The sequence below is a fragment of the Arachis hypogaea genome, chromosome 5 (genome assembly GCF_003086295.3).
Source record: "Arachis hypogaea cultivar Tifrunner chromosome 5, arahy.Tifrunner.gnm2.J5K5, whole genome shotgun sequence".
Classification (NCBI taxonomy): Eukaryota; Viridiplantae; Streptophyta; class Magnoliopsida; order Fabales; family Fabaceae; genus Arachis; species Arachis hypogaea.
This window is the reverse complement of record NC_092040.1, coordinates 88,110,204-88,182,292: the sequence shown is the minus strand read 5'-3', so window position 1 is coordinate 88,182,292 and position 72,089 is coordinate 88,110,204. Positions and strand designations below refer to the sequence as shown.

At 31.9% G+C, this 72,089-nt stretch overlaps 7 protein-coding genes across 11 annotated transcripts in view; 4 read left to right on the top strand and 3 right to left on the bottom strand.

The window, feature by feature from the left end:
* The first annotated feature begins 19,169 nt into the window (after nt 1-19,169).
* Nucleotides 19,170-20,494, top strand: LOC112801763 (probable carboxylesterase 18). The gene has a single exon (XM_025844672.3). It carries the CDS (start codon nt 19,249-19,251, stop codon nt 20,266-20,268), a length of 1,020 nt encoding a protein of 339 aa, XP_025700457.1. The 5' UTR covers nt 19,170-19,248; the 3' UTR covers nt 20,269-20,494.
* Nucleotides 20,495-23,559: 3,065 nt separating this feature from the next.
* On the top strand, nt 23,560-25,211 carry LOC112799740 (probable carboxylesterase 18). The gene has a single exon (XM_025841771.3). The coding sequence runs from the start codon at nt 24,192-24,194 to the stop codon at nt 25,209-25,211; it is 1,020 nt and encodes a 339-aa protein (XP_025697556.1). The 5' UTR covers nt 23,560-24,191.
* Nucleotides 25,212-35,671: 10,460 nt separating this feature from the next.
* Nucleotides 35,672-37,259, top strand: LOC112801762 (probable carboxylesterase 18). The gene has a single exon (XM_025844671.3). The coding sequence runs from the start codon at nt 35,762-35,764 to the stop codon at nt 36,848-36,850; it is 1,089 nt and encodes a 362-aa protein (XP_025700456.1). The 5' UTR covers nt 35,672-35,761; the 3' UTR covers nt 36,851-37,259.
* Nucleotides 37,260-38,282: 1,023 nt separating this feature from the next.
* LOC112801761 (DNA (cytosine-5)-methyltransferase 1) lies at nt 38,283-46,195 on the bottom strand. Its single transcript, XM_025844670.3, has 12 exons — nt 45,871-46,195; nt 42,991-44,473; nt 41,080-42,580; nt 40,708-40,872; nt 40,402-40,597; nt 40,194-40,305; nt 39,950-40,097; nt 39,666-39,863; nt 39,296-39,574; nt 39,050-39,211; nt 38,748-38,966; nt 38,283-38,599 (listed from the first exon to the last, which is right to left on the bottom strand). The coding sequence occupies exons 1-12, from the start codon at nt 45,938-45,940 to the stop codon at nt 38,462-38,464; spliced, it is 4,671 nt and encodes a 1,556-aa protein (XP_025700455.1). The 5' UTR covers nt 45,941-46,195; the 3' UTR covers nt 38,283-38,461.
* A 1,148-nt stretch (nt 46,196-47,343) lies between these two features.
* On the bottom strand, nt 47,344-53,181 carry LOC112801760 (chloride channel protein CLC-c). 2 transcript variants are annotated; one of them, XM_025844669.3, is made up of 8 exons: nt 52,918-53,181; nt 52,211-52,461; nt 50,563-50,763; nt 50,021-50,198; nt 49,592-49,854; nt 49,146-49,415; nt 47,883-49,011; nt 47,344-47,688 (listed from the first exon to the last, which is right to left on the bottom strand). In XM_025844669.3, the coding sequence occupies exons 2-8, from the start codon at nt 52,429-52,431 to the stop codon at nt 47,602-47,604; spliced, it is 2,349 nt and encodes a 782-aa protein (XP_025700454.1). In that variant the 5' UTR covers nt 52,432-52,461; nt 52,918-53,181; the 3' UTR covers nt 47,344-47,601. The 2 variants fall into 2 exon arrangements, with proteins under 2 accessions (XP_025700454.1, XP_029154242.1); XM_029298409.2 differs by having other exon boundaries at nt 52,211-52,484; nt 52,918-53,136.
* A 1,987-nt stretch (nt 53,182-55,168) lies between these two features.
* Nucleotides 55,169-61,153, bottom strand: LOC112801759 (chloride channel protein CLC-c). Of its 4 annotated transcripts, none has more exons than XM_025844667.3 (8): nt 60,774-61,153; nt 59,870-60,167; nt 59,315-59,515; nt 58,479-58,656; nt 57,898-58,160; nt 57,378-57,647; nt 56,040-57,168; nt 55,169-55,509 (listed from the first exon to the last, which is right to left on the bottom strand). In XM_025844667.3, the coding sequence occupies exons 2-8, from the start codon at nt 60,097-60,099 to the stop codon at nt 55,414-55,416; spliced, it is 2,367 nt and encodes a 788-aa protein (XP_025700452.1). In that variant the 5' UTR covers nt 60,100-60,167; nt 60,774-61,153; the 3' UTR covers nt 55,169-55,413. The 4 variants fall into 4 exon arrangements, with proteins under 4 accessions (XP_025700452.1, XP_029154241.1, XP_025700453.1 ...); XM_029298408.2 differs by having other exon boundaries at nt 59,315-59,487; nt 60,774-61,049; XM_025844668.3 differs by lacking the exon at nt 60,774-61,153 and adding an exon at nt 60,514-60,771.
* Nucleotides 61,154-69,460: 8,307 nt separating this feature from the next.
* Nucleotides 69,461-72,089, top strand: part of LOC112803661 (protein FAR1-RELATED SEQUENCE 5-like) — a 3,004-nt gene continuing 375 nt past the window's right edge. Inside the window, exons 1-2 of the mRNA XM_025847144.1 lie at nt 69,461-71,800; nt 71,905-71,985. Of these exons, the coding sequence (XP_025702929.1) occupies nt 69,461-71,800; nt 71,905-71,985 (2,421 nt within the window). The remainder of the gene's footprint in view (nt 71,801-71,904; nt 71,986-72,089) is intronic.

The following is a 72,089-nucleotide window of genomic DNA, read 5'->3' as shown; positions in this document are numbered from 1 at the left end:
TTATGTTGTCCTTTTGATCTGTTCGACACGTTTAACATCAACTATATATATACACACACACACTCTTGCTTCTAGCTTCTTGTTGACAAATTTATTTTATGTTTTGAATCATGTTAGCTAACTAGTTAGTTATTTGAAAAAGTATATCATATACTTAAAATGGTGTCCGAAATTTTGTCAGCATAATATATGACAATATTTATATGTATGTAGACACATTTATTTTGTTATTTATGAAGAAATCAGTGGTAGTTATATATCCTTATTCAACTATATATCTACCACTAATCTTCCTAAATTCTGATTATTGCAGATTATTAGTAAATACTATTATTAGGTTCTTCTAATTTATTTAGTTTAGGTTTGATCTATACTCTTTAATTACATGGCTTGTAATATTTAGGGTTATATATATATATATATATGTATGTATATTCGTCACTTTTTATTATTACATCCTTGATTTCCAATCTTAACTACTACTACTTTAGCAACATAATATTGTTTCTGTGTGTGATGATGATTAATTAGTTTGCCCCACGATTAAAATACATACTTTAAATTAATTAATTAATAATACTTACATAACTTATTACTCGGCCCAATACTTAATCAACAGATGGACATATGAAACGAAACAGCTTAATTATATTTTGATACCATTCTTCCTTTAATTTTCATATTTAATTAAGATACGTGATCATTGGGTTGATCCATCATACAATTATCTATGTTTGTATGTTACTTCTTAATCTAACTTTTCAGTAAAGAAAATCTTGATTACCTGCACATAAATATTAATACTAGTTAGGAGTATCAGTCATCACACATACGTGAAGTAATTGATATTCATTATATTATAGGAAGAGTTTCTAATTATTTTAACGGTTGATTTAAATTATAAATAATATATATAATATATATTAATTAAAATTAATGATTAAAATAATTGGAATATCGATGTTTCAGGTATATTTAAATTTTTTTATATTATATACTTCTATTAATTATTGTGTTTTATATATATACAAATCTGATCTGAGTTATATATGTACCACAAAAGGTTTCTTCTATATTTATTATTAAATAAAGAAACTAATAAGAAATTTATTCATCTGCTGCTTGTGATGAACAACTACTACACAATAATACAATATATGTCCCATCTTTCTTAATAGAGTACTAATTTAATCTTAACTTTAAAAAAAGAGAAAACGAAATTGATACTAATTAAGGAAATATGAAAAAAATGGCATCATTTGAGAAGTGTATGTTGGTTTTATTGATATACATTTCCTTATACACAAGTAGCTACTAGCTAGTAGGTTTATTTAATTTTATGTTCTTTTTTCTATATGTAGGAAAAAAATTAGTTACACATGTTAATATATAGAATAATTCGTTGCCTAACGTGTAAAATAAAATGCCTTGGAAGTGCAAAATTTAGTAGATTAATTCATTAATTACGAAAGTGATATTTTACGAGCATTATTGTGCTAGCCTTTATTTCATTAATTAATTTATTAAAAGGAGGGAGGAAAAAGTACCACCATCTACAAGAGATATAGATAGACAAAGAGGAAAATAATCTGGAAAAGTTTCATGGTTTTTCCTTTATGCCATAGAAAATAACAAACTTAAATTAGTAGTTTAGTGGTACCACTTAACATGTGTAAGATTCCTTAGATTTTTTTGCATTTAAATTGATGTAATTAATAATGCAAGCTAAGGAAAAGGGAAGCATAAAAGCAAAGCAAATAGAAGATGGTTAATAAAAATTTGGTATTTGAAGCGAATAACAGATAACTCAAAGCTCCAAGATTGTGATGTATCTTAGCTAGCGTTTATTTTGAGGAAAGATTGAGATTTAGTATGAAGTTTATTAATTTAGAAATTGATATTAAAATATTTATTTTTGTCTCCAAAATTTTAATATTTTAGTATTTTTAAAAAGTGAAAATACAGGAGATTAAAATTTTTATAAATAGAGACTAAAATTTTAATAATATTTTATATTTAAAATATTTTTATTTTAGTTAATTAATTCTAATTTTATTTTTTATGTAAAAAATTAAAATTTTATTCTTATTTTAATTTATATCTCTTATTTTATACTAAACAAAATATTAAAATTTATTTCAATTTCTGTCTCTCAATCTTAATATTTCCGTATCTGTGTCTCCTCCAAATTATAGATCATGTTTATAAGATAACAGCTCTAAATAAGATAGTGTAGATAAATTACTAATTAATGTTGATTGGGCTCTCAATTATGTTGCCTTAGGTTAGTATTTATAGATGCAAAATATATAATAAGAAATAAATACATTTCGTTGCGATGGATTGAAATAAAATTAAAAAAAAATAACACAATAAAATGTAAATACAATTTCATTTCCAAAAATGCTTAAATCAACAAGAAATTATCTACATAAATTATCTAGAAATTATCAACAAGAAATTATCCCTCTCTGTGGTTAATTAAGGTAGTCTAAAAATTAGACTCCACTTTAACTCTATTTATAAATTTAAATTTTTTTAAAACTTAATTCTACTGTACTCTTAGAAAATTTTCAGTCTAACTTTATGCATATCTTAAAAATCTTCACCTGATTTTACCTGTTGAAAATCAATTATTTTTAATCAATTATCATATTTAATTATTATGTATTTTATAAAAATATTATTAGTAAAATAAAAAATATAAAATTAAATCTATGTAAAATAAAAAATATAAAATTAAATCTATGTTTAAGTTAAAGGTAACAAAATCATAATTGAATTTAGGAATATTTATGGTCCGGTCCGGTTCAAAAATCTAATTTGATCATGAATTTTTTAGGGGCTAATTTGGTGTAATTTTATCGGGTCTATGACCGAATATGTAAGAATCTCAAAAATAGATTCGGTCATTATTTCAGGTCGGGTCCGAACCATAGCTCGAGTTATCCGAACTCGACCCGGTCATTATACACAATTAATATTTTGTATTATTAGTGATGGATGATGGCTATTCTTATGTGGAATTTAAGTATTGTAAATCTTAATATTTTGTATTATTAGTCATTATAAGACTATAAATTAATGTTTTATGTTTAAAATGCATAAGACTTTAGACTAATGTATAATATTGTGTTATTTGTATTGATTTAAATATTTGGTGTTATTAGATAATATTAGTATTGATTGTGGTTATGTTTTAATTTTAGGAAAGGGTTGGTTCTTGTTATATTTTTCTAAGTAAGTTTTTACCATGTCAAATAATGGTTGAAGTCTTGAAAATTTAGATATTTTTATATGCTAACTTATAAGAAAATAATGTTAACGGCTCGGTTTTTACCCAGTACAATCATGGTCCGAAAATGTGTAGGTTTCATCGAGTTTAGAGTAATACACACCCACACACTCTTCACATACTTACTAATTTTCTTCTTCTCGGTTGCTATTGGTATAACTCACTAATTTTCTTCTTCTATCCTAGGTACACAATACACATCTACACATTTCTCACATATTTACCAATTTTTTCTTTCTCAGTTATAGTTTCAAGACCTTTAAAATGGGGAGAAGACAGAATATCGTGTGAGCTATGGCTCATTGGCAATTAACAAACCCTATAACATGAGCATTTTACTTTTTTGTTTTTTCTTGGTGGTGAGAGCATCAAAGCCCATTACCCAGGCCAAGAAAAGTAGAGCAGCAATTCAGCAATTGCAATATAATTATATAGAGATAATACTATGCTAAAAAGTATTTTTTTAATTAAGAGATGAAAATTGTTTATTTTACAATAAAAATATTTAAAGAATAAGGATATTATGTACAATACTCATTTTTTTAACAGAATTATATAATTGGTCTTTGGATTAATTTAATTTGTATTTGTTTAATTTCGAATACTAAAATCAATTGCTTAATATAAATTTAATAACCAATTTGATCTTATAATGATAACATGCTAGATAATGTGAACAAATTGCATGATAATATATGATATCAAATTGGCACATAAATAACATGATTATTATGACATATTTCATTATCATCCACATTAACATTTTACGTATCACTATTGACACATATATTTTCACCACCCACAATATTATATCGTAACATATAATATTATTATCTATTTATCTATGTCATTATATCAACTAAATATCTATTTTGGTATTTGAGATTCACGTGATTATTTATTTTAGTCTTTAAAATTTAAAATTATCTATACTAGTCCTTCATATTTAAATTTAGACATTAATGTAATTTCTCAATTCTTTCTGGTGATAATTAGACAAACAGAATGCTCAGATAATACCTTTCATGTCACGTTGAATGATGGGTAAACAACGTCGTTTTTCTTTGGAATCCAAACAAGTCAGAAATGTCGTTGTTTTGTATATAAAGAGAGAATAAACAATGGAGACCCAAAATAAAGTATTTGTCTTTTTATCTACTTCTATTATTCTTCGTTTCTAACTTGTTTGGACGCCAAAAGTAAACGATGTCGTTTACTCATCAACGTGGAAGGGAGAGTGCAATTTCAGCACGAAAAGAATTTAGGGACCATATTGGTGTCCGAACTTAAATATGGAGGACCAACATAAATATTTTTGAATTTCAGGAACTAAAATAAGTAAGGGAAATGCTAGGGAACAATGATTATTTTGAACAATATGAACAATCACCAATCAAAGAAAGATACACTTCACTTTAATTTAATGCTACTAATTTAAATTTACTCTTTTAACCCTATTAATTCACATTGTTTACATATTGTTCAAAAATATTGTTGGTTACCTATATTTTTCCAGTAAATAATTGCGTAAATCTTAGAGAGCAAAATGGATATTTAGTTCATTATATCATATCAAACTATCATTACCAAAAAACATCTAATAAATTAAAGTAGGTTACGCTAGTCAATCTCAAAAATATTTTTAGTGTAATTAGAATCTCAAATACAATTTCGATTTGCAAGACCAATTACATGATCCACTTTAAGACTTTAGACACATTTATTAGCTCCATTCTTAAATGAATTAGGCGCTCATAAAACAAAATTACAAGCTAGATATATAGCGCATTGATACATGTAATGTGATGCCAAAAAGAATTGAGAAAATAGTAGGCAAATACCTAACTGGCCCTCCAGCATGTTGAAAAAGTGTTTAAGAATGTGTTTATTTGTTGAGACATAGATATTAATTATTAGATATAATAGTACATGTTTATCGTTTTATTTACTGGGATAAATTTAGATAGACATGTTTATCTTTTTGTTCTTTTTTTTCTCTGCTTTCTCCTCCTTCAATTTCTCTACTACTAATGAACCAATACTCAAAAACATAAATTGAAACAGAGAGAGAAGGAGATGGAACTGGATAACTGGATTTATAGTGGAGATCATGCGTACGATGGATCTTAGTTAGAATCGAAGACCATTAGCAAAAATGAACAATTTCACAGTTATCGACGACAGAAGAGGGACAAGACCAGAGTTCTATGGTTCAATTTTCTTTTATTTTTTAAAAGAATAAGTGTTTAGTTAATTATTGATATAAATGTTTTGTTGAGTTCTTGGCAGTAATTTAAGTTGATGTTAAAATTTTAGTGGTGATAATGATAAAAAATAATAGTAGTTGTGAAAGTAATAAAGTATATTAAAAAAATAAAATTAATATTTGATTTTATGTGTATTTTATATATTATTATTAAATTTATAACAATATATAAAGCGGATAGGGGAGTTTGGTATCCAAATTTATTTTCTTATTTTATCCCTATTTTTGTAAACTAAAACTACCTACTCAAGTACGTTTGGTGTTATGTAACTCCTACACTCTCGATCGTGAATGAATTAAAATCAAACTGCTCACTTTTAATAATGAAAGGAGTTAAAATACTTATCTTTTAATAATATAAAAATTAAACACAATAAACAACGATATATATTGTATCTAAATTTATTTTCCTATTTTACCCCGACTTTGTAAACTAAAACTACTTAATTAAGTACATTTGGTAAATTCTCTATTAGCCGATGAAGGAGTTACGTAACTCCTCCGCTCTTAGTCGTAAATAGATTAAAATCAAACTGCTTATCTTTTAATAATATAAAAATTAAACATAATAAAAAATATAAAAATTATTATCAAAATATTTTAATAATAGTACTCTGAAGATAATTAAAATATTTAAAATAATTATAATTATAAATATTTAACAATAAATATAAGCATTTTCAAATAAATATTTTATTATTTTAAAAAACATCTACCCAAAGAGTTAACCTTATAATAGAAAACATTTTATTAATCATTTTGAGTCATATTTTTATATTAATATTTGTATAGTTACAAGTAATCTATACCAATATATTTTTATAATAACATAATTAGTTGGTATTGTATAATAAAATTAATATATACGGTTTATATATTTTTTATGTTTATTGTTTAACTTAAAAAAATTATATATAACAGAATACTCTTTAATGAAATCTATACCAATATATAATGGGATATGAAAGTTTGGTATTCAAATCTTTCTTCCTATTTTACCCCTGTTTCTTTTTTGACTCATGACAAAACTTAAAAATTGAACTATTTCTATTAAATGAAACTGAAACCACGTACTCAAAAGACATAATATTTTGAAATTAAATTTATTAAATGTATTTTTATCTATAATTATTCATGATAATTTATAAAAATTATTAAAAAATAAATAATTAATATAAATAACATTATACTACAATCATAATAATAATATAAATAAATAAATTACGTCAACAAAATATTAATTATTTATGATTTTTTATGTATAATTTTTTTATAAGTGATCAATATATCATTATAGTACAATAACTGATAGTATATAAAATATATTTATTTTATTTCAATGGGACAATAGTATTTAAAGTATCGAAATAATAAATTGTACAACACATGGTTTACATATTTTTTTGTCCAATATTTACTTTTTAAACAAAACAGATAAAAGTGTACTCATTAATTAAATTTATACCAATATATACAATATACCAACGTATAACGGGAATAAAAAAATTTGGTACCCAATTTTTTCTTACTATTTTATCCCTGTTTATTTTTTTATTTAGACACTGATTCAATATACAAAAAACTGTTACTACGTCCTCCATTTTTCTTATTTTTTATAAAGGAAATAATTTACTCCACTGTAGAATGTGAAACTGATTCCCATCAATCCACGATATATTTTAAAACTGTAAAAAACTGCTACTACTACGTACTCACTTTAAAAACTAACTCACTATCAACTCTTAAGAGACTTTTTTCCTTTAAATCGTGCTCTCACAACTCTTAAGAGATTCTTTTCCTTTAAATCGTGCTCTCACAAACGTTTTTTCTCTACATATTATTCCTATCTTTATGACAAATAAAAATGGAAACTTCACGAAATTCACAGCCACGTCAACGTCGACCCAGTTGGACAGATTATGCTAGGCGAAGAAGACAGAATATGACCGAAGAACAGAGACAACAATACCTGGCTAGAAGACGTGCAAGTTATCGGGAGATGATTCAACAAGGAAAACAAGTTGCCATATCAACTGAGACAACTTCAATGCCAAACACTGGTGGAGGTGCCCGACTAACTACAAACATAGGGGTAGCCAGATTGACTACAATTAGACAAATGGCCAGATCTACCGCTTATCATCAATCTGTTACAGGTAACACGACAACAACATTTAAATTTTATTGTTATAAATTGAATTAGTTCTTAATAATTATATTTTACATTTTAAAAATGCAGGAATGGAAGTGCATGGCAATAGAACTGCCACAGGTACAGAAATAAAAATAACATAATTGGTTGCTATTTTATCATTAATATTTTATAACAAAATTAATTAAATTAATATTACTATACATGGTTTACCATCCAAACAGTATCTTTCTTAATCAAACAACATATTAATCATATATGAATTTAAAAGTTAACATTCCAAATTTTTTAGACATGATTCATCTATAAAATTTTTTTTAAAAAAATTAATGGTCAATAACTAATAATAATATTTCTTTAATATATTTCATTTTCGCCGTCCAATATAATATATAACGTAATATATAATTTTTATATATTTGTAAAAAAAAATAAAAAAAAATGATGTCATATAAGACTAACGACAAAAAGTACTCTTATATTAAAGTTTTTTATTATGATTTTATAATAAAAAATAAAAATTATATATTAAATTAATAAATCAATGTAACATTAAAATTCTTAACAACACTTTAATATTAATTTTTTTTTATTTTTTGCATTCTCAATTGGTAATGATGTATAATTCTAAGAAATCAAAAATAAAATTAGGATATATCTCACCTACTTATACAAATATAACGGCTAAAAAAATAACAAAAGCTATCTATCTATACCAATATATAATGAAAAAACACATGTTCTCATCTATTTTTTTACCCTTTTTTATTAAAAAATGAACTTACCTACGAACAAAATTTAAAAATTGAACCACTTCTAATAAAGAAAACACATACTACGTACTTAGGATAAATGACATTCTAAAATTAAATTTATTAATTATATTTTTATTTTTACCTTTTCATGATATTTTTTTAAAAATTATTAAATTTTCAATAATCAAAATAGATAACGTTATACTATAATCATAATAATAATAATAAAAATACAAATAATAATAATAATAATAATAATAATAATAATAATAATAATAATAATAATAATAATAATAATAATGATATAAACGAAATTATGTCATCAACAAAGACCAACATATAATCGAGATGCACAGGTTTAGTATCCAATTTTTTTTAGTATCCAAGTCCTTTGTCTCTGTTTCTTTTTTATTAAAAAATGGGTTTAACAGAATTTAAAAATTGAACCACTTATAATAAAGAAAACTGACACTACGTACTTCAGATACATAATTTTTTAAAATTAAATTTATTAATTATATTTTTTCTTTAATTTTTCATGCTATTTTTTAAAAATTATTCAATATAAATAATTAATATAAATAACGTTATACTATAATCATAATAATGATATATAAATAAAATTACGTGAACAAAATATTAATTATTTATTATTTTTTGTCAGTATGTTTCATACATAATAGCCTATAATACAATAGTATATAAGTGATCAATATATTATTATAGGACGATAACTGAAAATATATAAAATATAATTATCTATACCAATATATAATAGGGATACGAAAGTTTGGTATCCAATTCTTTCTTCCTATTTTACCCCTATTTTCTTTTTATTAAAAACTGGCTTTATCCCACAAAACATAAAAACTGATTTCAATAAAAAAAAACTACTACTACGTACTCAATTCTTTTTATCCCCACGACATATTTAAAACTGATTCACTTTTAACCCACAACAGAGTTTAAAGATTGATTCACTTTCAATAAAAAAAACTTCTGCGCCTTCAATCGTACTTTATCCAAGAGAGTTAAATATTTTCACTTTTTATCGTGCTCTTACAATCGTTTTTTTTTCTTTGCGTCTTGCTACCTTATGTTCTAACAAATATAATTGGAAAATTCAATGAATCAGCAATCACATTATATTAACTAATATAATTTCTATTCCAAATCCATTGCCAAATACAGGATTAACTATAATTATACAAATGCTCAGAGCCACCCATCATCATAAAATTAAATAGTAAAATTAGAAAAGATCTATCTTAAACACAAAACAACAACTATTAAAAAATAGTACAAAAATATGTCTTATTTTATCTCATATATTTATTAATGTATTGTACAAATTATATGGATCGTTTTTATTATAGAATTTTTATCCAACTAAAAATTTAATAGATAGCAAAATTTGGTCATGGCAAAATGTGTTCTAATTTCTTAAAAAATATCAAAATACTATATTAAATATTACAAGTCAATAAGTAACTAAATTAAAAATTCTCAAATTAAAAACATAGATAACATTGTATATATTTTTATGAGTTACCGGACAAATTTTTATTAAATAACTAATTTAAGTACAAACTAAAAAAATGCTACTACAAATATTATTTAATGGCAATAACTGTAATACACATAACATCATTTAGTGATGAAAAATAAATCTTAATTAAATTACAGTAACTAAATAATAAGCCCTTGATTATAAAAAAACTTATCAAATTAAAATTTAATAATGTATAGAATATAACATAAACACCAAAAAAAAAACAAAATAAAGTACGATGAATAAACTATTTTTTAAAAATATTTTCACAATTTTAGCAGATAAAATCCTCATCATATCGTTATTTTGTCATAATAAATTTAAAAAATTAAATTAAAAATATTATAAATTAATAGACGCATTCAAAACTTTTAAAGAAATACAATAGAAACATTATCATTCTGAAAATACTTTTTGTATATTTTAAAATAGTTGAGAATAAAAATTTACTCTATCGAATATTTCACCTCATATATTACCTAAAATTTTAAACTATGACCATTTTATATTACCTCTCTGTTGTGTAGTTTTATAATTTAACATTTTAAAGTGTCTTATAGTAATTTTAGTTTCAACAAAATATGATATAAATAAGATCACGTCAATATTAAAATAAAAAAATCTAATAAATTTAAAAAGTAAATAATATATTAATAAAAAAAATAAAATTAATTTCTTAAAAATAATAGAAAAGTGGCTGATCGTGCCTGTTGAGCCGCTAGTATATTATAAAATTTATATATTTTTTATTTTTTATATTTATATATTTTTGTTATATATATAAAAGATACTAACCAAACAAAGCTTATTATTATTATTTGTCGCATGCAGGAAGAAAGAGGAACAACACTTCTTATAGCATAGCTGTATAAAGTAAGGGGGATGCTTCGGTAAAGTTGTCAAAAACAACTTTTTGTAAAGATGTTTTCCATCTTGTGGTTGTCATTGATTTAAAAGCGTATCACTAAAAGTGTTGCTTTAAAGCAAAAGTGTTGCCCTTAATCGTTAACTTGGTTCTGATACCAATTTTTCAATTTCAATTTTTCAATTAATTTTTCTTTCGAAATTTCTATCATTTCTTCATAATCTGCTTCAAAAAGATTTTTAATTTGGACAAAATTATCTTGAGGTCCTATATTTAATGGATTTTGGTAAAATTTTTCTGCTGTTTCAAAATATGAAGTATAAATTGTTTCCAAAATTTCTCTTACAACTTCAATTTTTCCGTTTATTATTAAACCTTGATATGTACTTATGATTCTAATATCATATTTATAATTTCTTAATTCTGTTCTATTTTCTAACATTAATCAAAAATTTTTATTTTGCTCGTATAAATTTTTGAAATATCTTTCTTTGGTTGGGTTTATATTATTAAAATTTTCTATTTCTTCTAGTAACTTTTCTATTTCTCTTGTTATACTTTCTATACAATTTTTACAGAAACGTTCTACTTCTTCTCTATTTCTTGTGTAAATGTTACTATTTTGTAATCTTACTTCATAATATCTTTTTTGATTTTTCTGAAGTTCTAAATCATTTTTTAAATCTTGTAATGTTTGATTTGCTATACCAGGCATTTTATATATTTGTTTCAGGATTTTGTTCAGGTGATAAAGGTTCTTGTAAATTTTGTTCGGATTCAACTTGAACTGTTTGTAAAGGTTGCATTACTTGAATATTTTGAACATGTATTCTTGATTCTAATGCTTGTAATGCAATCATGCTTTGAATATGAAGATAATGTAGTCTTCGATTACGAAAAATACGTTTATTCTTAATACTTTCTTTTAGATTTTTAACTGTTTTCTTAGTCTTTATATGTTGTAAAAGTTTTCTTGTTTTAATTATTTTCTTAGTTATCTTTTTAATTTCTACTTCCAAATCTGAAGATTCAATTGCTAGTTTTTTTATTTTTATGGCTATAGCCAAAAACCTTGTTTTTATATTTCTTCTAGTAGTTTTTAAGGAAATAAGTCTTTTTTGGAAAACTTTCATATCAAAATTTCAGCATCTTCCGCCATAGATTCATGATTATTTTCTAAAGATTCTATTATTTTTTCTAACTCTTTGACTTCCTTTTTTAAATTATTATAGATCACTAATAATGTCTCAAAAGCCCTTTGATTTATTGTAGAAAACCTTAGGTATTTCAAACGATTTTCTCTTTCAAAGAGTTCTTGTTTCTTATCTTGATAAGACACGTATATTTCTTCTTTATTTATGGTCATAATTTATTATTCAGAGTTTCATTCAACTTTTCAATTCTTTTTGTTAACTCCTTTATTTCAGAATCTTTTTCTTCATCTTTTAAATGAGATAAACTTAGAGGGCTGTTGACTTTAGATTCTCTAATTCTAAAACTAGATGATGAAAATGATTTTCTTGATGGTTGTTTTAATAACAAAACTGGGCTTTCAATAGCTTTATTTCTTGGAATTTCTGTTTTTACAAACTTTTGAAATAGTTCATCAACATAAATTCTTTCTTTATCTTTGAAGTCTATGCTATGATGACTATTGGTCAGTGCATAATTAATTGCATATGTGATAGAAAATGGTTCATCATTTTGTTCCATTAAATCTATCTTATGGAATTTATAAGCCAAACTTAAAGATCTTCCGAGATTTTCGGTTGATAAAGGAATAGCATATCCAATATGAGCATTGAATTTAACATTTACATTTGCCAGGTTACCATGGATTATTCCAATTATTTGGTCTCTAGGATTAGTGATTCTTTTATCACAGATTGCCAGGCTTATTGGAGAATTAATTCCTTTCATATATGTGGATTTAACTAAAACTTGAATGGTACTAATATGAATCCATCCGATTTTAGATCTTTTTTGTTGATCTCTAATTTTTCCAATTTGTTTATTTACGTCTTGTTCATTTATCAGGGCTATTTCAAGTTCTCCATTTGCGGATTGTATTTTTATTGGAGTTTCAATCTGAATTTTTCCATAATATATTATATTTTTTCTATTAAAGATTTCTTTTAAAGGGTTTTGTTTGTTAAAATTATCGTTAGGTTTAAGATCTAATTCTGTTTTTAAAATAGCTTGTTTTTCATTATCAAGTAAAGCAGTTAGCTTATAGTAATCAGATTCTTCAGTTATTTCTATATCTTCTAAATAATTCATAATTTAAAGAGATTGAGATGAAGATGTACCTTTCTGGAGAATAAACTTCTTTATTTATTGCTATTTTACAATATGTGTTTTGTTCTCCAGAGGGGAGATTTACAATTTAACTCCAGAGGGGAGTTTAAACTAATTTTTCTAATGACTTTGGTGGTCAGACTTCAGAATCGCCTTGGCTTCTTCCTCTTTGCCCTCCTGGCTTGTGAGTACTTCTAGCCTCCTGCTTTCTGATTTCTGATGCCCCTAACAAATAACTTAGCACTCTATTTATAATGGTTGGGTCTGATGGACAAATTCCATCTTTACCCTTCTTATGACGTCATTGCTTACGTCATTGAGCAATAATTCGCACCAACTACATTATTGGTGCCTTGTGACGTAAGCGCTTACATCAATTAGGCAATAATGGTGAAGGATGACTCAGATGCACTATCTCCTTCTTTTTCCATGTGGGTGGTCCCTACTTCGTTGTTGCTTTCTTCGTCCATTTCTGGTGCGCACAGCTGGCACCTATGGTCTTCTTTGTCTTTTAGTAGAGTGCAAAGCCTCCTTTTTATCCCTTCTGGGAGCTTCTCCAATAATCCAGAGAAATTGTAGAATGCTGCTTCGAAATCTACTAACATTCTCATTTCCCTTGGTTCAATTTCATTCTTTTTGCTAGAGACAAGCAAAGTGTTTCTGCTCTTGTAATTAATCCTTGTTCTGGATTCCTTTGTTATTTTTTGAGACCTTTCGAAGACTCTTGCTAATGAGCTAGCAAGTCTTCCTTCATCATTGTAGACCATTAGATCTTGAATTTGATCTATTGGCTGGAAGTCTCCTGGGAAGACTGACATGAACACTACTTGGAAAGCTGGGACTAGGCATTCTCCTTCTTCATTAAGGATTGGTTGACTGCTTGTGAATTTTAGGGATATGTCCCTTGGATTTTTGTTATCAACCATACTTTTGAATCTTTTTACTGCATCAATGAATCCTGTAGGGAATTCGTTAATGATTTTTAAATTATCGAAGATTAGGATTGAATCAATTAATCCGTATTGGAAAAACTGATATGTGTCAGAGGGAGAGGCCTCTGGGAAAATTACCAGTTTTGTTAACTGTTCTTTATTTACGGGATAGTATCCCAAGACTGCTCTTTTATCTACAGTCCAATTTGTGATTTGGTTAAGAGTTTCTCCGAGATTGGATCTACAGACTCTTTTCTTTTCATTTATTTCAGCCCTTGTAGGAATATTTTTCATTAGCCCTGTCCTTTGGGCTTGGGCTGTTCTTTGGATTTGGACTGGAGCTTTTTCTGCTCTTTTTAAAATGTGCTCTGGATGGAGCACTTCATATTCTCTGAGGGATTCTTTTGCTTCTTCTATTGTCAAGAATCCTCCTTTGTGAATAGTTCTGGGTTGGTGAGTATATGGAGCTGCTTTAGCCCAATCGTCATAGATTCCTTTCATTGGGCCATTATAAATGACATAATATTTTTTATCTTGAGTTGATTTTTTAATTATTTCTGCCAGAGTTTTATTTTCAGAAATTTTTTCAATTTTTGGTTGGTCCACCACGCTTAGCTGGCTGAACTCTGACGGTGTTGTCAGCATTGGTATTGAAGTAGGTAATGTTGCTTGTTGAGTTACCTTCATGGCTTCCATGGCTTTCTTGATGGATTGAATTTGAGCTTTTAGCTGCTTACAGTGATTGCACTTTTCAAGCTCTTGTTCAAGCTTCTGGATTTCTTGATTCATTGTGTTGACAATGAACTCCATTCTCTTGTTAATGTGTCTGCAATAATATTTTTATTACCTTTAATATACTCGATTTTTATCGGATATTGTAATAAAAACATTTGCCATCTTACCAGACGACCCTGATTATAATCAGATTGTAAATTATATCTAATAAAACCTGTTAAATAACTTGAGTCTGTACGTAATGTAAACTCCTTTGGAAGTAAATCAATCCTCCATTTCTTAATAGTTTTTATTGCTGCTAGAGTTTCTTTTTCATGGGTAGTATACCTCTGTTCTGTTGGTGTGAATGTTCCAGAAATATATCTGCATAGTAGTTCCTTTGAGGAATGTTTAGAATCTAGTGATTCTTTTTCTTTGTTCAAGCTTTTTTCAGCTTTTTTAGCTTTTAGACAGCCTGACCAGGTCTTGTCCGAAGCATCTGTTTCTACTATTAAATAGTCATCTTCTTCTGGAATATAAAGTTCTGGAAGATTTTTACAAAGTTCTTTAATTTTTTGAATCTGCAGGCTATCCTTTTCTTCCCATTTCCAAATCTTTTTTATACTTATTTTTGAAAATAAGTTTTTAGTATAATCTGTTATATTCTTTAAAAATCCTTGATCAGAAATATAATTTATGCATCCTAAAAATCTTTGTAATTGCTTTCTATCTTCCATTTTATCAGGAAATAAATCTACTTTTTCTAGTACATTTGGTTGAAGTTTTAACTTTCCTTCAGTAGATAGAATTAATCCAAGAAATTCTATTTCTTGTTTTGCTATCTTAGCTTTCTTTTTACTAAGGACTAAACCTTTTTCCTTACATCTTTCTAAGACAACTAGTAATTTTTGAAGATGATCTTCTTTATCTTGTTTTGTAAAAATTAGTATATCATCAATGTAAACTAGAACAAAATCATTTAAATCTTTTAGATTTTCTTCCATAAATCTCTGATAAATACCTGGAGCTTGTTTTAGTCCAAATGGTAGGACATTCCATTCGTAGAGTAATACTCCTGTTGATTCTTTTGTTGGACAAGTAAAGGCAGTTAATTTCTTTGTTTCTTCGTCTAAACGAAGTTGCCAATATCCTGATTTTGCATCAAGCGACGAAAACCAAGTTGCTCCTTTGATTTTTTCTAGAATGGAATCCTTTCTTGGGAGCTTATGAGCATCACCTATGGTTGCTTCATTCATTTTTTTGTAATTAATAACCATTCTTCGTTTTCCTCTTTTAATTTCGTTATTGTTTTCAACATAGAAGGCTGGGGCCGCATGAGGGCTTTTGCTTAGTCTTATAATTCCTTTATCCAAAAGATCCTTACATTCAGCTGAAAATTCTTCCCTATCTCTAGCTGAATAGGGAATTCTATTTGGAACATTTATTTCCCTTGTAGGAACTTTTAGTTTAATACTTATTAATTCTTTGTTTGTATTTTTAATATCTAAAGGATTTTCAGCACAAACTTCATTTAAAAGTTCTTCTATTTTAATTTCAAGGTCATTTTTTGGAGTTTTTATCTGGAAATATAGATTCAAATAACATTCTTCTAGAATTGAAAATATTTTGAATTTTAAAATTTCATTTATAGTAGTAGTTGGGATTTTTATTAATTTTGCCCTTTGATTTAGAGAAGAATCATATGGGGCTTTTAGAACTATATATGTTAATTCTTGGATAAAAGGGTGATATAGTTTTAGGAAATTATTCCCTATAATAAAATCTATTCCAGATTCTAATTTATATATAGATGGAACAATGAATCTGTAATTTTGAATGAAGATTTCAACCATTTCTGCTTTTAAATTTACTTTGTGTATAGATTTATCGGCTATTCTAATTCTTAGTGGATTTTCTAACTTTTTCCAGTTAAGTTTTATATTTGAACTTGCGAAACATTTTGTTGCCCCTGTATCTATGAAGGCATTAATAAATTTTTCTGTAATTTTTACAGTAATAAACGTAGCGCTATTACTCACTTCCTGAGTTTGTTTCTGAGTCTGTTTCTGAGACATATTCAAAAATATATTTTAGTTCATCATCAGATTCTTCTAGAGGTTCCATAAAACAGGTTTTTGCAATTTCCAATTGTTTAGTTAAATCTTTTTTATCCTTCTTTTTTGGACATCCATTTGCATAATGTCCTTCTTCTTGACAATACCAACATTTACAGTTTTCTTTTTTATTTGGGCAAAAGTTCTTTTGTTTTTTATTGATACTTCTTTCCCTAAAATATCTCTTTTTTCTCCAATTTGGATAATATTTTCTTTTTCTAAAGTGATATTTTCTTTTTCTTTGGATATTTTTATAAGGATGGTATTTCCGAATATTTTTATTAGAACCATATTTTTGAGGAATTTCCTCATTATCCTGACAACAAATTCTAATTATATTATTAAATCTTTTCTGAGTAGCTTCTTGCATACAACGATCTTTTATTTCCTCTCTTATAGCAAAAGTTGCTCCACCGAAATTATTTTCAATTGTTTTATTATTTATTTCTCTTATAAATCTTCCCATAATAATTTCATTAGCAGGATATGGAAGTTTTGTAATATACATGCTAAGATAATGATTTTTATCTTCTTCTTTTAATTTATAATAATATATTCTATATTCACAAATATAGGATTCTATATAGCAAAGATCGAATATCTGAATATTGGCCAAATGATTTTTTGCCTCTAAATACTCTTTTTCAGAAATTTCTTTTCTATGATCTATGACATTTTTTCCAAAGAATTCTTTGTATAGAACTCTCATTATGTGTGCTATTTTATCATAAGCTGTTGTTTTTTCAGCTAATTCTTCTATTATTTTATTATCTACTGATAACATATAGTTTCTTATAGTTCCTTTTGTGTGGAATCCTATGAAATTTCAGATATCCATTTCAGATAATTCATTTAATTTAGGGTTTGTATAAGCTTCTAATAGAAAAGAGTTCATCCAATCTTCGAAAATTTCTTTTTCGTTCTGTTTGCAGTCTAGATCAAGCATTTTTTCTCCTTCTAGCTCTTGAATTTTAGGAACGTATTTAGATGGTATTTTAGTATATTTCGAATTTTTGCTTATAAAACCTTTTTTGAAGGCATAATTTTCAAAACTTGTTTCCCATTTAAATTGGGTTTGATTATTATTTCCAGATGTTCCAGCTTCGTCTTTTACTTGTACTGGATGTACTGGTTCTTCGTCACTTGAATAGTCTAAAACATATTCTTCTTTATCAGAAAATTCTGGTTCTTCTTTAATCTGAAAACCTTGTTCCATGAGATTGTCTTCTTGAGCCATTTTTAATTGTTTAAAAAGCATTGTGACTTCTTCTAATTTTTCATTAATATTCATAATTTTAGAGGTGGTCTAATCTTTAGATTTGTTGTATCGATTTTATTTTGGACTTCTTCCTTCTTAGGAATTTCTTTTTGGAAATATTTATCAAAAATCTGTTCAATTTTATTTATTATATTAGGTTCTTCTTTTTCTTTGTTTTTCTGAAATTTTAGAGAAACTAGAATTTCTTCAAGCATATCTATTATAGAATTTAATTGTGGGTTAAAAGTATGATGAAGATGGGGATAATTGTCTCCTTGATAACATTTTTTAGAAATTCCATGTGAAATATAAGTTTTTTCGGGTTTTTGAAGTCCTTCAATAAAACTTATAGTAAAATAAAGATTTTGAGAAAAATCATTTTGTATTGATTTTAAGAATTCGGTGTCATTGCAATTGATATTAGTTAAAATCATTAATTTTTGATCGATTAATTTTGATAACTTAGTTATTTCTTCTCTTAAATCTTCTAATTTACTTTTTTCCATAAGGTGACGCTTTTTTAGTAAAAGGCTACGGTTTTATTAGGTGTTGTGATAAGAAGTGTGGTTTTTATGTGTGGCTTGAATTTTGCCACGTAGGCATCTTTAGGAAAAGTTGTTTTTAGTAACTTTATGTAAGTGGTGCCTATAAAGTAATACACACCATTGAATTGGCGCTAAAACAATTATGATCTCTTGTAGATTCACCTACCGCCTTTCCCTCCTCATTTATATCTTCAACCTCCAAACTGAAGTTTTATTAATAAAAAAATAAAAATTTATGTACAATTAAATTTTATGTAAAATTAATAATTAAAAATAATTAAATAATTTAATTAATTTAATTAAATTTTTATTTAATAATTTTTAATTATAAATTTTATATAAAATTAACTGGACCTAAATTTTTACCTACTAATAAAAAATCAATTTGAAAGTGCATCCTCAATACTAGTAGTGTACTACTAAAATAAAAGGAACTTGAATTACTTGCTCCCAATCTTTTTATGAATTCCTTCCACTCACTTAAAAACACACACAAAACAAAATGGAAGAAAGAAGTGATTCCTATGCCGAAGCCCCAAAATTAAGTCTATCTTGGTCTACGCAACTTTATATTTCTTTCTTGACTGTTACAACTGACTTTGCATGCCGCCCTAACGGCTCCGTCAACCGCCGTTTCTACAACTTCTTCGACCGCAAGACCAAACCCAAGGCCAACCCCGTTAACGGGGTCACCTCCAAAGACGTCATCGTTGACGCAGCAAAAGACGTTTGGTTCCGCCTATTCGCCCCCTCCTCTACCACCGCCCATGATGTCACCCTCCCCGTTGTCATGTACTTCCATGGTGGCGGATTTGCATTCCTCTCCCCAGCTTCCGTCGTTTATGACGCACTCTGCCGAAGATTTTGCCATCAACTCAATGCTATCGTTATCTCTGTCAACTACCGCCTTACGCCGGAGCACCGTTACCCTTGCCAGTACGATGACGGATTCGCAGCGATGAAATTCCTCGAAGAGAATCCCTCGGTCCTGCCGGAAAATGCTGACTTGGCAAAATGCTTCCTCGCCGGCGATAGTGCTGGCGCCAATTTGGCGCACCACGTGGCAATTCGGATTACGCAATCGGAGCTCCGAAGAGTCCGGGTCCTCGGTTTGCTCTCGATCCAGCCGTTCTTCGGAGGCGAGGAGCGAACCAAGGCGGAGATCCAACACGATCGGGTGCCGCTGGTGTCGGTGGCAAGGACTGATTGGATGTGGAAGGCGTTCTTACCAAACGGGTCGGACCGGAACCACGGGTCATGTAACGTATCGGGTCCAAATGCTTTGGATATTTCAGGGCTTAATTACCCAAATACCCTTGTGTTTGTGGGCGGGTTTGATCCGTTACAGGATTGGCAAAGAAGATACTATGAGTGGTTAAGGAAATCAGGTAAAGCGGCTCAGCTAATTGAGTATCCAACTATGTTCCATGCCTTTTATGTATTCCCTAATTTGCCTGAATCTTCTCAATTGATCTCACAAGTCAAAGATTTCATCGCCAATAGGGTGTCTAATTCCGAATAATCATTAGTATCATTATTAAGTTGACTTTCTTCACAGTATGCTTAAAAGTTTATTAATTTTCTCTACTAGAGACAATGCTTGATACCTGTCATATGGTATTAAAAATAAGACTAAGATTAAAATTAAAGTCTGTAAGTTTGTAGATGAATTATTATCACTTTATCAGTGAATCATGTGATGATGCAAAATTTAATAAATGTAAAATTAATACTAGATAATACTTAAATATTAGTTTTTATTTTTTTATATATTTTAATTGACGATAATCAGGTTTGAACTCTTTGAGTCTTTACACACTTAAACAAGGTACAACCAGGAGCATGGGCAATTAACATAATATGTGGTAATCAATGCACAAATCAGCCAAAGGTCAAAACCCAACCGCACCTGCCCTATCAACACATGTGTGGGTGGCGTTGTCCGATAGTCTCAACTACATCATTCGTTTATTACTTCTTTCTTGCATGTACGAAAAGCAATGAATAAATTACCATTCTAATCTTTTTCAAATGTCAAACGAGACAATCTAATTCAATATTCTAATAGATTAATTCGATAAAATTATCTAACAAATTATTCATGTTACATAGTTTTATCGAACATGAACAATTTTTAAATATTGACTTAGTTATATTTTTATAGTTAAAAATGACAATTTATTAAAAAATAATAATCTCTTTTTTCAACAAAGTTGGATCTCTTGGACCTTATTAACTCCTTTTCATCTATATTATATATATACTAGTATATTAATTTACTTATCATTAGTCCATCATTTTATTTTTTAAGCATGTATAATAATAACACAAATGGAATTAATTAAAATAGTTGAAATGACTGAAAGTTGTTGAGTATCAAACCTTAAAAAAAAAAAATAATTAATATTTACTTTCTAAAATTTGTATAAAAAATATTATTTGTACTTTAAAATTAATTATTATATATTTGTGTATAAATATATATATTGTTTAATGGATTTGAATCCTCTAAAGTTTGAATTTCACTTTAGAGAGTAAAGTGTGATCTCTCACCATTAATTTCATAGGTAGGACCAAGAATAAATATGAAAGAGAAACTATTCAAGGGTAAAAGATCACACTTTATTCTCTAAAGTAAAATTTAAACTTTAGAGGATCCAAATCCTTGTTTAATTTATTTTTAGTGTATATTTTATATTTCAATGTATATTTTATATTGTTAACTGATTTTAACAGTTGATTTTAGTATATACTTAACATGGTTAAACTTTTATACAACACAAATTTATAAATATAAATTTTGATAAAAAAAAGTTATATTTAGAATGATAACGAGAAAAAAAGTTTATTAAAAGTACAATATCTAACCAAAATTATGGAAAAAGTAAGTGACATTGGAAAGATGGAGAGTGAATATGTCACTCTTATTCAATGAAAAATTTTATTACAAAAATATAAAGATAAAAGGATAATATTACAAAATTATGCCCTACAAAAGACATAGCGTCTTTTTCATATATCACCGTATCTGTTTGTATTGTGTACGGAGACATTGTCCTGTTCTATTAATTAACAAGTTGATAGGGGCTTGTGGAAGTTGGTTGCGGTTTTTAGAGAGGGTCCAAAAATTTTTTATTTGATGTTTATCGATGATTTGCTTCTTTTCTATAAAGCCGAAAAACAGCAAGTTCAAACTGTAATGGTAGCTTTGGAAATTTTCAGCAGAGCCTCTGGGATGAAGGTTAATGTGGAGAAATCTAAAACGCTATGCTCCAGGAATGTTTCAGCGACAAGAAAAGAGATTTTCACCGGAGTGTCCTCCATCAGATTCGTCCAGAACTTGGGCAAGTATTTAGGGGTGAACCTTAATCACTCTCGGGTGACACGCGCAACTTTCAACGATATTTTGGATAAGTTTCGGGAAAAGCTAGCCAGCTGGAAAGGAAAATTGCTTAATAAGGCGGGCAGACTCTGTTTGCTCAACTCGGTAGTGACTGCGATTCCTACTTACCGCATGTAGGTATCTCTCTTCCCTAAAGGGATAACTAATAAGATAGAATCCATGATGCGAAACTTTTTATGGAAGGGTCAAATTGATGGTAGAGGCCTGAATCTAGTTGACTGGAAAGTGTTGCTCACCCCTAAAAAGTTTGGAGGTCTGGAAATCAGATATCCTTTTTGTGCTAATATTGCTTTTCTTGAAAAACTAGTTTGGCAACTTTTTCACCATCCTGACAAGCTATGGGTTCAACTGTTGACGGAGAAATACCATTCTTCTAAGGATGATTGTTTCAATCGGTCTCGAAGAAGGGGATCTTATGTTTGGAAGAGTATATGTCGAGTTTGGGATATTCTGAAGGAAGGTTTTATTTGGTGCACTGGGAATTTAGAACATAACTTTTGGTTTTCTAAATGGAAAAAAAAGGGGCGACTGTGTCAGGAGATGGATTATGTCTACATTTCTGATTCGGATCTCAGGATCTTGGATCTTTGGTCATCTGGACAATGGAACCTTGAGAATATCTATTCCCCTCTGCATATGTAAGATCCCACATCGGTTGGGGAGGGGAACAAAGAATGCCTTATAAGGGTGAGGATACCTCTCCATAGCATGACGTGTTTTGATGAGTGAGTGTGGGGAGTTTCGGCTATCATCCCTATCGTCAAAGGCAAAACCATGAGGCCTTGTGTGCCAAAGCGGACAATATCGTGCTAGCGGGTGGTTTGGGCTGTTACAGATGGTATCAGAGCCGGAGCCCGGATCGATGTGCCAGCGAGGGCGCTGGGCTCCCTTAGGGGGGTGGATTGTAAGGTCCCACATCGATTGGGGAGGGGAACGAAGCATGCCTTATAAGGGTGCGGATACCTCTCCCTAGCATGACGCGCTTTGACGAGGGAGTGTGGGGGGCTTCGACTATCATCCCTATCGTCAAAGGCAAAACCGTGAGGCCTTGTGTGCCAAAACGGACAATATCATGCTAGTGGGTGGTCTGGGCTGTTACAGCATCAGTCTCTGCAGAGCAACACTAACTCTTAGTCTATCCCCTCCACCATTAAGATTAATTGTGATGCTAGCTATCATGGCAATGGTGCTCGAGTTGGTTTTGCTTGTGTTAGTAGAGATTGCTGTTTGGGAACAATTGAGAGTAGTAGCATTTTGCAAGGAGAGTTGTTTACTATTTGGAAAGGCTTTCTTTTAGCAGGGATTCGGGACAAAGAGACATTATATGTGAGACATACTGTGTGGAGGCTTTTACTATTGTAGGGTTTATTGATCCTTTGGTGTTCAAAATCCGAGATATTATGTCCTGGAAATAGTGTGCTGATATCCGGTTGATCTTGAGAGATGCAAATACATAGCAGACATCATGGCAAAGACTGCAATGAGGACCCTTTCTCCCCAAGTGGAGCTTCCGTTGCCTTGAAAAGAGTTTGAAAGTAGTATTTAACGGGACAGCCTTTTTTAAGCAATTTCTTATTTATTTTTTCTTTCTTAATCGTTGTTTTTTTCTTTTTAAGTCACCAAAAAAATATAAACCAAACTTTTTATTTTAAACTTTTTCAAAATTAAACACCAAAATGTTAGATTTTTTAATTATTTTTATCCTTTTTTTTAACCTCTTATATTATATATTCAAACTAATGATCAAAATTACTCTATGAATAAATGTGTCTACTTCATGGAAAATGAAAGAAATTAAAGCCTCACCTTTACAATTCTTCTAACACATAATCTTAGAGTAAACCCAACACAAGTCTTGTATATCACAATTTACCGATCACCTCCTCCTCCACATTTGTTTATATAAACTAATCATAGCAAAACTATATAAAGAAATCTTCACTAGATCTAAATTTAACGTCTGTTCTATTTTATTATCGTTTTATGATTATCTCAATCACTTTTCATTCACTTTCAACAAACATAGATACATAACTCAAAATATGACAACAGAAGGTGATTCTCAATTACCAAAACTATCCCTTGCTTGGCATACACGGTTCTCCCTTTCTTTGTTCGCTGCTCTAAACGACATTGCATGCCGCCAAGACGGAACCGTTAACCGCCGTTTCACCAAAATTATCGACCGTAAGACCAAACCCAATGCCACTCCCATTAAAGGTGTCATCTCCAAAGACGTCACCGTTGACGTTACAAAAACCGTTTGGTTTCGCCTTTACAGTCCCTCGGCTACTACTGTTGACGGCGATGCCACCCTCCCTGTCCTCATCTTCTTCCACGGAGGTGGATTCGCGTTCTTCGCCCCATCCTCTTTCAGTTACGACGCAGTTTGCCGTAGATTCGTTAGGCAACTCAATGTCATTGTTGTTTCCATCAATTACCGCCTAACACCGGAGAACCGCTACCCCAGCCAATACGATGACGGATTCGCTGTCGTGAAATTCCTAGACGAGAACCCCTCAATCTTGCCGGAAAATGCTGACGTGTCAAAATGTTTCGTTGCTGGTGACAGCGCGGGTGCCAATTTGGCACATCACGTGGCACTTCGGGTTGCACAGTCGGAGCTCCGAAAAATCCGGATAATCGGGTTAGTATCAATACAACCATTCTTCGGTGGAGAGGAGCGGACCGAGGCAGAAATTCGGCTTGGGGATGGTGCGCCGTTGGTGTCCATGCCAAGGACCGATTGGCTTTGGAAGGTTTTCTTGCCGGATGGGTCGAATCGAGACCACGAGGCGGTCAATGTGTCGGGTCCCAATGCCATGGATATTTCGGGTTTGAATTACCCGAGTACCCTTGTGTTTGTGGGCGGGTTTGACCCGTTACAAGATTGGCAAAGAAGGTACTTTGATTGGTTAAAGAAATCAGGAAAAGAGGTTGAGTTAATTGAGTATCCAAGCATGTTCCATGCATTTTATTTGTTCCCTAATTTGCCCGAAGCCTTTCAGTTGATCTCACAAGTTAAGGATTTCATCACCAAAGAAGTCTCCAACTCCAAATAATTTGTTGAATTGTTATGATTGACTTTAACAATGTAACAATTAACCATAGTTCTATTTGAATGGTATTTTAAATATGTAAATATAGAGATAGAAATACAATAAAAGCATGGTATTTAAAATAGAAACCTCTGAGTTTCGGTCTTCCACACAGAATAATACATAAAATTATATAAAATTTTTTATTAAAAAAATCAAATAAAAAATATATATAATAATTATTATAATAAATATTTTATAAAATTAGTATTTATCTTAACAAATTTAGATTGATTAAGTAATCTTTTTACTTGTTTGTTTTAAGATAATTTGATTTATTTTTATGACATAATTTTTAAGTTTTTAAATTTATAGACTTACAATAATTTTTTCTCTCCAAAATTATGAGTGAGACTCGAACCCAAAATCTCTAAATAAAAGTGGAGAAATTATGCCATTTGAATTATAGCTCATTGGCATAGATTTATAATCATTACAAAAACTATTAGATTGATTAATATTTCTTGATAACATTATTGGAACACCATTACATTAGTTAGTTTGAACTTTAAAGACAAATCAATAACAATTTTTATTATTCAATATATCATTTATTCTATTAGAAAATAAATTAGTATTCTCTAAATTGATAAATATATTATCTTTTAATTTTTTATACTATTTTATTTGGCAATATTTGCTATTGAAGAATAGTAAATGATCACACTATCCTACAATATAAAGTACAAATAATTTTTTATCTTAAAATTAATTTTGGTTAGTGAGATAAAATTTAAAATAATTTTTTTTACTCAAATTTAAATTTGAATTCAAAATTGATTAACAATTTATCCTTTTTTAATTTTAATAACAAAAATAAATCAATTAGGTGCAAAATATTCAGTCTTTAATGATTTTCATTGTTTAAATTTTAATTACCAAAAATTAGGTTAGAAATTAATTATAACTTAGTAATCGATAATATATATATTAGTACATAAATAACAATATTTAATGTATTAATTACTTATTTTTTTGACAAGGTTAATGTATAATTTATTGAGCGTTGATTTATTGTCTTTTTTTATAAACTTTGTAGTATGTGAAAATAGTGATTTTAATTTTTATTATTATTTAAAAAATTATTCATAATTTTTTATTGTATAATTAATTTAATTAATAATCTTTATTATTGTTTTTCTACTAAAAAAATCAGTTTATATTATTTATATATTTTTCTTAATACTAATAAATAAATAGGTATTTGCACTATTATACTTATTATCTTAGATGATAACTTAAGTTACTTATTTTATATGTTAGACAATATAAATATCATCTTGTACCTTAAATTTAGGTTAATTTACTCAATTAAATTGTTTCTTCAAAAACGTTACCGGATTACAACTTTTTCAAAGTATCAGACGCAAATGCAATTTTCCCAATTATATATAAATCGCGATACCATGCCACGAATTAGGACACACGTAAATCGCTACACCCTGTCGCGGTTTACGTTGGATGACACAAGTGCATAAACCGCTACACCCTGTAGCAGTTTATGAGTTAATTGGTTCCTGAAAAAACACAGTATCCTCTAACGATTTTTTTCGAAGTTGGCGTGACTATAAAATCCGCTTGAGATGGTAGCGGATTATTCATTTGAAGATTTTGAAAGTGAGATAGAGAGAGAAAGTAGAGAGAAGTTTGGTTTAGTTTGAGTTTCTTGGAGCAATCTCTTCAATTGGAACCATGGCGGATGAAGGGTACTTGTACCGACTCAACGACGTTGCTCACGTTACCGGCGACATCAATGGAGAGGTAAGTTTGTTTTATTTTGTTTGGATATTGAAGTATATTTATGTAGTATTCAAGGTATATTAATTATTAAAAGACAGAACCTTAGTTTAGTTTAGAGTTTGAAGATTAAAATTAAAAATTAAAAAATAAATATAGAGAATTTGAAGTTAGGTATTTAAAAATGAAGATCGGAATTTGAAATGTAGGATTTATGACTTGTTTTTAGTTTTTGAAATTATTATTTAAATTTTGAAATTTTAAACTTAAAATTTTGAAGGTTTAGAGTTTACTATTTGAAATTTTAGATTTAAACTTTAAGTAAATAACGTAAAGTTTGTTGATTCGTAGTTGAAATTTAAGATGTAAATCTTAAACTTTAAATTTTTGAACCTAGGACTTATGGATGCTAAAGTTGGACATTCGTTAGTTGTTGTAATGTTCATATGTTCGTTGTATAGTTTCATATAAATGGTGATACCTGTTTCTCTTTTTGAACAAAATTTATATTAATAGTAATTATAAGAGAACTATATTTATGATTTTAGTTAACTGATTCGATACATTAACCAATTGTAGTTTTTATTTTGAAATATAAATTATGGTTTAGATCTGTAAGTGTTAGAAATTAATCAATTTGACATTATTTTTCTCACAACATGCAGCCAAGTCGGTATGTTTACAGCGTTCGAAGATAACAGAATATGCCGTTGCATGATAGGATCATACCTTATTTAAAGAGGGCTAGTTTGTACTACTTGGCTAGGATGTACACGCATTGGTTCTGGCTGGATGAGTCTTTGGTCAGCGTATTTATCGAGAGGTGGTGGCTTGAGACACACAATTTTTATATGCCGTTCGGAGAGTGTACCATCACACTCCAGGATGTGGCATATCAGCTAGGGCTGCCCCGTAGATGAAAAAGTTGTTTCTTGGTGCTTGACAAACTTTCACCTGCATATCGAGATGTCATTGTACCTGTCTGAGATGACCAGTATACCCTCTTGCGGAGTCACATGTTGCTGCAAGTTGGTCACAAAAAAAGACCACGACTTTGAATTTTTTCCTTTGACAAGGACAAAACCAATTGGCAAGATGTTCGAGTTTCCATCTTGCGCGATAGCTAGAAGCAAAGTGTTGCCATACTTGCCATACAGATGAGTACCGTGTATGCTTACCAGAGGCTTACAATGTCAAAATGCCTCAACACAAGGAGAAAACATCCAAAAAAGACAATGAAAGTACACGATAGAATCGTCAACCTGATCACGACTTGAATCAGAGAAGTCTTCAACAACCTAATGGTTCCTTCCATGGTAGACTGCACACCAAGGATCCAACGGGACAAATCGGCACAAGACTCTTTTCAATCTCCGTAGATTTGTGTTACTGCCTTCTGTTTTGTCATCCAGGCCTTCCTGTAACTAAGCCTGAACGGCTGAACCCGTACGTTACTTCAGTAGCTTCCTACAACACCTTTATCGAAACCGCCGCATCGGCTTTAACCAAAGAAAAGATCTTTGCACAAATTATATGATAATCAAGTTGTCGGTGATCGCTTGATATCGATGTAGCCAAGCAAGTATGTAGCTCGTTGTACCGTCTAACTTCTCGGTATTCTTTCGCTGTCAAAGTATGATGCGAATCATCCACATGCAACCTTTACCAAACTCCTTGCACCTCCCATGATACTTAAGATGATTCAACTCTATCACCCTGTACTCAATTTCACAGTGAATGCTGTAATCCTTTACACTCAAAACAACTTCCTCCTTACTTTGGAAAGATTGACCAATTTGAAATTAAACTGTAGCATATCTCTTGTGCAATCCCTAGCCCCTAAAGGTAGAAACTATGTCCGGTGGTTGGCCGATGGCTTCCAAGTTCGGAGTTGAGAAATGTGGAGGTTGTTGCTCTGTGTCAGAACTTGACGGTCCCTGATGTGTAGATGAGTTTGTCGAAATATCCTCATCACTGTCCCCACCAATATCAGTAGGCTCTTCATCCGAATTATCCTCTCGCATCGCATTTTTAACCCGATCCAGTTCACCCTCACGTGCAATGTGCGGAATCGGACAGCCTGAAGTAGCTACCCCAACTACACCAAATGGACGATTAGCCAGCAGACAATCAGGTACAATGACAGGCATGGATGTAGAAGCACCCCCACCGTAGTCAATTGAGGATTCGGAGCCGATGCTCCATAACTATCGATGCCATGTTCCAACTTGGACTCATGTATTCTTATTTCCGGAAAACTCCACCGACAATGAAACAAAACCTGCATATCTTTGTCGGATCCTTCATGAATGTTTCATACTTCACGCCAGATGACACAACCACAATAGAAATCTTGTAGAACAGCTTCTTCACCCACTTTGTCTCGCACACGTCCAACTTTTGCAGTTTACTGGTTTTTAGATCTAACAACATATTCAACGACCAGATAAAAACACTTAGTAGTTCTCTATCGGTAAACTTTACACCGTGCAATTTGCTTTTTTTAATTTTCCAGAGCAATACACTAGAACTAAAAAGCTCTCCTCACTCTCCATTTTAAAATTTTTGAATGAAAATGACACTCTACACATCATTCTCTCTTGCTGTTATAAATAGGCATTTTCCAAGCAGCCACATTGTTAAGGAACTGCTACAGGGTATTGTGGTTTCTTCATGCTTTCCATTTCTTCAGAAACCGCTATAGGGTGTAGCAGATTCTATAGTCACGTAAATCAACGTAAACCGCTACACCCTGTAGCAGTTTACGTGCAACCCTAAATCGTGGTACCCTGTCGTGGTTTACCTATAATTGGAGAAGTTGCATTTGCGTCTAGTAATTTCAAAAGTTGTAATCTGGTGAAAATAATTTTTGGAGAATCAATTTAAATGAGTAAATTTCTCTTAATTAAATTTATTAAATATTAAAAGAAAAAAATATGTATAGCTTCTTATGAAAATAAGATATTTAACATGGATGGTTTTTGTTAGGTACAAGATAAAAGATTGACAAAAAAAATTCATTATAATGGGTATTTTCATTTTAATAAATATTCTTCTATTTAATATTGTAAAAAATATACTGGCCATCCTTAATTACTACAGATTTAACTTTCATTGACAGTGATAAGATACCTAAATTGAGACATTTTTATACTATAGCATTCTTCAAATAAACAATCAATAAAACATTCATTCATGCCTTCTCATTTTAAATACATTTATACATAAAAAAATTACACATACAAAAGAAGAAAAGAAGAGTTGAAATAGCAAAAAAAAATAAAAATGATAATTCTTATAATTTTGTTTGACCATTTATATATAGAAGACAAGAAGACCATGATTATTTAACAAAATTGATTTATATTTATTGCATTCAATTTAAATAGGTAAAAATTATCTTATTTTAGTTTAGTCCTTAATTTATATTATTTGAATTTGACTCAATATATATGATTTGATTTTATTTAATTATTAGTTGAAAATATCTCAGTTGTCTATTTTATATTTTTATTTATAGATTTATTAATTTAATGACTAATAAATTAATCAAATCAATTAATTAATATACATAATTAGTATAATTAATTTGATTTAATAAATTAAAAAATACTAACAAAATAAATTGATATAAATTATAATAAATTATGTAATATAATATCTAATCAAATCAATTAGTTGATATAATTAATTCATTATAATAAATTAGATTTAATAAATTAAAAGAAAAAATAAATAAAAAACATTCTTAGAAGCATGTCACATAAGCATAGTTGTCAGAATCGAGTCAGTGATCGAACCGGTTAGATTACTAGATCACTAGGTCACTGGTTCAACCGGTGAGTCATTGGTTAAATCGGTTGACTCGATAATATGTAAATAAAAAATAAAAATAGTAAAAAATTTAAAATACATATTTTTACTAATATTTTAAGAATATCAAACTATTTTAAAATAATATGGACCAAAAATAATAAGTATTTTGTTATTTTTACTCTAACATAAATATTTTTATTTTATTTTTATATTAAAATAACTATTATTTTTAAATTTCAATAATTTATTAATTAGTTTATATCTATTATATTATTATATACTACAAGTATTTATTAAAAAATAATACTAATAGATATTATATAATTATGAAAAAAATGAGTTTATAATTATTGTTAATAAAAATAATTAATTTAAGAATAAGTGAATTTATAACTAAATTTAAAATAAATTAGATAGAAGTAAATTATTTGATAAAAAAATGTATATATATATATATATATTATAATTTGCATGAATTTTAATGAAATGGTGGATGTGAATATAGTCACTTCTCCATAGGGGAGGGGTTCGAACCCCATATATAACATTTTGTTAAAATTTAACTCCTAATCGGTTCGATTGAACCAAACTTTACCGAATTCAATCGGGTTTAATCGGTTTGCAGCGGTTTTATAACTCATGTGGTCCAAACATCAGACTATTTTTTGGTTGAACTAGTTGGTCCGATCCGGTTTTAATAACACTGTACAGAGGTGATGATTGGAGAAAACATTCTACAAGGAGAAAACATCCTACAAAAAGTTAAAATTTTAAGTATATTGGGTGTATCAAATAGGATAATAGAGAGATATAAATCATAGGATTCAAGCAAGTTGGTCAAAATGGCAGAGTGTGTCTGGTTTTATATGTGACAAAAAAATGCCTTTAAAACTTAAAAGTAAATTATATCGCATTGCTATTATACTGGTTATGTTTTATGATACAGAGCATTTGGCGGACAAAAGGGAGCACGAACATAAGTTAAGTGTAGCAGAGATGAAGATGTTAAGATGGATGAGTGGTCATCGCTATTAGATAGAATAAAGAACGAATATATAAGTAAGAGAGAGAGAGAGAGAGAGAGAGAGAGAATTAGAGTAAGGGCTTGTTTGGGTGTGCTTCTAAGAAAATATCTTTTTTTGAGTTACCTTTTTTTAAAAGATCTTATAGAAAAATAAAAGTAATTTTATGTTTGAGTATCTCAGGCAAAAAGATCTTTTTATTTATCAATTATGTTTGTGTATAACAATATAAAAGTACTTTTTTGTTTATTTATTACATGAAAAACATCTTTTTTTTAAGGGAAAAAGATCTTTTAAAAAAAATATATAAATTACAGCTTCTCATAAAAGATGTTTTTCTGATTTTTTAGTGCTTTTACTTTTACTACTAGAAATTTGCCAAACACATTAAAAAATAAAAAAAGATATTTTTTTCATTGAAAAAAATATTTTTTTATCAAAATAATGACGCCCAAACAAGCACTAACACCTATTGTGAAAAAGAAGGTAGAATCGCGTGACATGTGAAAAGAAAACCAACAGAGTACTTAGTCAAGAGGGTGGATGAGATGAAAAATAGATAAGAATTGAATGGTAGAGAAAGACCTAGAAAAACCATCTATAGGGTGGTCAAATGAGATCTATATGCAAACAATTTTTTTTTAGACATAATACATAATAGAATTCAATAAAATTATTTAGTTCATGTAGTTGACTCCATTTAATGAAACAAGATTTTGTTGTTGTTTTTGTTGTTAATATGTTAAAATATAAAGTGTTCAGTATATTTGGCAAATATTATGGTTGTGGATAAAATAAGGTGAAGCTAGTTTCCTGTATTTGTTAAACCATAGAAACAGAAGTACACAATAAAAAAATCCACACAAATTCCTTACACAAACATTAACGAGGACTAAGAAATGACATGCAAAGACCAACGATAATAATACAAAGTGCACATCATTTATATATAATATAGAAAAATTTTAAATGTATCTAAAATATCAATATTTTAATAATTTTAATTATTAAAAAAATATAATATATATATATATATATATCAAAATTAATAATTAAAATTACTGAAACGCCAATATTTTAAACATATGTAAAAATTTTCCTATAAAATATATAAAGCTCAAGATTGAGAAGGACACTAGGGACTTCAAAAAAGAAAATTAAAGATACATCATAGGAAAAAGAGTGGACGTGCTTGACTTTTCTTGCACATATATACAACGATAACTCATTTAGAGATAATTTGATTTACTTATACAATAATATACATTACCAAAGATTAATTTGATCGACTTTGACGGTTTTATTTAGATGTATCAATTTATGTATGCTTATATATATATATATATATATATATATATATATATATATATATATATATATATATATATATATATATATATATATATATCTGAGGTAGCTTGAGTTGATTTTTAGGGTTTTTATCATTTTTTTTTGTTTTCTCACACAATTTCGTAAAAATAATTTTCAAATGATTAATATAAAAAGTCATACTTAATTTTAACAATATATTTTAAAATAGCAAAAAAGGTGAAACTAGTGTCTTATTTGTTTAATATCGGAAAAATCACAAAAAGGCAACTACACACTAAAAAAAATTCCACAGTTTAGTATACATATATAAAACAAGGACTAATAATGACACCCACAAAATAATTAAATCTACAAAGTGGACTTCATTTTATATAGATAAAACAAATACACAGTAAAAGAATTCTACAATTTAGTATACAAATTACAAAGTCTCCATCATTTTTTATGTATAAAACAAAATACGCACTAAAAAATTCCACAATTTAGCATTCAAACATTATTAACAAGGACTGAGAAATGTCACAGAAAACTCACAAAATTAAAAAGTGCACATCAGTTATATCGATAAAATAAATACACACTAAAAAAATTTCACGATTTAGTCTACAAATAACTACAAAAATGGCCATCATTTTTTATAGATAAAACAAATACACATTAAAAAATTCCACAATGTAGTGTACAGACATTAATAAGGACTAAAAATATTCCACAATTTTGTATACAAACATTTATAAGGATTAAGAAATGAGACACCTTAAAATTAAAAAAAAAACTACAAAGTGCACATAAATCATAATCTTCTATAGATAAAACAAATACAAAGTAAAAAATTCCACAATTTTTTACTATATACAAAGATTAATAAGGGTTAAAAAAATGACCCTAATTATATTAGTTATATATTAAGATCAATTATTAAAATTATTCATTAGAATATAATACACATACATTAAAAATAAATTAAATTATATATATTTATATATAATATATGATAATTAATTTTAATGACTAATTTTAATATACAAATAATATTTTTGAAATGACCCGCACAAAAAAAATAAAAAACTACGAAATGCCTTTAAATGGATAAAAGTCATAGATCGAGAAGGACAATTAGGTTGCATTTGTTTTTTGGAATTGAGATTAATACTTAGGATTGAAATTGAGTATTATATTTGGTATTCAGAAATTGAAACTAAAATTTAAATTTCGAGACACAAAATTTCAATCCCTTTAAATTTGATTTCAGTATTTTTAGATATTTTAATAATATTTTTTAAAACAATACTCTCATAATATTTATATTTATCTTAAATCAAATATAATATTAAAATATAACTCATTTCAATATATTTTATACCAAATAAAATACAAATTTTATTTTAATTCAATATCTATTTCTCAATAATTTTCGTATCTTAGTCTCAACTTCTCGCCCAAATGCAGTATATAATCCTATAGCAACCTCAAATAAGAAAATTGAAGATACGTTGTAGGGATCGAAAAAAATTTGTTCCAGTATTTTTTAAAAATTGAAGGATAAATTATCTTAGCTTGGGTTTGTCATTTATTATTGCATAATAAATCTAATAACGATTCACATATCTAACACGTGAGATTAATCTATTTATATATTTTATTTGAATATAATATATGAAATATAGTGTTTAAATTAAATTTTAAATAGTTAATTTATCTATATCATTTCTATTCAAAATAGACAACTATTTTGAATGGAATGAGGGGGAAAAATGTGAAAATTAGTACAAATTAAAGCTCCTAACTAAAAAAGCCAACCCTACTTTGTCTGCTAGTTTTACTTGATTTGAACTAGTGAGTTATTCTAAGATTTAATTATTCTATTAATTTTTATAATTTTATTAAATTTATAATTAAATTTTTATATTATTTTTTATTTTATAATTAAATTTTTTTAATAAAAAATATTAAAATTAATAAAATATTTATTTATAAATTAAAGATAATTATAATTAAAAATTTAATTATATTAAAATTTTGATCACATATTTTTTAAAAGAAATATTTGATTAATTTTAATATTTTTTATATAAAAAAATTTAATTACAAAATTAAAAACTTATTTAAAATATTAAGAATTAAAATTCATTCGAGAGTTAAGTCTTTTCTCTTTGTTTTAGAACAATTAAAAATAAATTATTTAAATTTTTTTAAAAATTTTAATTTTAATTTTAATTTTTTTCATTTATAAATCAGACTGAAATGACTCTAATTTCCAAATCAATTCTCATATAGTCACACCTCTCAAATTTAATATGTGAAATGTCAAAAATAATATCTTTATTATATTTATAATTATTAGTAAAATAACTTTGTTAAAGATAAAATTGTAAAAGAAGAAGTTTTAATTCATATAAAAATTATTCCAAACTAAATCATTGAATTTCGTTCTATTAATACATTAAAGTCATTCTAAATCATAGAATTAAATTTTAAATAAAAAAAGCCAAAAGGAAACCAATTTTCTTCCACGCAATCTCTATGATTTTACACACAAAGTCTCAACCACTTCCAGTAATGTAGACGAAAAAGGAAGCTTGGTTAGGTGGTTAAATCCAAGTATAAATGTTGATTTTCTTTTCACCGTCTTTTACTCTCTTTATGACTCTGTGTAAAAGAAATCAGAAAATAATACACAGAATGGCAGCTGAAGGCAACTCCGAAACCCCAAAACTGTCACTTGCATGGCACATGCGATTTTCCATCTCTTTGTTCGCAGCTCTAAACGACGTCGCATGCCGCTCTGACGGTACCATCAACCGCCGTCTCCTCAAATTCCTCGACCACAAGACCAAACCCAGTCCCCTCCCAAGTAACGGCGTTACTTCCGAAGACGTCACAGTCGACGCCGCAAAAGACGTCTGGTTCCGACTCTTCACTCCCTCAACCCCCGTCGCCGGCGCTACACTCCCCGTCCTCATCTTCTTCCACGGAGGCGGATTCGCGTTTCTTTCCCCGGCCTCCTACGGCTACAACGCAGTCTGCCGGAGATTGTGCCGGAGACTCAACGCCATCGTTGTCTCTGTGAACTACCGCCCAACGCCGGAGCACCGCTACCCCTGCCAGTACGATGACGGATTCGCCGCCGTGAAATTCCTCGAAGAGAATCCCTCTGTCCTGCCGGAAAATGCTGATTTGGCAAAATGCTTCCTCGCCGGCGACAGCGCCGGCGCCAATCTCGCACACCACGTGGCAATTCGGATCGCACAGTCGGAGCTTCAGAAAGTCCGGGTCCTCGGGTTGGTATCGATCCAACCGTTCTTCGGCGGCGAGGAGCGGACCGAGGCAGAGATCCGGCTCGGGAACAACGCCCCGCTTGTTTCAGTGGCGAGGACCGATTGGTTGTGGAAGGTGTTCTTACCCAACGGGTCGGATCGGAACCACGGGTCTGTGAACGTGTCGGGTCCAAATGCATTGGACATTTCGGGTCTGAATTACCCAAATACCCTTGTGTTTGTGAGCGGGTTTGACCCGTTACAGGATTGGCAAAGAAGATACCATGAGTGGTTAAGGAAATCAGGTAAAGTGGCTCAGCTAATTGAGTATCCAACTATGTTCCATGCCTTTTATTTGTTCCCTAATGTGCCTGAATCTTCTCAATTGATCTCACAAGTCAAGGATTTCATCACCAAGGAAATCTCCAATTCTGAATAATGATCATTGTTATAATACAGATATGAGTTTAGTTTTTAAGGTTAATGGTCAAAATAATCACTTCAAGATCACACGTGTCAATTTGGTTATTTAAAGATATAATATTGATTTAAATTGGTCCATTTCTGTGCGTTAGATTATAATGTGATACAAAATGATTTATATATCAATCTAACTCCCGGATATATCTTTCATGACCAATTTGAGGCGAATGATCTTTTTAGTGACTATTTTGACAACTAACCCTTGGCTTTTATCTTTGTTGATAAATCATGAAATCTTATTAGTTACTATTCTGTAGATTAGTATGGTATTTTCTAGCTGTAGTAAATGTCAATGTTATTTGATCTTATTTGTGAGAAACTCAGTTGATAGAAATTAGTAAATTCTATGTTGTTTTATGGAGCAATGCAGTAGTTACTTTTTTATGCCTTCTGTGAAGTGTGGCTCGATGTTTTTCTTTGTTATAAAATTGAGATTCTGCATTTGCAAAAGCCGTTGATAACTAAGTTGTGTTGTGTGCCAAGCATTATTAATCTGTAGAGCCGAAAGTTTTGGTGGGTTAATGTCAATTGTCTTGATCAATAAGTTGGCGACAATAATTGAGTTGGAACTGTTTGATGAAGGACAGCTGCGATTGTCTAGCATTATCAAGGGCCTAGTGATACATATTTATAGTAGCATGTGCTCATTTTATGACCAGATATTGCTTGATAAGGAAATAGAGTAATTTGTCATATTTAAGATATTAGAATATCTTTGACTCTCTGCTATTTTTGCTTTGCGGTTCTAGCTACATTTGCAGTTAGTTTCTTGGAAACATGCTATAGTGAGATATGGTTTTACATTTGCCACAGTCAATAAGTAAATAACTAAATATTTAGAGAAGTTTTCAATAAGTGGGTAATGATACAAGATACAACATTACAATGAGTTGAGTAAATTCTCAATGAGTTTGGCTGTATATAAGAAAATAATATTAAATTTTCCCTGTAGAGTTAAAAGTTTTACTTTTGAATGCAAAAGTCTTAAAATCTCTTCACTATTATCGTTGGGAATTAGATTGATAAACTTCTTTAAGATGTGACTGAATGAAAGGGGAAGCAAAGTTTGTAGTATATGGAGAACCATGGTCCATCTTTCTAGGGCCTATTATGCCTATTTACTACTATGTTGTTGATGGTTAATGTCCATTTTAGGCACGTCTTATTCCTGCATTTGAAACACAGTATAGCGGCCAATGACATGTGTGTCAAGTTGACAAATTTTATCTATTAATGACAACTATACATTCTTATAGTTATTATATGCATCTTCCAGTGCATGTGAATTTTCAGTGGTGTTAAAACTAATTGCATTGCGAAAAATGTTTTCAAGAAACAACAATCTTGAAAAGTACAATATTTTCGCCTTCTTTGGTAAAATAAGTAAATAACAGTCAAAAATCCAAAACATTACTCATCAAGAGAAATCAAATTTGACAGTAACCAGTTTTGCTTTGTCTACAAGGAATTCTTTGGTTACATGAAGGCATGAAGCTATGAGAATTACCCTAAACATTTACAATTTCTTGAAGACTAGTCCAATCCAAGAATATGAAAAGATGAATGCCTAAATAGAGCTCTTACTTTCCACGGCTTCTTTAAGCTTTCTGCCTAATGCAAATGCCAAAGGAGGAGGAACAGCATTACCAATCTGTCTGTGCTTGTGTATGATGTTACCAGAAAATTGATAGCAATCAGGAAAACCCTGCATTCATAGATAAAGAGAAAATTAAGCAGATGATATTTTCACTAATAAATCAACAAAAAAATTAATTTCCATTCTCTTAGGATTCCATTACTTCTCATATCATCGGTTATCGTGATAGTTAACCTAACTAAATTTGAAGACTTACTTGTGATCGAGCACATTCGCGAACAGTAAGAATCCTATCCTGGTCTGGATGGAAGCACATTCCAACCTTCCCCATTGGTTGAGGGTCTGTGATAGAAGTTGGGAAGTTTCCTTCCCAATCCAACCTACCAAACAGTCCCTTCCATTGATTATGGCGCTTAGCTGTGTTTGGCAAACACCATGGTATCAAATCAACAACTTGTCCAGTAGACAATTTTACCTGCATTTCATCGTGGATCAAAAATTAGATAAACAGAATAAATTATTAAGTTGTTTTAGGACATTCAATAATTAAACTTCAACCTTTTCATCTGGAAGGTCACGCCAATCAGCACCTGGTCTCTTAGGAATTTTCCGACATCTAATCAAGTTCAACTCATTCATCTCCTTTGATATATGATCAGTCAAGACAGCCATATCCCCGCGAATCTTCTTTTGAAACCATGAGACAGGCTCTTGTTTATACTGTCCAACACAAATACAGGCAACTCATACGTATAGGAAAACTCTAAAAGGATATCTAGCAGGCAATGCTACAGTTTTACATACCTCCATGTTTGCTTTAGAGGCTCCATTCGCCACAGCCGGGAGTTCACCAATAGTATCCCGAACAGTTATTGCACGCAATGGTGCACCATTTGCGGTACTGCGGACAGCAGCATACTGAACACCTTCTGATAATGTGATTTTCAACTCGGGTGCAGCAAAGACATGCATTGGCTCTGGCCACTCAGGAAGCACATCATCTGGGGAGGCTGCCCATATAAATGCACGTTTTCTTGACTGTGAAACTCCAAAAGCTCCAGCTTCAAGGATACCAAACCTCACCTTTTGGAAAAGCAAAGCAGCATTAGTAAGTTCTTTGAGACTCTAAAGTGCAATCAATTGGATAAATAAATATGCACCCATGTAAATTTACCTGATAACCCATCTCAAGAAGTGAAGCCAAGGTTAAACGGAATGTCTGCCCCTTATTGAAGGACACAAAATTCCTCACATTCTCTAACAAGAAATACCTTGGCCGGAAATAATCGGCAAAGGATAAGAATGCTAATATCATCTCGCACTGGACTTTGCTCCAAGTACTTTGGTTGAATCTGTTCATACCCGAGAAACCCTGCAAAAATATACAATTCAATTACTACAAGAGTATTATTATCAGTATAAGTGAATTACTGAAACTAAGTTAGCAGCTTTACAGACCTGGCATGGAGGACCCCCATTAATGAAATCAACTTGGCCAGGCATTGGTAAGCTACTTAGTTCTTTGTCATCAAGTTTTGCAGCTAACTCTGTAGCCTCAGTTGTTGAGATACAATCATCTGTGTCCCCACACTTCTCCATAATAGCCCTATATTGCAACACAATTGTAAGTTACTTTAAAATGGTTTCCACTCTGTTGAACCTTGGGGACTGGAATATTTATTGTAAATCAGATGATAATTACCTAAGAACAACATTGCAATTGTTAACAAACACCAATGCTTCAGGATGATTGGCTCTAAATGCATCCCCAGCAGGTTCTTCATACTCGATGGCCCATTTAGTTAATGTAATCCCTGAAACAATCAAGTGGTAACACACAAGTGCAAGTCATATGTATTTGATAGTAAACATGGTTATATTTCTTGTTATAATAATGTAGTAAGAATTACCTGACTGTTGTAACCCCTGCGATAAACCACCACAGCCAGCAAATATGTCCAATGTTGATAAACGTTTTTCATCCAATGTTCCTTCTTTTGCAGGCTCTGAAATGACTTCTCCCTCCTTACACTTTCCTTTTCTCTTCCTAGCTCCAGGATCACCAGAGCTTCCACTTGAATATTTTATTTTGATATGAGCTGGCAACTGCAAAGCATATAAAAAAGACGGTCAATTATTGGAAATCATTCAATTCAACCAATTGATGGTTTACAAGAACATAATATACATCCATGAGAATGCCAACAGTAAAATACCTGCTTAAGCGATCCAGTTGCAGGATCATACAAGTGCTCACAGAAAAATACATTTTGTAAAACTCCAATAGCACTGCTTTCAGTGATATCATTCTTCCTTCTGAGTTCACATTTTCCCTCTATGGATTCTACTGATATTGTGCAGGTTTCATCACTGTAATATACCTAAGTTTATAAATCACAAAATCTAAGTCAATAGAAGAAATTACACACAGAAAGGACATAAATGGAGCTAATACCCAAAAGAATATAACTATATCATTTTAAAAGATTATGTTCACCATTCACCAAACAATGTTTTTCTAATATTGTGAAGAATATTGCAATATGTTTGTGTTTGTGGTGCCTTTTTAGCTTCAAAGTAGCTTTTACCTCTTGAAGATCTGAGCAGTATGCCTTCGCACTTGATATATCTTCTGGTCGGTAAAACCTTCTGACTTTAACCTCTGTGGATTTAATTTCAGCTTGTTTCACGTCCTTTTTAGTAATGATCTCTAGCAGTTGGCACACAACATAAGGTTTAAGCCCTACATTCCTCCCACTTTTGTGAGTTGCCTGCTCTGTCCTTTCATCTAAGTCAAAAGGACTTGCATAAACATAATCACTAACAGAATACTGAGTCCCTCTGAGTACAAAACCAGATTTAGATGAAGCTACTTTGAAAGTATCTCTCTCCTTTTCATCTTCATTTAATTTGCAAGAGTGACAAATGCCAGACCCCAGGCCTAAAGAATCAAATGGAATGCTGAAGAAGGCACCTCTTTCAGGCCAATACAAACTTTTGCAATAATATTCAATAGGCAACCCTTTTTTCTTCCTGTCTTCTGCTCTAGCCCTATCATTTTTATCCGCAATAATGTTTTGTTTTCGATGCTGATATCCCCAAGGCCTTTTCCGAATATCTACAGTAGCAGGCTGCATTATATCCGCCAGTTTTAAGTCCCTACACTCATTAGTGAGAAACACCTCACTCTCATTAGCAGTGTTGCCAAGAACAGTTTCACAACCACGCTGCATTAGCCTTCCATGAAACATTTTTCCTCCATTTCTTGTTTCAAACATATATTCAACAAAATAAATATCCGGGAGTACATCTGATTCATCAACTTCCACTAACACAGATCCTCCTACAGCAATCACTTCCCCATGAATAATAGCCTGTTTATAAAGAAGATATCCAGAACTCATCTTACCCTGAGGATCACCATCCCATCGTATTTCTCTTTCTGAAGAAAATGTTTTGGGCTGTTTTGAAACTGAATGTGACTTTGGGCTTTCCTCCAAACATGTCTCCTGCTCAGGATCTTCATCTTCATTTTCATCCTGCTCCTCAACTTCATCCTCATCCTTTGGCTCAGTTGCTGCTCCCTCTTTTGAATCCTCTGGCAAGTGGTTTGAGTAATATTCTCCCCATATTCTATTGATCAGCTTTGTTGTAGTAGCTTGCATAGCTTTTCTCTTGGACACAATAGAAGCTACTGCAGCTCTAGGATTTAGATTTGGTTCACTTTTAGGTACAATTTTATTCTTCTTTACTAACCATTTAGTATGGTGTCGTGCTTCCATTTTGCTCATTAGTCCAGTCACAAAAGGAGACTTTCTGATCTTATCATCAGGAAATTCTGCAAACAGTTGCAGAATGATCTGTCCATGGACAACAACATATCTCTCAACAGCAGCTGGATCAGAAGAAATATAGGAGCGATGGTCATGAGCAAACTCGGCGGCTTTCTTTATAACATCTCCAAAGGAAAGTCGGGACACTCGGCTCTGCTCTTTCAGCATAGTGATAATATTGATAGCAAGCCTTGCAGTTTTCAATACTGTGTTATACCAAGGAGCATACTGTTTTGATGGCTTGCCAAGTCTATACCTGAAAGGAATTAGGATCAATTCATTGAGCCTATAAATATTGACAGATACAAAATTAAAATATTTCAATAGGAACTATGACAGATATAATAACAAAATAATTCTATTAAATATGTGCATAAAATATATGAATGCTTCACTACATGACCAATAGATTTGTGGCAGATAATGTGATTTATTTTCATTAGTTATGCTTGCAAATAATTCAGACTTCAATACACAAGTCAAAAATGGATTTTCTAATCTTATATCACAAACTAATCTCTCAAGTATAAAACAACAATCAGTATTCGAAGTATACATCAAGATATAAAAACAAATGGCACCTTATTGAGAAATGCAGAATAAAAAATAATAAAATCAAAATTTTGAAAAGTAATAAAAGTATTTAGTTTAGACAAAGGCAAGTACCAGGCAAGATCAGTCCGGATTAATATGAAAATCATGGATGAGCCAAATTCAATCATCCATTCCTTTATGGCACTCAGATAAATTGGCATTCCATCAACCTGTGCTCCTGAAGCAGTTGAAGATTGGCCATCATCAGTATCCAAATGGAACCCACTACCATCATCTTCAGTCATCAAACCTGATCCGAAGATAGTAACATCAATATCTGAACAAGGTTTCATTGGAAGAAGTTCCAATGAAATCAATCTTGCCTCAGAGTTGTATAAAGACCAATTGTGCAGCATGCTTCGTGGAAGGTCTTCAGGGTCATACACATCATAGTCATTATCGAAAACTAAAAACTCGTCAGTTTCTTGAAGGGAGGTCTTATAATATGCTGGAAGCGGATAGTCATTGGCAATCTCATCTTCATTAATTTTGATGTAGTACTTGTTAGAGGAAGAAGCAAATCTGGAGTTTTTCTTAGCTTTCATGGATTTCCAATCTATTTCTTCCTGCAATAGCCTTGCCAACTTTGCATCTTCATCTTCCTCAGCTTCACAAGTCATTGAATCCATGTGTTTCTTGTTCTCTGCATCTCCAATTCTTAAACTCCCATTTGAAGGTATTACTTGTCCATGTGCATAGTTTGCTTGTTTCTTACTCTCATCTCTAAGAGCAACAAGAGCAGGAATATCTGCAAACAACCTGTCATTCGCCTTGGATGTAATGTCCAAGCCCACGAGCTGCTTATAAATAAATTCACCCTGACTGATAATAAAGTCCTTTATAGATGCAGTTCCAGAAAAGCACTTGCTACCACTCATCAACCGAGCCATGCCAGCAAGTAACTCATCAAGACTTATATCAGGGTCCCCACCAGAAGACTTTGCAAGTCTTTTGTACACTTCAATGCAAGCGCGAGCCTTCTCATAAAAATGATCATAAGTTGTTTTGTAACTAGCAGCTGGCTTCAAGCAGTCATAATCAGCAATTTCAGTAGACAGCCATATCACTGGAGAGCCATCTTCATAACCAGAGATGTCCCATGTTTCAATTCTACCAAAGCCTTCACATCGGACACCTTTCTCCTTTTTCTTGTCAGTACTTTCTTCAAGGGGCAATATAAGGCCCGAGATATACAAATCATTAACCTCGAGCATCTCCAAAGGCTGTGCATTACCATTTTCATCATGAAGAATAAAGTCAGTAATTCTTCTGTTTGGACGGCCATCATCTTGTCCAGCTGTCAAGCCAACAGCCACAATTTCTTCATCTACAGTCTGATCTTTCTTCATTTCAATGAGAGAAGATTTCTCGGATATGGAAAAGGATTTCTCCTTCAAACTTTTACATGCTGCAGCTCGCTTGGGCATTTTGCGGGTACCAGAAGGCTGTTCACTTCTTGCCGATGCTGTCCGCTTCTTCTGTTTATTTGCACCCATAACTTCCTCTTTGGTTTTGGAAGCTACAGATTTCTTCTTACTCTTACCTTTTTTAACACCTACAAAACAAATGGATCAAAGAGTAGCGTTATCATTTTTATTTTAAAAGACTACAAGGTGAGTAATGCAAAGCTCACAGAAAAAGACAGGCATAACATATTTAGAGGCATTATGAACCATTGCACCTGTAAGGCTGTAATATAGAATAATAAAACAGGTAAGAAACCGGGACTCACACAAGAACAAGCAACCAATAAAGATTACAAAGCACATAGAAGGAAGCAACTACAGGGAAAAAGTAAAAATAAAAAATAAAATGCAATAACAGGCATAGTCTTAAATGAGCAAAAAATCTAATTGAGAATCATGCAGCCAATATCGGTTACTTAGATTGCACCATAACAATAGAGCTCCAAAATAATTTACAAAGAGACATAAACACTAAAATAAAATAATTTACAAAGATCTAAGGGTATTTACCATGATGGATTTAGGGAAATAAATTCATCAAGGGAAAGAAACATAAACACTGAAATCATGTAATTAAGCCTAGTAGTATTGTATGTATGAGCACTGATTAGTCATTACATCTATAATCTATCATTGCTGGAAAACTTGATTCTGAAAAATTAAAGTCATTAAAGCAGAATAATTAACAAGTTATTCAACCAATGAGTTTGGTGCCCAATGCCTACAAGTTCTACCAGTAAAAGTGTGTATGCATGTTGGAATCTTGGACGAGAAGAAAGGAAGGGGAACAACTTGATGAGCAAAGTAAAGTCCATTTTGCTCTTCACATACTTCCATTCTCTCATTTTCATTCACAGACATACCACAAAAAAGCACAACAATCAAATCATGCAACACAGGTACAACAATCATAAAACCATGAGACCGAAAGTATTGCACACAAGTATATATAACACACCATTCCACTATAGCATCATGCATAAGATTGCTAATGACCATTATATCAAATCAAAGGATCATACCAAAGTTATAGATTCCGTTGAGGTTAAACTAAAATCAAAATATTGTGGAGAAAGCTTTTGAAAGAATATAATAAAAGACAAAGTTTAATTTCACAACTAATCCAAAAGAAACATATTAGAAGAAATCAAATGCCGGAAAGCTATCCAATATAACACTAAGCCAGAACCCCAGTAATAACAGATCAATTCAATCAGGAAAAAAAATCCTCAAGAACAGATCTTTAACACGAAAAATCACGAGAAAACACAAAATGCTATTTCAAAATAAAACACAAATAAATCATTCATCCAACACCACACTGATAAAAAAAAAAGATAAAAAAAAAAAGCAGAACCATGGAATAAAAAAAGCATATCATTCTTGTATCGCTCATGCAAAACCACACTAAAATATCTTACTATAAGTAACCTAAAATTGCATGCGAATAGAAACCGGAGAAGTGAACGGGTTTGTGCTTATATACCTGAATCTGAGGTCTGAGAAGGTTCAGATTCACTTGGAACAGATGAATCTAGGAGCGCAGCGGAACCCATTTCTTTCAAATCCCTTCTTTTTCTGCAGAGAAAAGAAAAATGAATGTGGATTTCTGTTTGCAAGTGTAGTTGGTGTGCCTCTTGATGATATCAAAGGGACAAAGATTTTTTTTTTTTTTTTTCAGCGTTGGCGGGTACACGAAATTTTGGGAGGGAGGGTTTATTTGGCGCCCATTGGAAGAAGCAGCTTTTTATTTGTCTTTTCAGTTTTCAGTATGTCTTACATGGCAATATTATTGCAACATTTTGGGTTTCATTTTCCCACCTTTGAGCAATTTGAATATGAAGCCATACATTACAATATAATAATATATATTATTATATAGATATTTTTGCTATATAGATATTTAATTCATTAATTTTGTGTTATAAAATTATTAATTTTATTTGAAGTCTATGATAGTTACTTTAAAAAATATAACATGTTTTTATTAATGGACTTATTTTGTGCTTCCAATATTTAAAAAAATAAAAAACTTTTTTGAGTAGCTTATTAAAGTTTTATGTTATTATTCTTTAGACAATGCAATTAGTTGTTGAAAAATAACGTTTTCAACTTAATATAGAACAATTTTTTCTTTCAATTTTCATTTTTCTTTTAATGTGTATGCATTTGTCATATTTAGTATTAGATGTATAACTTGTATTATACGAAAAGATAAATGTTAATTGTTTTTAATAAATGTTTACCATGTCAAAATTTGACAAAGTGAGTTTAACCAAAGCGTCAATTGTTGGTTGTCTGTATAATTAACAATTTGATTAACTATATATGGAAAAAATGCTTAGTTGCATTGTTAAAGGAATAAATCACATTTTTATGGTAATTTTTCCAAAAGGAAACATTGGATTCTTTTCATTGAAAGGTTTTCAATACCAGCTTTTAAACTTTTTCATTTTTCATATAGTGTTGTTGTCTTGATTTAGGAACGAATCATCTGAAAATTCTCTCTATTAGTGTTATTAAATGTAATCTCAATAGATATTGTATGGTAAGAGACACTTGAAATAGAAAAGTTTTTGGTTCTAGATATTGTATGTGTTTTCCCCCTCTTTCTGTTTCATGTGTTTTCCTCCTCCTCCTTCATGAATCAACACAACACAAAGAACCAGGAAAAGAAAAATCTTATCATATCACAATTTTGTCCCTTGCTTCCCAAGATACAATTTGATAGTCAATGGATGCCTTGCCTGCTCATCGCCAATAGGTAGGCCGTAGGCATTGCCATGCATTGACCCAATCGGACCAAAGGGCAGTGCCGGATCCCTACAAAGCTAGTTGTCGACACCAGCAACCGCTGCTGTGTTTTCCATTGCATCCCTTCAGAATTTGACCCTACTAAGTAGATACTATGAGCTATTTAACCTTAATTAACATGTTTCTTGGCTATTACACTTGGTGATTAAGGACTAATGACCCTTTAGTTATCTTCTTAAGTATTCAATTCTGATATATAATTAACAATACATCAGGAAGACTGATCATTGGTACATATTTTATCAAAATATCTACAAGCAGCGTGAACAAGAGAAATTTATTTAATATTAACATATTTGCTAAAATTGATCCAAATTTACCAACTTAAGTTAATGATCTAATAATGTCTACAGCAGCTTAATGTAAAAGCGAGAACCTCATTTCACTGGGGTCATTCCGTCCCTTAATGAGGATTCATGTTAGAATGAAGTCCCAAAACATGCTCCCGCATAAAATCATGGCGAGTTAGAATCCCAACAACTGGTGGTCTCTGCAATATTTATAGAGATTGTTAACATATTTTACACTTGCAGCATGGGTAAGCTATATAAGTTGTATAAAACTGCATTACAGATGTAAATTGCAACCTTTTACATGCCTGAAGAATGCAAGAGGAAACTTTTGATTATAAATAGTTTTGAGACCTAAATAAGTTAATTGTAGTGCAAGGTAAAGGTATCATACCAGTTGGCTCTTCGGAACAAGACACATGTGCCTGAGTCCGAGTGTGCGGAAAAGAACAGCAGCTTTGGCAAGTGACATTGTCTCGAGCACTGTGTATGGTGATGCATTACTGATAGGATGCAAGTCCACATACATATCCTGCTCTTCCTCCTTGATATCTAGATCCTCTAGTTTTACACCCTTCCCTAGTCCTGGCTTTCCGAAATCCAATGCAGAAATTCTTTGGAAGGTGTCATGGCTCACAAGCACCCTTTCCTTCGAAAAAATCTTTGCCTTCAGCAACACTAGCAAATGGGACCTCAGCACAAGTCCACAGAGCTCTGGTATATCCGTGAATGGTGGTTCATTGATGACAGGAAAACCATTGTGCCCTGTATTTTCCAGAGCATGCAGTATATTTCCCACCTTTTCTATACCTGAAAAGGTGATTAGTAGGCCAGAGACGACGTCACGTGCAACCAAATTCTGCATGTAAGGTTCTGCATGAGCCTCCAAATAAGGAATCCCTTTGATCTTCAGTATTTGGTCATAGACACCCTTGTTGAAGGAATCACCCACAGTTTTTGAGATTAGTAATACTACCATCACAAGTGGGAGTAACAAGAGATCATTTGTGAGTTCAAGCAATATGACACAAATTGAGACTGTCATTCTCATGGTGCCACCAAGGAGGGATGCAGATCCAAGGAGAGCAAAGAGTCCTGTGTCAAGAGTGGCGATCGGTTTGAATAGTGTCCCTATAAACCGGCCATACGCAGCGCCGGCAAGGATAACTGGAATGAAAAGCCCGGATGGAATAGCAATGCCGTAAGTGATTATCCCAAGAGAGTAGATAGTGGCAAAGTAGATGCCCAAGCTGGAAATATGAAACTCCTTGGTTAACCTCGAGCTGTAGAGATTACGAATAGCATCATCATTGGTGTTTAGAAAGAGTGAAGCAAGATCATTGTAGTAGCCTGGTTTGCACTGAAACCTTTTGTATTCTCCAGACTCATTGACCGAGGGACAGATTTCTGTTTTATCAGTTGGGCAGGGTGCACAGGTTGAAATCCATGGTAGGAAATAATAACAACATGATGTCAAAAGAGAAATTGCAACAACAAGCATGATTTTGAACGCTGCACCTTTTCTGCCAAACCAAGATTAAACTAAGGGATTATTGGCCGTGCATGTTAATACATTAGGACTACAACAAATAATGGTGAATAGAAAAGTCATACAAGTAAATGCCTAAATTTATTTAACTTGAATGTGAGAACATACTCATTGATGATGCTATATGTACGAACAACCTTATCAACAAGGTAGTTATACAAACTTCCAAGAAGGCCTCCAATGATTCCCAATAGTATGGTTGCTACTAAGTCACTGGCGCTATATGTTCCCGTGAATGAATTGACATCATAAAGTATCAGACCACCTTCCCCAAATAACCCGCATTTCCCTGTGGAGCAAAACTGAATTGCAACTCTGAAAAAAATAGCAACCACTGCTGTTGTGAAAAATGTTCTCCAGAGAAGAGCACTCCGCCACCTAAAGGAATACACCATTCACGAAGTTATGGCCACAATTTATAAATGCACATCCAACAATAAAGTAAGCTTGTTAGTATTTTTAGCACTTGGTGAAATTACATTTTCAAATTTACAAATTTACAATTACATGAAATTCAGAGAGAAAAAGTGACTAGTCTAAGTAGATAAAGATACCATGAAGCTGCCTCTTCAAGGGCAAAGAGGACACCACCTACTGGAGCACGAAAGGCAGCAGCAACACCAGCAGCCGCACCACAAGTTATCAGGTCTCGCCGATCACGGTCATTTTTGAAATATCTAAGCCAAGACCAAGTCAAGCCATACTTGCGTGATCCACCCTGCCCCAACAAAGAAGCTAAGCATGCACCTGTATGTACCATAGGTCCTTCTTTGCCTACCACAAATCCAGAAGAAACTCCCAGGATAGAACCAATAATCTGTATATGTAGAACAAAAGGTTTCATAAGAAGCTTACTATTTCCCAAGATTCAAAAGTAAAATATCTAAAAGATTGCTTATTGTTTTTATCATTCTGCATGCAGTAAGTCCTAAAAAATCCAAGAGAATAGGCAGAAATGTATTTACAACTTTAGTGTTATTCACCTTTACAAAAAGAGTGCTCGGAGCCAGTATAGAGTGTGAATCCACACCATTCAGATATGCTTTTACCTCTGGGATACCAGAGCCTGCTGCTGCTGGGGAAATAAAAGCACAAAGTGCACCGGCGGCTGCTGCTAAAACCACATTGATACCGGCATATACAACAAAAGCTTCAAGATATCTGCACCGACACTACGACTCTGTGAGAATGAATGAACAATAGACTAGACATATATAGTGCAGCTCCCTCTTAAATGTACCAATTCCATCTTTCCATATAAAGAAAGACTACATCAAAGGAAAATTCAGTGGAAAAAGAATAAATGCAATGTATTTATAATTTATTTTCAAAGGCCTCTTATATAATAGATCCATTTAAGTTTAAATTAATGGTAATTGGCTTCTAAACCAATAATATAGCATATTTCTCCAGTTAGGATGTAGACAGTTGATTAATAGAAGCGCAATCAAATGATGAAATAAGCACATCAAACACATTAATATCGTTAGAATATCCATGCTGTTGGAACTAGGAACAGGCTCACCTGTGTTCAGATATGAGACTGGTAGTCCTAAGCAGCTTGAAACCTGCTATATTCTCAACTGAAATACTATTGAAAAGGCCAATAATTCCAGTACCTAATCCAATAAGAAGAGCAAATCCCCACTTAAGTATCAGATACTGGAATATCTGTACCTTCTTTCTAGACCTCCAGTCTTGCTTAAAAACCTCATTCTCAAAAATCCTGAAATTACAGAAAATAAGTAATCTCACGTCAGCCCTCTTCCATCAGTAATGGATATGTCAAAACATTAAGACAATGCTCGAGTTGTTGCTTCTTGTAATTTCAGCTAAGTCATAAATAATTACATGGCTATATATGCTGGGAAACTTGTGATAAAATTAACAAAACAAAAGGGATGACAAGTCGGAAAATGTGAAAGGTAAAACTTCAGTTTATCCTCCCCAAAGGGTCACAAATGATGCAGCATACTACAGCCAACAAGGCTCTCGTTACTTCCTTTCCTTACCTTTATTCTCCTTTTCCTTTCAAGTTTCAAGTACCGGTTCCGCTACGTTACCAACAGCATACCTGCCAACTTCTGCCAACTTTTATTTATAATTGTGTTTCATGGAAGTGTGTTCATGGATATGTCTAATAAAAATGTCTTTTTTATAACTGTGTTTAATAGAAGTGTCTTTATAGATATATTTTCTGGATGTGTCTCTTTATACATGTATTTAAAATATATTAATTATTAGACACATCTACGAACACACTTCCATGAAACACAAATATAAATAAGAGTTGACAAGTTGGCAGATAATATGTTGGTACCCTATACTTTTTCTTCAAGTACAAGGAAAATTAAAACCGTGTCCTCATATTACAAACCGAAAGATATTTACAATAATAATAATAATAATAATAATAATAATAATAATAATAATAATAATAATTAATAGAACGGTTGTCAACGTTGTTGCCATGTCTCAAGTTGCATAACGGTCACGCTTGTTGGTGATGAACCATTGCATCATTTGGAAAATAAAGAAATGTCTTTTGATGAAAAGTCATAAACATTGAAGGGACATGTTTATGTACGTGGAACTGGGACTGAAGTGTAATTGTTTCACGCAAAACATGTAGATATAATCCCTTGTCTACTATTTCAAGTGCAACATTAACTAAGTGTGTATTTTAAGTTTTTAACTATTATAAGTTCTGAAATTTTTTTGTTCCAGAGAGTAGAGAATTTCTTAATATGGCTAAATAAGAAATTCATAGATTTTATTATATCCTAGAAGAGTATTGTCATCAACTCTACAGCAACTAAATATGGAGACAAATATCTCTCAAAAGAAAGCAATCTAACTATACCTTGAAACGACAACAAATATAAGTTTTTGTCATCTTCTACTCATAATTTAACAAAAAAGTCTCATACAACTTGGTAAAATGATGGAAGCACATCATGTAAAGACAACAATACACAAAAATGGTTTACTAAAATAGAATGATATAAAAGAACCATGTTTGAATTGAATACTGGAAATTTTTATATGAAACACAAACTTTGTCTTTGAAAATATGAGAACCATTCAATCAAAACCAAATTTTGTCTTTTCCCTCCTTGAAATGTACCTAGAAGAAAGATAAAATTATCCCGAAAGAGGCGTAAGCTGCTTACTCGTAATCAAGGCTTTCAATAGGGCAGAGGTTGGCACCAATGATAGCAGCCTGGGAAGTGGTGTTCCTCCTCTTCAATAGAAGTGGTTCTGAGTATGTCACATTCCTTTCGGAAAACACTGATTCATGCCTTTCCACTACCTCCTTTGAATATAGAAAACCTTCACTCTCTATGTCATGCATATCATCATCATCATGAACTACACCATTTTCTTTATACATCTTCTAAGCGACTCCACCTGTTGGTGCCACCTGCATCAGTTGGTGTCCAAAACCTGTTGGTAGATCCAATCTATACCTTACTTGCTAGCTAGTATAACATTGAAGAAAGAAAAACTAATAAAATGCTCACAAAAAAGGAACCGTAGCAAAAAAGGTATCACATCAAGAATATGTTACACCAATCAATCCAAAGGTCATAGTTAATTTTCAGCTTAAAAAAAAAAAAAACCAATAAATAAATAAATGCTGGCAATAAAAAACGCATGCTAAAAGCCGTGTAAGGTCTTTGTTGCTATGGCTTCTACATAACGCTAACCTAGACCACTAGAATTCCAATCAATAATAAATTGACCTAAACAACTTCCCCAAAATAAAAATTTTAATCCGAAAAATTAATAAATATATAAAAATCATATATCCAAAGGATCATGCTACAAAAAAAAAATTAAATTTTAAATTTACAAGGCACGTACGAATTTGATATACCTGTTCCAAAAGAAGAGAAGCAAGCGAAAAAGAGAGGTATCCAGAATTGGGTAGGGAAAACAAAAGAGAAGAAACGGCGGTTGCAGAAATATATATGGATTGAGAAATTGGAAGAAGGTGTGAAGGATTATAGTAAAGGAAAAAGGGAGAATAATCCATTTAATTGTTTCCTTTTTGGTGTTGTTATGTAATGATGGATAAGAACAAAGACGGAAGAACAAAAAATATGAGCCGAATCGGAATGAAACCGTTATTGTTGATGAGACTGTTTTCCATTGTGGGGCTTCAGAATTGGCGGGGATTCGGGAACGCTCCACTTTCGGATTCTTCTGGTCCCACCCAATTCACATTTTAGAGAGACAAAAATTAAAATAAAAAACAGATATTTTTATTTTTTAAAAAAAATATAAAAAAACATATTAATTCTTATAATAATCTTTTTAATTTTTTACCGTCTTAAACATTCTGTGACTATGTTGCACTCGCAGGCAGTTATAGAGGGTTGATTGCGAAATAAGGTTAGAAACTATTTTCAGCACAATAAAATAATAGCGACATCGTGGTAATATGATAATGAATTTAATGCGAAATAAAAAAATAATATCTAAAATGATAAAAAAATTTAAATTTTAACTAAATATATAAATATAAATTTTTTTATTTTATTTTAAAAAATCAATATTTTCTGTAATTTTATCTTTTCTAAGCTAATATTTTTCTTTCTTTTATTTCTGATGGCATCTTCTAACACGATGACAAATAAATAATTAATCCATAGCTTATGAAAATTTTAATCATGTTTTTATAAATAATTTTTTTATAATTTTATATTTAATTATTCTAATAATAGATTATTTTGCTAAAAATATATGTAAAATTATATATATATAAATGTATATTATAACTGTTTTTCGGTATTCATAGAATTTTTTTGTAATATTTTTAGGAGTAGTTTGTGCATGTTTGGGCACCATTATTTTGTTAAAAAAAAATCTTTTTTCAATGAAAAAAGATCTTTTTTAATTTTTTAACGTGTTTGGCAAATTTCTAGTAGTAAAAGTAAAAGCACTAGTAAAATAAAAAAAAAAGATCTTTTTGAAAAGCTGTAATTTACATTTTTTTTAAAAGATCTTTTTTTCTTAAAAAAAATGTTTTTCATATAATAAATAAACAAAAAGTACTTTTATATTGTTATACCCAAACATAATTGATAGATAAAAAGACTTTTTTACATGAGATATCCAAACATAAAATTACTTTTACTTCTCTATAAGATCTTTTAAAAAAAGATAAGCTCACCCAAACAAGCCCTTTGACTAGCTTCCAACAATTCTATTTTATTTTTTTCTTTTTACAAAAGAATGCTGAAAATTTCTTCTTTGTAAATAAATCTTATTTCTAAAATAATAATGTTATCATATTAAATATTATCTTGGTCAACATTTTTTTAATGATTTTTTCTGAATGAAATAATTTTACTTTAACTTATATATTTTTGATTAATTATCAGATTTTTTCCCAATCAAATAGAACTTTCCACGTAATAATTTTAGAGGAAAAAACATATAGTACTACTAACATTTATTAGTACGCAAACATATTTTTTCTTTTTGTCATATTTGAATATTGCATGTCTGGTTGGTGCTTGGCTGCTTGCAAAGTTGCAAGCTAGTTGATAGATACGCTTGCCGTACACCTTCGTTATATTCTTCCATATTACTATTGCAATGCATAAAAAAAAGAAAAAAAAAAGAACGTACGATAAAAAATTGAGAGCTAAAAGTCAGCCTGCTGTATACTTTATTGGGAGCAACTGTAACAGAAAACACAAATAATTTAATTATTATTTAAAGTCTCATTTTGAAATAGTGACAGTATAAAATTATTTTATACAATAATTAATGTAAAATATAATTATTTTTGTTAATGCAGCCTTGTGTGAGTAAATATGCATTTTATACTAACAATATATTAAAATTAAATTCATTATATTATGTTGAAATATACATGAATATAAAATACTTGAAAATATATAAAATAACACACACACACACACACACACACACACACACATATATATATATATATATATATATATATAGTCAGTAATTTTTTTGTGTGTACGCAGCATTTTTTATAATATAATCCTAACTTGATAATAATAGTGATGACTTATGAACATGATACCCAGATTACACACAGAACATTGATCAATTTTAATATTTTAATTTTTTTAGAAAACAAAATCTAATTAGCAAAATGAACAATAGATCTTTATTAAATGTGTAGTACAAAACCAACAAAAGTTGGTTAATTTGTGTTGCAAAAATGTTCATCTGAAAGCATCAACCTTTTTGCTTCAAGGCTTATTTTCTTTGTATAAAATATTCCACTCTGAGCTACCTGTACATAAGAACTTTTATAATCCTGAAGCAAATGACTGCACCAGAAGCAGTACTTCAATGTAAACAAAGACAACTACTTTACTATGATCATTCAGTCCTCTTTGTGAGGATTGATTCCAGGGTATAGTCCCAAAATATGCTCCGGCATGAAGTCGTGGCGCGTTAGAATCCCAACAACTGGTGGTCTCTGCAATGTTTTATACAGAAACAGCATTAGAGAGCTTGAAGCCTTCAAGCATGCAAACATCAAATATCAATTTCATTAAGGAGTTAAACCTTGCTTCTAAAACAGTTTGCTAACAAACTAGTCATGAAACATGTTTTAGTGACTAATTTAGCATTTTGATCTTTAAGGGACTAAATTAGTGGTTCAGCAACAGGATATTTAGAACATAAAACAAGTGTACCATAATGCTGAGTTAAGTCTCAAAGTGGTTCCTCATATTAGTCATGTGCACTAAATTAGTATCCGCAATCTTGCACCAATTACATCCTTAAGATCGACAAAAAGTACACCACATCAATCCTTCATTCCTTTTCCATAAAGTGACTCATCTCATCGTTAAGGACTAACATGGTACACTTTTGCCAATCTTGGACATAATTGATGCATTGGGATCTCAGGAACTATCTTAGTACACGCGGCCAATCTCAGGAACTACTTTGGGGCATAAAGCATAAATCCACATTGGAAGGAAAAGATATTCATATTCATACCCCTTGGCTCTTTGGGACAACACACATGTGCCTAAGTCCGAGTTGGCGGAAGAGAATGGCAGCTTTGGCAAGTGACATTGTCTCGAGCACTGTGTACGGTGATGCATTAGTTATGGGATGAAGATCAACATACATGTTCTTCTCTTCCTCATTGATATCAAGATCCTCTAGTTTCATTCCCTTCCCTGATCCAGCCTTTGCAAAATCCAATGCAGAAATTCGTTTCGAGATGCTACGGCCCATGAACAGTCTATCCTTTGTGAAGTTCTTCCCCTTAAGCAACACTAGCAAATGAGACCTCAGAACAAGTCCACACAACTCTGCTGCATCTGAGAAAGGTGGTTCATCAATCACAGGAAAACCATTGTGTCCTGTAGTTTCCAAAGCATGAAGTATATTCCCAACCTTTTCTATGCCAGAGAAGGTTACTAATGGACCCGAGACAACGTCTCGCGCAGCCAAAGTCCTCATATAAGGTTCTGCATGAGACTCCATATAAGGAAGTCCTTTGATCTTCAGAATTTGGTCATAGACACCCTTGTTGAAGCCATCGGCCACAGATTTTGATATCAATAAAACCAGCATCACAAGAGGAAGTAATAAGAGGTCATTCGTGAGCTCAAGCAATATGACACAAATGGAGACAGTCATTCTCATTGTGCCACCAAGGAAGGATGCAGCTCCAAGCAGTGCAAATAGTCCTGTGTCCAGCTTAACGATCGGTTCGAATAGTCTCCCAACAAGCCGGCCGTATGCAGCCCCGGCTAGGATAACAGGAATGAAGAGGCCTGATGGAACAGCAATACCATAAGTGGCTATCCCAAGAAAGAAGATAGTGCCAAAGTAGATGAACAAGCTTGAAATATGAAACTCCTTGGTTATCCTAGAGCTGAAGAGATTTCTAATAGCATCATCATTGGTGTTTAGGAAGAGTGAAGCAAGATCATTGTAGTAGCCTGGTTTGCACTGAAAGCTTTTGTATTCTCCGGACTCGTCTACCGAGGGACAGATCACCGATTCATTAGTAGGGCAGGGTTTGCAGGTTGCAATCCATGGTAGGAAATAAAAGCAACATGATGTCAAGAGAGCAATTGTGACAACAAGTATGATTTTGAAAACTGCACCTTTTCTGCCACATCAACATGATAAAAGGGGTTAGATAGATTAGTTGTATGTGTGTTTGGATCTGCTTTTGCAGAATTGATTTTGTTAGAACTGATTTCTCTTCTCCCAAAATCAATCAATTATGGAAGTTATATCATCAACATGGTGTGATCATAAAGCTGCTATAGTAATTGCCAAAAATGAATTTGAACTTGAAAGTTAGTTAGGACATACTCATTGATGATGCTATATGTCCGAACAACCTTATCCACAAGGTAGTTATATACACTTCCAAGAACTCCTCCAATGACTCCCAATAGTATTGCTGCTAGTACGTCGCCGGCGCTGTATGTTACCTTGGAAGAACCAACATCATACATTATCAGACCACCTTCTCCGAATAAGCCGCATTTCCCGGTGGCGCAAAACTGAATTGCAGCTCTTAAAACAATAGCAACTACTGCTGTGGTGAAAAATGTCCTCCACAAAAGAGCACTCCTCCACCTAAAGAAAAAGAAAGAAAATGATGAGTTTTCAGGCTATGCTATGTAACATCTTTGTTTGTTACTCTTTTTACACATTGATGATCAAAGCAACATAAACTCTTGCATCTAGTTAACATCTTATAGAGAATGTTAGAAAAATTGGATTGGTAAGTAAGTTTTTCTTTCACTCAATATCAAATTTACAAGCTAAAGATAGTATGAGATTAAGAGAGTAAGAATGAATAGTCTAAGCAGAAATAGATAGATACCATGAAGCTGCCTCTTCAAGGGCAAAGAGGACCCCACCTACTGGTGCGCGAAAGGCAGCAGCAACACCAGCAGCCGCGCCACAAGTAATCATGTCTCGCCGGTCCCTGTCATTCTTGAAATATCTAAGCCAATTCCAAGTTAAACCGTACTTGCGAGATCCTCCTTGCCCCAATAAATTAGCTATGCATGCACCTGTATGTACCATAGGTCCTTCTTTGCCTACCACAAATCCAGCAGAAACTCCAAGGACGGAACCAAAAATCTGATACAGTTAAAATCGTAGGTTCCATAAGATGCTTAACATTTCACAAGTTTTAAAATGCAAAAAATGTAAAAAACTAGGAGTGAATCATCACTAAATTTTGCAAAGATGAGAATATCCACTGAATTCCTTTCTAAGAGGACTACTCAGAAGATAATGGTTCAATCTTCATTGGAATTCTTTCATCAGAAGTAATCTTTTATGATCTTTGTGTTCATGCAGGGATTCCAAAGAATGTGAGAGGAAGTCCCAAAAGTAAATAAAGAAAGAATGAGAAATAGGAGGAGGACTTGCTTCTATACTTTTAGGATTATTCACCTTTACAAAAAGAGTGCTCGGAGCAAGTATAGAATGCGCATCCACGCCGTTCAAATATGCTTTCACCTCCGGAATACCAGAGCCTGCTGCTGCTGGAGCAATGAAAGCACAAAGTGCAGCAGCTGCTGCTGCTAAAACTACATTGATACCGGCATATGCTACAAAAGCCTCAACATATCTGTACTTAAACCACTACTCTGTGAGAATAAAAATACACACAAGATAAAGATGGTAACAGTAAAGAAGTAAAGAACTGCATATAATTGTTTTGTGATTCAAATGTCCCTTTTAACTTGTTAATACAAATAGAAAACACAATAGAGTAATTTAACTACACTGATTTTTTATTTTGAAAGGGCTGTTATAGATTCATTTATGTTGGAAGATAAATGGTAGATGGCTTTCAAACCGATAATCTGTCATAAAACATTTTCTAGATTTTTAACCATTTTTCATATTGGATCAGGAATAGACACAATAAAATATGACATATTTTCATTTTCTGGTAATGAAGTGGAGACTTAGATTAACAGATTTATCAATCAAATGATGAAATAACTCAATGGTCATGTTATAAGCACATCGTGCTTATCTTTAAGGCTCTGTTTGGGAATTGTATTAGGATACAAAATACAGAGATACTGAGACAGTAGAAACGGAATATATTTGCCCCTAATGTCCCCATATTTTAGCTGCATAGAAAATATAGAGAAAATTTATCCGAAGGTTCGTATCCTCCCATATCTCTGTATTTCTATCCTGAGATAGTCTCCGACCGCAGCCTAAAGTATGTCGTATGGCAGCACAACTAGTATCTACCAAAAGACAAAGCTAACCTGTGTTGAGTCATGAGAGTGGTTGTCATAAGCAACTTGAAACCAGCAATGTTCTCAACTGAAATATTATTGAAGAGGCCAACTAGTCCAGTGCCTAATCCAATAATAAGAGCAAATCCCCACTTAAGTATCACATACTGGATTATCTGAATTTTCTTCCTGGACCTCCAATCCTGATTAAAAATTTCATTCTCAAAAATCCTGAAATTTACAGCATAAGTATTTCCTGTCATCACGCTGACGATCTATTGGTAATGGATATGTCAGTAAGATGAGGAACTTTACTTAGAAACATTTCCCAGAATAGAACTAATTATAGTAGCAAGTAGAAATGACGAGCAGTCACATAATTTCAGAACACAAGAACATTGCTTGATCCATATAATAGGCTATGTTTAGTTGCAGCATAAAAACATACTCCAAAATTTTGCAGACGAATTTCATGTGTAAAAATTCGTATGGAACTCATCCAGGAGAACAGATAACATGGGGAACCATAAGATCAAAAACTCATAAAATTAATCAAAAAGAAGTGAAATTTCCAATTTGGCTTACTCATAATCAAGGCTTTCAATAGGGCTGAGGTTGGCACCAATTATAGCAATCTGGGAGGTTGTGTTAGTCCTTTTAACAAGCAGTGGCTCTGCATATGACATGTTCCTTTCCGAAAACTCCGACCAATTCCTCCGAATTTCGCCCTTCCCATCCAACAATACACCTTCATTTTCAATGTCATGTAGTACATCCCCATCACCATTGCTTACACCATCTTGTTTGTTCTCCATCTCTTAAAGTCTTAGCAAAAAACTACTTCACTTTTGGGTGAGTGCCACAAAGTTGTATTAATCAGAACCTGCAATTAAAGTACCAACTTCACACTAAGCATGTGATCTTATATCATATAGCACATTCACAACACAACATGTGGACAATTTATTTTTATTTTTATTTTTATTTTTTCTGGATCAAGAAACAGTTGGCAAAACATGTGACAGATATTATTTTGAAAGGTAGAGCTCATAACAGTATAACACACAAGTTCTCAAATTCAAACCACAGTAATCAACAGTGTATAATCCAAGATACTATGGATAAGTGTTGGATCAACAAACAAATCCAAAAATGAGAAGAAGAACATGAAAAGCAAGTTCCTTGATTTCATGCATGCAGCAAAATCTATAAAGGGTATGAGTAGAAACCAGAAGCTATGTGATCAAGTGAAGTATATCCACTGTCAGTAACCCATCTTTTAGATCCAATCAAAACTTGAACTTTGCTGGTTTTGCCTTAAAAAAATTGGCAATCAAATCCAGGAAGTACTTTTAAAAATAAAATAAAAAAGATAAGAAAGGTGGAGCCTTTTTTGGGCTAGTTTTATTCTCTAGCTGAAATTGAATAAACAAACAAACAAACAAACAAAAAGAGAAAGAAGAAACAAGAGAGGTTGAGAGGTTCTTACAGTAATCAATAGTAGTACTGTAGTTTACTATGAATCAACACAGTATCTTTTAAGTTCCAACTTCCAATATCATGAGCTGAAGGATCAACTCTATTTGCTGATAACCACTTTGCAAGGTCAAACAAATAACTTGAAAATTCAGGGAACTATCACTGTGACATGAGTGAGATACACAATAATTTAATTACAGCGCATATAATAAAGACAACACCTCTTTTTTTTTCTCTATCTCTCTGATGAGTGTTTCAGGGAACATCAACCACTATAAAAGTAGTTGGAAAATTACACATCATATTTCGTTATTTAAATAAAAAAATAAACCAATTCAACATCACAAGAAAATGGAATAGTTTGATTTGAAAAATAATAAATAAAAATTTGTTTGTTGTGACTTGTGAGTGATACATATATGACATAAGAAAGGAGTAATTGGGACCACTTTCACAATTGGTTATTTATTTTATGTTTATTTTTTTTAAGTTAAAAGTGTGGTTGAAATTCGAAATTCTTAAATAAAAATGAAGAGATTATACTATTTAAATTATAGTTGGATGGATATTTTATGGCTACCTCATCCTTTGGTTAGGAACATATTGGTAACAAAGAAATATAAACATTAAAGTATTAAACTGACCAAGCTCGTGACAACAACGTTAGTAACATCAATATTTGAATACACATAAACATTAAATATATCTAACTATTATTATTTTATGATGAGATATCATATATCTTGCGTGAAGTCTCGGACTACTTAGGACGAAACTTAACTGATTCAGTTTTTTTATAATTCACATCCATTGAAAATAATAGTCTAAGCGTTAGATTTAAAGTTACACAATAATAATAATAATAATAATAATAATAATAATAATAATAATAATAATAATAATATGCATGTATCATATATAACAAGTGGTACTCCTATGTATAGAGTATAGACACACACAAATATAATCTAGTTATAATAACGTCCTAATATCAAATTTAGAAATGGCAAAACGGGTACGGTTGATAACTACATATGTATGTATAGCTGTATATATTAAATAACAATGAATATTATTATTATGAACATATTTTCACATAAAGATGATTATTATAAATTATTAGATTATTTGATATATTTAATTAAATATATTTAATTGAATGATCTAATGATTTATAATATTATTTTTATACGAATATGTCTTTATGAAAACATTCACTTTAAATAACATAATATATAAATACAAAATGTGCATAATTGTATATTTTCTTTAGTATATGTGTAATGTTTTACAATAAATTGATTATAACTTACATTTTAGGTATTATTGAAAATAACTATATAATAAAAATTAAATTATTTTAATATATAATTATATATAAATAAGTTATTCTATCGTAAAGTCTTATAAAAAAATATCTTATGAAATGAAAATGACATTATATGCCTTTATTTTTCTTTGATTGAATCCAACACGCGAAGCCATCCTAAATTCTTGATAGTAATTAATGTATCGATCGAATGCATGTGAGTATGACATCATATACATACATATATATCCACACACACACATATATATATAGATGCTAACTTATTTATGGGCAATACATATATCAATTATGATTACAAATGATGTTATTTCAAATTAAATGACTTATATAATGATTTCTAATTTATTTGTGGGCAATACATATATCAATTATGATTACAAATGATGTTATTTCAAATTAAATGACTTATATAATGATGATTTCATTTATTGTTATAAATGCTAATTGAATAACTCATTATTACTTTTGATTTAGAATTAAATGAGAATAAAACCAGATATTATCTTTTGTTCTTTAGATAATTATCTTTTTTGGATTTTAGATATATTATCATTTGGGTTTTAGATACTATTTTATTTAGGTTTTAGGGTTTAATGGGTGTCATGCTCAAATATAAATATACCTTCAGAGTTTCGGTCCCCAATATACCAAAGCCGCCTTTGTTGCTCTTTTCCCGTCAAAAAATCTACAATTCAGCCGCGTAGAAATACAGAAGGCTTTGGTTGAGAAAGGTCGAAAGAATCATAAGATCTAAATTCTTCCATCAATTTCTGACTCTTATAAATTTAAATACGATTCCGCATTATAATATTTTAGTGATTCAATATAAATGATCTGAGTTATTGAAATTAATTTATTCCAACAAGTAGTATCAGAATCATCCATAATTTAATCATCGAAAATATTCGATTGGATCAATACAGTTATTACGTATGCGTGTTTACATTATATATAAAATTGTTTCACGCCTAATGAAATTGTTCTTGCATGATGTGCGTCCTATACTGATATTGTTGCACATATATAATATGTATAGTTGTGGATGTTGTATGGGATAAAGTGCTCTCATATACATACATATATTATTGATGGTTTGGATACATACATATATATACATACTGTTGCGTGCTTATAATGTAAGCATGTTTTGGTTAATTTTTTTTAGAATGATGTTCGTAAATTAATGATTTATATACAGTTTTCATCTATTGTTAAATCAACCGAGCATTATTGAATTATATTTTTTTTTAATTTTAATTGTGTGTGTCAATAATTTGATAAAAAAAATTAATTATCAAAGAGATATAAGAAATATTATACCCATTTATTATAAAGATTTGGTTTTAGAATAAATTGATTGAACATTATGCTGCCAAAGTAGCCTCTTTTGTGAAAATTGATTTATTCAAAATATTATGAATATGGTGTTATATAATTCATGCGAATATTGGTCAGTCCAAAGGATTGTCTATATTTGGCCGAATTAAATACACATATTGATGGTAAATAAATATTTGGGTAACTAATTAAGAATAAAGTAATGTTTATTATTTATGCGAACAATAATCGGCCCAAAGGAAGTTTATTGTTTGGCCAAATAATAAGCATTGCACACTTTTGTTTATTTTCTATTAATTATGCACTCAATAATCGGCCCAAAGGAAGGTTATTGTTTGGCCAATTAATAGAAAATATATGCGGTAATAAGTAAGTTGCAAAATTTAAGTCTCCATGTGCACATTAAGTCGGTCCAAAGAAAGGCTTAATGTGTGACAGGAATTTTGACAATATTTGATTACTGTAATGAGAGTATCACTCACAGTTAATTTTCTATCCAAAGATTGAAAATTAATGTTGTTCTGGATATCTCAATATGGATTTTTTCCCATTATTTAACTAATGTTTACTGCATGTTTATTTGTTCTAATCCAGAAACTATGGCTTTAGCTACCAATGTTTCTGCACAAATTAATAGTAACCGTGGAGATTGTCCTCGATTGTATGGATCTAGATACAGCTCTTCGAGAGGAGAAACCCACTTCCACTCCGAAAAATCTCAATGAGGTTAAAATAGAGAAATGGGAGAGATCCAATCGAATGAGCATTATGATCATGAAACGCTCAATTCCTGAGACGTTTCGGGGCTCAATTACTGAGGATAAAGATGCCAAACAGTTCCTAAAGGATGTTGAAAAATTCTTTACTAAGAATGAAAAGGCGGAGGCAAGTAGTCTTTTGTGCAAACTTGTCTCTATGAGGTATAAAGGTAAAAGGAACATAAGGGAGTACATTATGGAAATGTATCATCTTGCTTCAAAATTGAAAACACTAAAGTTAGAGTTGTCTGAAGATTTACTCGTGCATTTCATTTTGATTTCTCTTCCTGCACACTTTGGGCAATTCAAAGTGAGTTATAACACTCTGAAGGACACTTGGTCCTTAAATGAGCTTATATCTCACTGTGTGCAAGAAGAAGAGAGGCTACAGCAAGATAAGACTGAAAGTGCTCACATGGCTTCATCTTCTCAGTACAAAAGAAAGCGTGATACTACTGCGGATGTGCCTTCTTAGCAGAAAAAGGCTAAGAAACAAGATCAAGTTTCAACTTGTTTCTTCTGTAAAAAGGTAGGACACATGAAAAAGGATTGTACCAAATATGTCACTTGGCGTGTGAAGAATGGTATAATTCTTACTTTCGTTTGTTCTGAGACTAGTTTAAGTTATGCACCTGTTGATACTTGGTGGGTAGATTCTGTTACTACTACTCATGTAAGTGTTATTATGCATGGTTGCCTGTGGAGCCGACCGCCAAGTGATACTGAAAGATACATTTATGTGGCAGACGGCAATATAGTTGCAGTCAAAGCTATAGGAACCTTTAGATTATGTTCCACGAGTGAATTTTACTTGGATTTATTAGAGACATTTTATGTACCGTCATTTAAGATGGAATTTGGTTTCTGTTTCTCGTTTGGACAAATCAGGTTATTTTTGTTCGTTCAGAAACAATAAAGTCAGTCTCTTTTATAATTTGAATAATATTTGCTCTGGTCATTGGTGGACAATCAATATAGGCTTGACTTAAATTCCTATAATAATGAAATACTACAAACGGGTACAAAACGAAAACTAAATGAGAATTCGGCATCATTATGGCACAAACGCCTGGGTCACATCTCTAAACAGAGAATTCAGAGGCTCGTGTCGGATGGAATTCTTTGACCCCTAAATTTGGCAGACTTTAAAGTCTGTATTGAGTGCATAAAGGGAAAAATAACAAACGAAAAGAAATTAGGTGCCGAGAAAGCTAAAGATGTCTTAGAACTGATACATACCGATATATGTGGCCCATTCCCTACTGTCTCTTAGAATGGACAACGGTACTTTATTACGTTCATAGATGATTACTCTCGTTACGGGTACCTATATTTAATTCATGAAAAGTCCCAAGCCTTGGATGTTTTCAAGTCTTTCAAAGTTGAAGTTGAACTTCAACTTGGAAAGAAAATTAAAGCTGTCAAATCTGATTGTGGTGGTGAATACTACGGAAGATATGACGGCTCAGGTGAGCAACGTCCCGGGCCCTTTTTGCTCTTTTCCTAGAGAAGTGTGGTATTGTTCCGCAATACACCATGCCAGGCAAACCTAGCATGAATGGTGTTGCAGAGCAAAGGAACCAAACTCTTAAGGACATGGTGAGAAGTATGATTAGTCATTCTTCCTTGCCTGAATCACTCTGGGAAGAAGCCTTAAAGACCGCAGTGTACATCCTTAATAGGGTGCCAAGCAATGCAGTTAACAAAACCCCATATGAAATTTGGACTGGGAAAAGGCTCTGTATAAAGCATTTGCATATTTGGGGATGTCCAGCTGAGGCGCGACCTTATAGGCCGCATGAAAGAAAATTGGACTCAAGGACAATTAGTTGCTACTTTGTTGGTTACGCTAAGTGTTCACGGGGGTACAAGTTTTACAATCTTGCATCAAGGTCTATTTTTAAAACGGAAAATGCGAGATTTCTTGAGGATGTTGAGTTTGGGGGGGAGGAAAGGGAGATATTAGAAATGTTGCTTTTGATGAGGATTCTGTAACTGACAATGATTAGGTCTTTGTATCTATTATTGTTCAAGACACAATTATAGTACAAGAGCACAATAAGAATCCTACTGTAGATCTAATTACAGTACGAAAAAACAATGAGAATATCGTTGTTGCTCAAGATGCTGCTACAGTACAGGAAAATGATGAGAATCCTCATTAACCCCAACCCATACAGCAAACTCAACAACCTCAAGAAGTGTCATTAAGGAGATCCAATAGAAAAAGGAGAAAATTCATCTATGGTCTCAAACAAGCTTCCCGTTAATGGTATCACAAGTTTAATTAAGTCATTACCTCATGGTTTTGAGGTAAATATTATAGATGAATGTGTATACCGCAAGTTCAGTGGGAGTAAATACATCCTTTTGGTCTTATATGTTGATGACATTCTACTTGCTAGTAACGATATAGGCTTGTTGCATGAAACTAAGAAATTTCTATCGGACAAATTCGAAATGAAAGATCTTGGTGATGCCTCTTTTGTATTAGGAATCGAGATACTAAGAGATCGCTCTCAAGGTATTCTTGGATTATCACAAAAGAACTATATCGATAAGATTTTAAATAGATATGGCATGGAAAGTTGTAGACCAATGGACACACCCGTAACTAAAGGAGACAAGTTCAGTCTCAAATAATGCCGTGAAAATGATCTTGAGAGGACAGCAATGCATGATAAACCTTATGCATTAGCACTAGGGAATTTAATGTATGCTCAAATCTACATACATCCCGATATATCATTTATAGTGGGAGTGTTGGGTAAATACTTGAGCAATCCAGGCATGGATCATTGGATAGCTATTAAACGCGTAATGCGTTATCTAAAGAGAACAAAGGATTACATGCTTGCTTATCGGAGATCAAAAAATTTTGGAGATCATTAGGTACTCTGATTCCGATTTCATGGCATATGGTTGCGAAACTTTGTCATTGAGCTTCATATAGTAGATGACATTGAAAGGCCATTAAAGATATTTTGTGACAATAAGTCAGCAGTATTATACTCCAATAATAATAAGAGCTTGACAAAATCGAAGCATACAAACATCAAGTTCTTAGTTGTCAAGGAGAAAGTTTAAGAAAAACAAGATTTTCATAGGACATATAGGAACAGAGTATATGCTAGCAGACTCAATAACCAAGGGATTGACCCCTAAAGTCTTTCATGAGCACACTGCTCGGATGGGTGTCAACATTTGTGATGCCTTGGTTTAGTGGGAGTTTATTTTATGCTATATGTCCTATGACAGATATTGAGTTATTTTTCTGCAAAATTAAGTTGATGGTTTATTTAATGTTATATGAAATGTTCATTTTGCAATATTTGTATTGTGTTTGATCTCAATAAAGTTGGACCAGTTGGAAATAGACATGCATGAGATCACTTGGCATGTAATTTCCATATTACTCATCTAAATTTGATCTATGTCGTTAAGTATATTAGGATGGTCATTGGCGTGGTTTAGTCACGACATTTAATGTGATAAAAGTTGCGGTAGTTCCATATCTAATGTATGAGACGGACCAGATTGTTAAAGTAACGAGAGAAATAGCATTTAGATGCGAGCATAAAGTTTATAAGATGTGATTATGTTAAGAAAGAATATATGTATAGCTCAAGTGGGAGATTGTTAGGAAATTATTTAATTTCCTAACTTATTTGTGGGCAATACATATATCAATTATGATCACGAATGATGCTATTTCAAATTAAATGACTTATATAATGATGATCTCATTTATTGTTATAAATGCTAATTGAATAAGTCATTATTACTTTTGATTTGGAATTAAATGAGAATAAAACCGGATATTATCTTTTATTCTTTAGATAATTATCTTTTTTGGATTTTAGATATATTATCTTTTGGGCTTTAGATACTATTTTATTTGGGTTTTAGGGTTTAATGAGTGTCATGCTCAAATATAAATATACCTTCAGGGTTTCGGTCCCCAATATACCAAAGCCGCCTTTGTTGCTCTTTCTCCATCAAAAGAGTTACAGTTCAGCCGCCTAAGAATACAGAAGGCTTTGGTTGAGGAAGATCGAAAGAACCATAAAATTCAAATTTTTCCATCAATTTCTGACTCTTATGATTTCAGGTACGCTTCCGCATTATAATATTTTGGTGATTCAATATAGATGATCTGGGTTATTGAAATTAATTTGTTCCAACAAGAGAGAGAGAGTGTGTTGGTAGTGCTAAATTGCTAATGTAATACCCCTAGGCTAATTTTTTTCGGGTGATTTCTTCCAAACCCATGGCAATTTTGTGGGTAAGTTACCCTTGTATATGTGTCTTCATCTCAGCCATTGATCAATAAAATTTTCAACCTTTCATTAATACATTCATTGATAATAGTAATAGCCTTTAATGAACATATACTATAACAAATACTACATTAATTATTGTATACATATACTATATAATGTATTGGGGAACATTTATAATTACTCAAACTTGTTTTTCATTTTATAAAATACCCTCCATCAGTTTCTGAAATTCAACATGCATGTCGCACAAGCCTTTAAATCATGTTTCACTTCCTGGAAAACGCATAGAACCCACTGCCCGGTGGTAATTCCGCCTTCGTTCTATACCCAGTACCGAACCCTGAAATTTGTTATCCTTGAACCCACAACCGAACCCTGTTTGATTTTTTCACCTTCGTTCGATACCCAGCGTCCATTTAGCAAGAATGATATCCTTCGAGTAAGAGGTTCCGGAACTGGTACTCTGCTTTCGTCGGATTGGCGTCGACGTCAACTGAGGAGAGGGCGAACGCTAAAGTGATGTGGCTCCGATAGAGAAATTTGTAGCAGAACTTCTGCTAGATCCGAAGCTGTGGCTGCTGGAAGCTAGTTTACCAATAATCAATTTTCGGCTGCCTTTTAATTAGGTGCGTCGGATTAGGTACAAATCACCTCCCTCCGACTCCGACAGTGCATTTTTTTTCCGCCGAAGCTCAACCTCTGCTTGTCATCAAGGTATGTCCAGATTAGTTCAATTCAGATGATAGTCTATGGCTTTTTAATGGTTCTCTGTTTAGGGTGTTGGGTTGCTATCCTTGAATTTGGAAATTAAGTTACTTTATCTAGTTCTATGCTGTGGCTAGGTTTGGGGAATTGAAATTTAATTGGGTTAGTGTAATTGGATTTGGTTCATTTAATTTTACATGCAGCTTATTTTAGCTTCCCTTCGTTGTTGCCATTGGCTCCGTTTAGTGACAATTTTGGGTAAAATTATGGCAGGGGTTAAATTATGTCCATTAACGAGGATGATGTGAAGAATGATTCTGATAATGATTTGGGTGATGATTTCGATTATCAACCGAATGCAGAAGACAATGCTGAAGACGACGATGTGGATTCGCTGGATTCTACTAGCAAGAGTGAAGAAGTTTGTGGGGTAAAAAGAATAGCAGATCTAATGGTGGAGGATATTTGGAACCTGGAGTTTAGGACAGAGGATGAGGCCTGCCAGTTTTATAACGCTTATTCTTGTTGGCATGGATTTGTAATGAGGAAGGACGACGTGGTTAGGGATAATCAAGGTCGAATTATTAGCAGGCAACTTGTTTGCAACAAAGAGGGCTGGAGAAATATGAGGTATCTTGATATGGATGATAGATCAAGGGAGGCAAGGTCGCTAACGCGAACCAAGTGTCCAGCTCGGCTTAGGGTAAAGCTTGACTACGGCTGTGGTAGATGGAAGGTATCATGTTTTGTTGAATCTCACAACCACGATCTGACGCCACCCCAATTTGCGCATCTGGTACCGGCCAATCGTCGTCTCACTGTGAGTGATAGAGTCCAAGTGGAAAATCTACATAATTTTGGTGTCAAGAGCTGCCATATTATGGGGTATATTGCATTCCAGAAGGGTGGATATCGTCATGCTGGCTTCACACGGAAAGATTTGTACAACCACATCGATCGCTATCGTCGGGCAAAAGTTAAAAACGGGGATGCCAATGCGGCAATAAACTATTTGATTGGCAAGTCAAACAACGATCCGCTGTTCTTTGGAAAGTATACGTTCACTAGTGACGAAAGGCTGGAGCATATTTTTTGGGCAGATGGGCAGTCGATTATCGACTATCACTGCTTTGGAGATATTGTTGCCTTTGATTCAACCTACAAGAAGAATAAATACAACAAGCCTTTGGTCATTTTCTCTGGATGCAATCATCACGGGCAGACTGCTATATTCGGCTCCGGCCTACTTTCCGATGAAACCACAGAGACATATAAGTGGTTGTTGGAAACCTTTGTTGAAGCGATGGGTGGGAAAAGTCCAAAAGCAGTAATAACTGACGGAGACCTTGCCATGCGAGATGCAATCAAGAATGTTCTGCCTGATGCGACCCATCGGTTATGCGGCTGGCATCTGCAGAGAAATGCATGTGAAAATATAAAGAATCCTAATTTCCTACGCGATTTTAAGGGTCTTATATACGACAACAACGACCAGAGTGACTTTGATCGGAGATGGACAGCCATTCTGGATAAGCACAACCTTGTTGGCAGTACCTGGATGGAGAAGACGTACGAAACTCGTGAGATGTGGTCCCATTGTTTCCTCCGGGATAAGTTTTTCGGTTACATAAGGACGACATCACAGTGTGAAGGTATAAATTCTCTCATCAGATTTTATGTTAATCGCAAGAACACCCTCATTGACTTCATGCATAACCTGGATAGGGCCTTAAAGGAGTATAGAAACAATGAATTAATAGCTGACTTTAAGTCTCAGTGCTCAGAGCCTGTGATGATTACCTCATTGGAGGTATATGAAAGATCTGCATCATGTTATTTCACGCGAAACATTTTCAAGGAAATTCGTAATGAGATTCAGAGGGCAGGGGCTTTGAATATAACGGTACTAAGCACAACCTTGGACAAGGTAGAGTTCAGTGTGACTGCTTTGGGAGACCCGGCCAAAGATCGCCGGGTGGAAGTCGATAGAGGTAAGAATCTGTTCTCATGCTCGTGCAAGCTGTTTGAATCACGTGGTATTCCCTGTAGTCATATCTTCTGTGCCATGAAGTTCGAAAACATACTTGAGTTTCCAGATTCGTTGATATACAAAAGGTGGACAAAGAATGCAAAGAACGAATTTATTAGCACAGATATGCCTGTGAATGATGACATCGAAAGGGTCTTAAAGTTTCGAGTTGGAGCGTTGGCATCGAATTGCAACAAGCTGTGTGATATTGCTTGCAAGGATCTTGCAGACTTTGATGAAGTCCAGTCTGAACTTGTCAATTTAGTTATCCGCCTGCAGTCACGCAAACAAGGCAAGTCAACTCCTAATGTTAACGTGGAAGGCATCAACGATCCATTCGTTGTCAAAAGCAAAGGAGCCCCTTCCAAGAGGTCTTCTTGGAGGAAGAAGAGAGCATGCTCTAATTGCCACAAGTACGGTCATTACTACAAGCGCTGTCCAGATCTGATGCAGCATAGTGTGGAAGGTAACCCTCGCGATCGATCATACGGCAATGCATCAGCCAAAGACTCAGGTTTTAGTCCAGAAAGGTTTGGTAATTCTTCAAGGTCGTTCTCAGTTAAGTCCGAACACCACTCAGGACCTAATACCAAGGTACGATCTGTTTATTCGAAATAGGCTCCTGCTGTGAAAATCTTGTTCGGTGTGTGTCCCTTTAAAAACCATTAAACTATGTGAATGTTCCTTTGTTTGGGCAGCCTTTTAAAAAGGGTGGAACAAGGAAGTTTAAGGCGACGGGTATGAGGAACCGGAAGGGTAAAGACAACACTTTTGTTGAGGTAATTTTTTTGAATATAAACATCTAATTTCCGTGTCATGAACTGGCTAAATTAATGATGGTCTCGGACTTCTTGTCTAAAAAAAAAAATTTATAAAACAGCGG

What these genes read in the sequence shown, in the direction of transcription:
- LOC112801759 (XM_025844667.3), bottom strand. Translation starts at nt 60,099, where the DNA reads ATGGAGAACAAACAAGATGGTGTAAGCAATGGTGATGGGGATGTACTA. An exon ending in ACTCTCATGACTCAACACAG is followed by an intron (nt 58,657 to 59,314) that starts GTTAGCTTTGTC and finishes GTTTAAGTACAG; the next exon opens with ATATGTTGAGGCTTTTGTAG. An exon ending in CTTGAAGAGGCAGCTTCATG is followed by an intron (nt 57,648 to 57,897) that starts GTATCTATCTAT and finishes CTTTTTCTTTAG; the next exon opens with GTGGAGGAGTGCTCTTTTGT.
- LOC112799740 (XM_025841771.3), top strand. Translation starts at nt 24,192, where the DNA reads ATGACAACAGAAGGTGATTCTCAATTACCAAAACTATCCCTTGCTTGG.
- LOC112801760 (XM_025844669.3), bottom strand. Translation starts at nt 52,431, where the DNA reads ATGTATAAAGAAAATGGTGTAGTTCATGATGATGATGATATGCATGAC. An exon ending in AGTCTCATATCTGAACACAG is followed by an intron (nt 50,199 to 50,562) that starts GTGAGCCTGTTC and finishes GTGTCGGTGCAG; the next exon opens with ATATCTTGAAGCTTTTGTTG. An exon ending in CGAGCACTCTTTTTGTAAAG is followed by an intron (nt 49,855 to 50,020) that starts GTGAATAACACT and finishes CTACATATACAG; the next exon opens with ATTATTGGTTCTATCCTGGG.
- LOC112801763 (XM_025844672.3), top strand. Translation starts at nt 19,249, where the DNA reads ATGGAAGAAAGAAGTGATTCCTATGCCGAAGCCCCAAAATTAAGTCTA.
- LOC112801762 (XM_025844671.3), top strand. Translation starts at nt 35,762, where the DNA reads ATGTTGATTTTCTTTTCACCGTCTTTTACTCTCTTTATGACTCTGTGT.
- LOC112801761 (XM_025844670.3), bottom strand. Translation starts at nt 45,940, where the DNA reads ATGGGTTCCGCTGCGCTCCTAGATTCATCTGTTCCAAGTGAATCTGAA. An exon ending in ATCCGGACTGATCTTGCCTG is followed by an intron (nt 42,581 to 42,990) that starts GTACTTGCCTTT and finishes AATTCCTTTCAG; the next exon opens with GTATAGACTTGGCAAGCCAT. An exon ending in GTGACCTTCCAGATGAAAAG is followed by an intron (nt 38,967 to 39,049) that starts GTTGAAGTTTAA and finishes GATGAAATGCAG; the next exon opens with GTAAAATTGTCTACTGGACA.